This window comes from Jaculus jaculus, chromosome 4, assembly GCF_020740685.1.
Source record: "Jaculus jaculus isolate mJacJac1 chromosome 4, mJacJac1.mat.Y.cur, whole genome shotgun sequence".
Lineage (NCBI taxonomy): Eukaryota > Metazoa > Chordata > Mammalia > Rodentia > Dipodidae > Jaculus > Jaculus jaculus.
The window spans coordinates 11,997,716-12,069,804 of NC_059105.1; the positions used below are offsets into that span (position 1 = coordinate 11,997,716).

Consider the following 72,089-nt stretch of genomic DNA (forward strand, 5'->3'; position numbering starts at 1 on the left):
TAAACATCAACATGAATATTTAATATATTTGCAATAACAGAAGCAAAAAGCCAATATTATTATTGTAAGAATGTGTTGCTTAGAACTGCTAATCTCTAATGATAGTGTTGTTTCTACTTCATGTGTCACCTTTCCTGCTGAAACACACTAAAATGTCAGCAGACACTTGCCAAAATGAATCTAAGAAGCACCTGTGTCTCTGTTCTAGAATACTGCTTTAAAGGTCAACACACTCATCCCCAAAACAGTGTCACCACATCTTGTCACTTGCTTGGTTGTTGGGCATATTGTTTGTTCCATGGAATGAACACATTCATATATGATCATATGAACAGCTACAGCCTTTGAAAGAAGAACCCAAGCTAAAAGATATTTACACACTGCAAGCTTTACCTTAGTTCATTATTAGGCATCCACTCATAACTTAGTAATTAAAATTTATTTCTTGAGGAGGTTTTAAAGTGAGGTGCCAATACATTACAAAGAGCTCTGATGATGTGGATGTGTGTTTAAAAAGAGACATGCCCTCATGCTGCAAGATTCGCTTACCTGTGTATTTATTGGCATTTTAAAGGAAACCATGGGGCAGGAGAGATAGTTTAATGGCTAAGGTACTTGCCTGCAATGCTTAAAAAACCTGGTTTGATTCCGCAGTACCCATGTGAGAACAATGAACAAGATGACACATAGGTTTAGAGATAGTTTGCAATGGCCAAAGGCCCTGGCAACCCTATACTCACTCACTCTCTCTCTCCATATATATATATATATGTGTGTGTGTGTGTGTGTGTGTGTGTGTGTGTGTGTGTGTGTGTGTATGTATGTATGTATGTATATATACACATCTGCCTCTTTCTCTCCCATAAATAAATGAATAGCAGTTGCCTTGAAGAGACAGGTAGCTCTTGCAGAAAAAGGAATGATTCGAACGTTAATCCAGCCATGGGAGGAAGACAAAGATTCTGCAAATAGGGCAGGGGAAGTAAATGAAACTTTAGTCAGGCACAAACTTCCTGGTTTGTTTCATTGACTTTAATTGTAGGATTTAAGGGGCTTGTTTTTTTTAATGTGCTTCTTCTTAAGAAAATGTAAGTATCCATTAATTTGTTCAATGTACATTCATTGAGTGCTTGAGCCACTGCCTGCCAGTGATAATGGGGTAAAGTTATGGCATGCTGGCCACGTTGGATTTCATACCAATGCCATCTTGCAGACATGTGCCACTAATGGGTTTTCTGACACTTCCACTCATCAGAAACATGAACATCATATTGTGCCCTGAAGCATCCGAGGACAATGGGCATCCCCTCATTGCTCAATGTGAGCTATCTATAAGCTTTTATAAAGATAAGCCAATCTCAGGCTGAAGAGAGAGCTTAGAGGCTAAGGTGCTTGCCTAGGAAGCCTAAGAACTCATATTCAAATCTACAGGTCCCACATAGCCAGGTGCACAATGATGCAAGCATGCCATGTCGCACAGCTCCACAAGGGGGCGCACACATCTAGGGTTGATTTGCAACAGGCTGAATGTCCTGGCCTGCCCGTTCTCTCCCTCCCTCTCTCTCTCTCTCTCTCTCTCTCTCTCTCTCTCTCTCTCTCTCTCTCTCTATCTCTGTATCTCTATCTCTCTCACTTTCTCAAAATAAAAGGTAAAAGCTAACTAAGTAAATAAAACATATGATAATCTATTAAAAAAAACAGGGTAAGCACAACAACCTTATAAATTTAGCATAAATTTATTTGCATTGTTGAAACATGTAAATATGGACTGGTGAAATGATTCAGTGGTTTTAAGGTAATTGCCTGCAAAGCCAAACAGACCTGAGTTTGATTCCCCCATGCCCATGTAAAACCAGATACACAAAGTGGTGCATGCATCTGGAATTTGTTTGCAGTGGCTAGGAGCCCTGGTATGCCCATTGTCTCTTTGTCTCTGTCTGTCTCTGCTTGAAAATAAATTAATAAAAATATATTTAAACAACAACAAACCAAAAAAACAACACTTATAGAGCCAGGCATAGTGGCACATGCCTTTAATCCCAGCACTCGGGAGGTGTAGGTAGGAGGATCACCATGAGTTCAAAGCTATCCTGAGACTACATAGTGAATTCCAAGTCAGCCTGGGCTAGAGCGAGACCCTACCTCTAAAAAACAAACAAACAAAAAAATGTAGATACAAACAAAGATAATTAACACACATGCATCAACACTAAATGAAATATTAGGGCACTCCAACTAGCAATGCTGCAGAAGCTGTGTGTATTTTCCAGAGCCCCACCATCAAAGTTCATCAGAATTTGCAGTGTGGCTGGGCTGATGTTGAGATTTGAGTGATTACAGCAGCTCGCCACTTCTGATGCCGAGAGGATCAAGCTCTGTTTAGACTGAATCCTAGGTCCATTCTTCAGCTGGTTTCACCCACAGAAGGAAAGCTGCTTTTCACTTAGTGCCTGGAGTATGTAGTAGATTCCTTCAGACACCCAGGAAGTGAGGGACTTATTTATACCTATCATTCAATAATGCAGCATGTCTCTCAGGGTTTATGAAGAAATGCAGATCAAGGCAGGGCATATTAGTTACAACCACCCCAGTAACCAAGGAGCTGAGGAACCAATTGTTTCTAGTGAATAGTTAAGAACAGGCTAATTCTATAACAGGTTAGTTTGTGACATTCTTTTCTTCCATGAAGTTTATTTTTAGGTTGAGCCAGTTTCTTCCATCACTGAGCACACCTGATACTTAATTTTATCCTAATTCAGACATTTATTGGGCATGCACATGATTCCAAGTTACCTTGCTTAATCTCTTACAATGATTGCTTTTCAAATTCAAGATCTATTTCCACTCATTTCCCTTTGAACATAGCCCTCTTCAGTTGTTAGATGTCCCCTAACCTACATACACATAACACATCTTGTATTTTAGATGTATCTTATGATTTTGTAGGTAAGCTAAGCAATTTGTCTGTCTCAAAGCTGAGCAACATTTGTATCTCTTCATTAGCTGTATTTACTGAGTTCTCCCATTGTTCTCCTTAGTTAATACAGAATACAAAACTACCATGTGTATGAGGCTTGCCCCAACTGAAATGGCGTCAAATGGACTTCAGGCAACTCTAAAGGGCTGATATTAGTTGGATTTTGAAATGAATTATATTGTTGTAAATGGAATCATCTTGAGGCCAGAGCTTTGCCACAAACAAATTGCTCAAGAAAATAATAAAAGTATACTCAACAGACAGGATTGCAACCCTCAGTAGGATCAAAGTGGCTGAGAGAGTAGTCCCTTCAGGAAGGAAACAAGTGAGAGGCATGTGTGAGTTATTCATCACTGCTCCTGAGGACTTCCATCATGAATATGACCATTTACTCTTTTATCAATCATCATTCCTTATTACTTCTATCATCCAGACAAACTCAATGAGGTGTGCTGAATTTCTCAAATAAGTACTGTTTTATAACCAAATAACTTCTGAGTGCTTTCAAATGATCTTGGGATGATATTGGTAAGCAATATGAGCTATGTGAAAATGAAGTGGTAACTGAACAGGGCAGCTGGCTGCACACTTATTCTTTAGTCTGGTAAGAAATTAAATATTTATTTACATGAGAATGATCAGAGTGTTGTTATTTTCTTTGAGGCATGAAGTAAGACTTCAGATAGCATGGCTAAAACAGTTCTTTTTTTTTTATTTTTTGGTAAACTCATTCTGAGGTTAATCAATCCATTGCCATCAGGGATTATTGAAACTAGGAAAGACAAAACACAAGCTATTTTAGTTGTTTATCATTATTATTTGGAGTTCATTGTTAAATCTGAAGAAGCTAAAATACTCTTAATCAATACGAGCTTTGTACTAAATAGACAAATGACATATCAGGGGACGTTTGAATAAGGAATTAATCATGCTGTAAATGATTACTTTTAGAATAGAAAACTATCAGTGTCTTAAGAGAAAAAATCAACTCATTCTTTCTGAGAAAGTGTTCAGGAGAAAACATATATGTTATCTCCTGGGTGATACTGACTCATTGTATAATTAGATCTCGTGACATCATGAAAGAGAGCAGTTCCTGTGGGGCAATGGAGCACTTAAACAAAATAGGTCAGAGGTAAGAGTAACCGAAGAGGCAGTTAAAAAATTCAGACTCAGCATATAAACTATTTGAAAATAATGTCCATCTCAGGAGAGGGTTTTGTTCTCATTAATAGTCAAATACCCTGAAACAAATGAAGGAAGAATGAAACCAGATCCATGTAGGAGGACTTAGCAAGGGTACCAGAGTCCTGTCTCCAGGTCGTGAGTTCATCACTGGAACAGCACAGTGCAATCAGCAGAAGGCGCAGGGTAATGGCTCATTTGGATTCTCTTTTTACTTTAAGAAAAAATTCATCTTTCTTCTGCAAACCAACTTTGCACTTAGCAGTATCAGAGCAACTGTAACTGTCCTGATTACCACAGCTTTGACATAAGGAACGTCTCTTCTTTTTCCTCCCTGCTCCTCACGCTCTCCGCGTCAGCCTTGGTCCACAAGTATGAGGCATGGATGCACAAGTGTGTGGTGTAGCGGCTCCCAAGAGGAACTGACCCCAGATTTTTCTTTCATTTATATCTTCCTGCTGTCATGTCCCTTTTATTTTCTCTTGCATATAACTTATTAGATATGGACAATCCTTAGGTTGTCTTACATATCCTGTTCTTTGTTTGGAGGTATCAGGTTCTCTACAGGGTCATGTGTGGGGTCTGAATTCATCCAGATGTTCCACAGCACCAAGGATTATGCATGCTCACTCCCAGTTCTCTCCCCTTATTTGCATTACCCCCTCACTGCTTCTCCCTCTTCTCACTCTCTCTTTTAGACTGACACATCCAATCTCTTCTAAATTTTTACCTTGAATGGATTCTTATGTAAATAAGAATGTTACAATTAAGGTGTGGATAATAAGAATCTTATTGTCATGATTAAAGGCACTTGCTTGCAAAGCCTGCCAGCCTGGATTCAATTCCCCAGTACCTACAGAATGCCACATATACAAAGTGGCACATGCATCTGGAGTTTCTTTGCACTGGTAAGAGATTCTGGAATGCACATTTCTCTCTATCATTCTCAGTTTTTTCTTGCTAATAAATAAAAATATTAAAAAGTAACTGGAGTATTAAGTTTTGGCATCAGTTTGGGAAAGTTAGAGGCCAAAGCTATGGAAACATTCACTAGGAGCATGGAGCTAATGAAGTGTCCTTCGCAGGATGAAGTCATGGTTACGCATTATCCTCTCCCCAAACATGCTTCATGGTATTGAGATAGTGCAGACATGTCCTTAGGGCTACTTATGTGAATATGGTCTCCAACAAACACAGTGTTGATGCAATGATTAGAGAAATCACTCTAAGTTACATGATGCCCAGCCCTCACATAACCACTGGTTTAACTTAAATGTCAATGGGGAAAACTTGTACATCTATGGCTTTACCAATGTGAACACTTTTAAGCCATGTTCTCTTTTAATTATACTTAATTCTTACCATTGTGTTGCAGTTTATGGTATTTGATTCAAAGAGCAAGTGAGTTTCAAAGAAAACAGGTAAGATGAGAGTAAAGAGGTGGTCTAGATTCGAACCTCAGACAAGTTTCTAAATATTATTGAGTCCCTAATAAAATCCCTTCTTTAGGATCATAAGTTTTAGGATACCAATAGATATGAATCTCTACTGATTTGTGTACAAACAAACAAACGGACATCAGAGTTAGCTAAATGCGAGTTTACTGCAAGTAAGCAGCAATATCATGGTACGACTGACGTGACTAATTAGAAAGAGCTTTGAATGGGAATATGAGGCATCTGAGTTTGCATCCAGCCTCTGCCTCTGTTTATATCTGCATGATTAGCAAGACAATTCAGCATTCCTAAATTATGTGGAACTCAACATGTAAGAATGACAGCAGGAATGCATAAAGTACAGCTGAAGAAATAAAGAATATAACCCTGCCCAACTTTGCGGAATGAGCGGAGTGCTGAGCATCAGTGAAACATTTGGAGTGTGACACTGAACTAAGACCTAATCCCATGTAGGTATTGGAGAGTCTAAGACATAAGGTTATAACATTGGGCAAGTGTTGTTGCAGAAAAACTGGAAGGATGAATTCAAATTAAATAAAGTAGGAACACTAACATATTTCTCAGTAGCCCAAATGAAATATTCTATATGATCAACATAGAAATATTATCAGCAAACAGCCTCTGGTTCCTTACCCTGTTGTAGGAAATTGTTCAGGATTTTACTCTCTTATTCAAGAAGCCAATGCAACAAATAATTCAATGAAAAATGACAGCAGGATTATTTTATAATACAAAATCTAATAAGAATAGAACATCATAATCATGTAACATTTTGACTCTTAGTACACCAGAATGAGACTATCTAGTCTGGAAAAACAGTTGACTGGGGAGAAATTTTTTTTTAATTTTTTTTATTCAATTTATATTTATTCATTTGAGAGAGACAGAGAGAGAAAGAGGCAGAGAGAGAGAGAAAGAGAGAGAGAGAGAGAGAGAGAGAGATTGAGAATGGGCACGCCAGGGCCTCCAGCCACTGCAAACAAACTCCAGATGCATGCGCCCCCTTGTGCATCTGGTTAATGTGGGTCCTGGGGAATCAAGCCTCGAACTGGGGTCCTCAGGCTTCACAGGCAAGCACTTAACTGCTAAACCATCTCTCCAGCCCCGGGGAGAAATTTTTGTCTATAATTTTTTGGCCATGTTGATTGACAGAGGCTATCTTTAAGTAAATTAAACATATGTGGATAGTGACTTCTGTACTATGCTTTAGAAAGATGGAGAATCATTCCCTGAAAGCACATGAAATGTCCAAAAGTGAAAAAAGTAGACATAGCAAAGGGATAGACTTGGTAAGAGAATGATCAAAGGTTAGTGAATGGAAAAAAGAAATTGTGGGATGGAGGAGAATGTATAAAATTGAAAATAGAGTTCTGGTTTCATAGACTTTTTTTCAGGAGTGTCCATACTAATTTCCAAACTGGTTGTACCAGTTTGAACTCCATCACCAGTGGGTAAAGGTTCCTCATTTCTCACAGCAACAGCAGTATTTGCTTTCAACATTTTGATGTATGCCACCCTGACTGGCATGAGATGAAATCTCAGAGTCCTTTAATTTCCATTTCTCTAATGACTAAAGATGTTGAATATCTCCCTAAGTGTGTAATGGCCATTTGTATGTCTTCCTTTGAGAATTCTCTGTTCAATACTCTACCATATATTTGATTGGGTTGTTGCCAGAAGACTGGAGGACATGGATGGAGGAAGAAATCAACAGTACAAACTACTAGATGTTCACAAGATTTGTCTGAGATCTGAACCCAAACAGCAGGATCAAGTTGGAAGGAATAGATTAAAACTTCTTCCTCAACATTCACCCACATATCAGAAATGGACAATGGACTTCATGAGTGGGTGAATTTTCACCACTTTATAGCATTCTGTGCAAATAGATACAATACCACCAGCAGCTAGGAATTTTATGGTTTAAACTCTATCCAAAGGAAAATGAGAGCTATTCATGTTAAATAAATTTAGAAATATAGTACAGATACTAATGACCAGCATTTCAATTGTTTTCATCATCCCAACCTTTCTTTTTTGTTATCAGAGTTCTAAACTCACTTATCTTTATGTTCTGCTCAACTTTCAAGTGTGGACATAGTGAGGACAACAAAGGAACCTTGTTGGGATCGTTTAGGAAAGGATTCTCTAATAAATAAATAAAAATGTAAAGAACAATATGACTTTAATTTTCTTATGCATTGATTGGATGCAAGGAACTTCTGTAGCTCTCATGTAACCATGAAGAAAGGTGCCCATCGACAAGTGAATGGATAATGAAAACGTGGTACATATATACAATGGAATTCTATTCAGCAGTATGGAGAAATGAAATGATAGAATTTTCAGGATAATGGGTGGAGAGAATCATATTAAATGAAATGACCCAAGCTCAAGAAGTCAAAAACCATAGCTTCCTGATATGTATGGTATGGTATGTATGCATGTATGTATGTATGGGTGGGTGAATGTATGTATGTATATAAGTGACAAATGTGGGTAAAACCTATAAAGGTAGAATGATAGCCAAAAATCAGTAGATATGAGTTGGAAAAGATAATGGAGGGGAGAGAGGGGAGCTGGAGGGAGGGGAATTACATAAAGGAAGAGAGGAGAGGGACAAGGAACAATAAAAAAAAAATTGTATTTTAAAATTCCACAATGAATGGTACCTAAATCTCTGTATGCCAACGAAAAAGTAAAAAAAGGGAAAAATGCTAGATGAAAAAATATAGATTGACAGATAGATAGATAGATAGATAGATAGATAGATAGATAGACAGACAGACAGACAGACAGTAGTTTTATGTGGCTATATGGTAGAGCAGAGCAAGGCAGAAGGTACTTGGGTGCATGATTGCATTATGAAGTCATTTCTCATTTCTGTTCCATCTTGGGCTTTTCTTTTTAATAAGGTATTGGAGCTTTCTATTGTTTGTAACTAAATACAATATAAAAATATGAAGATTATTTCCTGGCACTTCTCCTTCATTCTTAATTTTCTATTATTATCCTTTATTCAGTTTTTTTTTTTTGCATTTTATTCCAGAGAGTTCTTTTTTTAGAACCTATAACTACTTTATACAAATCCAAATTCTAGTTTCTACTTTTGTAATTATTGTTACAATTGAATTCTCAGCTGATTATGTTGGGTGGTGGGGCAGGAGAGAGAAGAAGAGGAAAATGTGTGAATAAAGGACTAGTCTATTATTTCCCAATTTTCGTTCCTGCAGTCATGGAAGAGATTTAAAAGGCACTTTGTATAACATTATTTCAGGGGAATTACACAAAACCCAAAATCTTCATATAAATTTCTCAAACCTTTTGTTTTCATTCCCATTTTACAGTCTTTTTTTTTTTTTCTTTCAGGCATAGCACTTTCATTAACGTGCATAAGCAAAGACCCATTGTTCAATATGGCTCTCTAATGAGAAAGAATAAGACTATATATTGGGAATGAAAATTGTACATTTTTATGTGGAGGTTTATAGACTATTACTTTTAATTGAAATTTGAAGTTTGCCTTTACAGTGAAGGTGAAAGCTGAAAATCGCTCACCATGCCCCTCTCTGACATAACAGACTCATGCAGCGACCTAGACTTTGAAAAGGGGAGCACTTATGTGTCACGAGGTGATCAGGGCTGGCTGGCAGTTGTCCCCAAAGGTTAAACCTGAATGAAGTCCTGTGTCTATAAAGAGGTCATCTGTGGCAGGTAAGGATTCATAATTATTGGAAATTTTTTTTGAAAAGTTAAAAACGGAAGGAAACTTATTAAGGAGCTTATCTGAGTGATAGAGAGTATTTCTATTTTAGGGAGCAAGTTTGCTAATCATTTGTTCCCCAGACCAGGAACCATGCTGTGCAACCCATGAATGAGGTTGTTGCCAAATGAACACAAAGTACTTATTCCAGTCATTTTGACAATTACTGGGGATAACATTTATGGTAATTGAGATTTATAAAATAATACTGTACTTAAGAGTATACTGAAATCTGTGGATTTTGAACTATTCCTTCACCACATGCATTCTCAGTGGGGTGATATTATTTCCCAAGGGGGTAAAGATAAGTTTTGGGATAGGGTAAGAAGTATCGGAATATTATATAAAGAATGACATGGTATATCTGTGGTAATAAAGTTTCATGGGAGAGGAAGTGACTAGGGAACAAAATTGAAAGGCTGAGGGAATCATAATAAATTTTCAGAGTCTATCAAAGGGACTTGTTTGCTATGTTACAAACAACAGAATCTACCCTGAAATGGCTCATGGCCAGTGACAAAATACATGATATACACGGCTGGCTTTGGCAGAAACTTGTGATACTGTGTTAAAGCTGTAAATCTTCTGCGTATTTGCATATGCATTTTCATATGTATGTGGTTGCTTGCATACATGTGTGCGCATGGGTATGGAAGTTGGAGGTTGATATCGTGTGTCTTCCTCAGTTACTATCTGCCTTATTTCTTGAGCCATACCCTCTCATTCAATGTATACCACTTCGATTCCGCTAGACAAGCTAGCCACCAAGCCCCAGTGAATCAGTTGTCCACACCTCCCCAGCGCTGGGATTATAGGCACATGCTTCCAACACTGATATCTTTTACATGGGTGCTGGAGATCTGAACCAAGACTCTCTAGCTCACACAGCAAGCCTTTTACCAACTAAGTCATCTCCCTCGCCCCCAGATTTTAACTCTTATTAAAGCGTTTCTAAGTGAATATGGATGGGACATTCCCCAATGTTTCCATCACTGCAACAACTAAAGGGTACGGGATTCAGAGGCCGCCCCAGGCCTGTTGTTGGCCATCCAGTGCCATCACACCTGCCTCCTTTTTAACTTCTGATAATCAAAGATGCTGGAAGAAAGGGTATCCCAAGGCACTTTTATGAGGGTGAATTCTGAGGGTTTCTCCCAAATGGAACAGGGGCAAAGCTTCCTGGAGAACTATTTGCCGGGATAGGAGACACTGCTTCTCATTTCTTACATAATGTCAATTTGGACCATAGACTTGATATTTCCCTTGAACTGAAGGCACCTTGCTGACTACTTGAGCAGAAGGAAAAAGAGAGAAAGAGAGATGAAAAAGGAAGTCAAGGAGAGTAGAAAGGCAAAAGGAAAGGGAAGGAGAACAGAGGAATGGTCAAGGGGCCATGGGTGGGGGGGAAGATAGTCAGCTGTGAAGCATCCTGAACTCACTGTTTTCCATTACTCATAAACATACTGTGCATAAGGACAGAGGTTTAGTAGACCTTTACATGGGAGGAAGCTAAGGAGATTTCAAAAGGGATTCATAGAATACCTCTCCAGTAGAAAACTTAAATAGAGATCTGTCCTAATGTTCCCTTTATAGAATTCACATACATCCCCACAAGTCACAGTTTGTTCTCTTATCCCACAGAGGGGCATTGGTAGCCACAGGAGGACCACGATACCCACTTAATAAAAAATGGGTCTGTCCCTTTAATTCACTCTCCCTTTCCCTTCCCTAACCCTGGGGGAAATAGAACATAACAAGAGAGACCATTTTGGAAGGGCACCCTGCAGCCTCTTGCTCAGAGTCTGGAGGCTGAGTAGTGGCTCTGCGATTAAAGCTGTCAGCTGGCCAGGACATGACCAGACTCTTGAATACTCAGACTAGATTGCCAGCTATGAGCTCTGCCACAAAGGTCAATGAGAGGACATTCACAGGTGACAGCTGTAGCACCAAGGGAAGAAAGTTCTAGGATAATTCCTTTTTCACTTGCCCTCACCCTAGAAGCCCTGCTTTAACAATTCAATAAACATATGATTTAGCTAAATCTTAGAAGACTGAAGAACCATTTTGACTTTCTATAGAAACTTTAAAAAATACTCGGCTATAATTTGGCATTTCTCCTTTATATATTTATGAATCCTTTTTTAACAAACTAAAACAAAAATTCCATATTGTCAATGTCCTTTTATCAAGGAGGTATTTCACCCCAAATTCGCAGACTGACTCAACCACAAGTAACAACAGGGTCCTTTTATCCATGTAGCCCAAAGGAGATATGTCTATTATCAGGTAATGCTTCCCACACTTTCTTGGCTTCAGGCTTCCCTGGGAACTGTGCATATTGTTATAAACTTAGTTTCTTGGATAGTATAGATTAAATGTATCTTCCTAATTTTTTTAAATTTAATTTATTAGTTTTCTTTTCAGTAAATACAGGCAGTTTGGTACCATTATTTAGGCTCATCTGTGATCTACCCCCTCCCATTAGACCCTCCTTGTTAATGAAAATGGGTCGTGCATTGTGGAGTTAGCCCCCAGTTATTGGTATAACCCAACATGTGACTCTGACATTCTTTCCGCCCCCTCTTCCGCAAGATTTCCCTGAGCCATGTTGGGTTCATTTTTGGTCTGCTTCAGTGCTGAGGTGTTGGGGGCCTCTGAGGCTCTGGCTCTCTGATTTGGTAGGAGTTGATTTTTCTCTGCGTTGATCTCCTTCCCCTTTGTGCTGGTATCCGGTTCACAGGAAAACATCACCCTTGCTTATTTCGCCAGTTGTCCTTAGTTTCAGTTGGGCCCCTTTTGAGGTATGTTGGGGCAGCTCTCTTCTTAGGATCTGCATCTATCTGGAAAAGAGAAGCAGATTCTCCAACGGAGAGTAAATTAGCACCCGGAAAACTGAGATAACACTTACTTTTTTGATAGACAGTATGGTAGGTTTAGGCCCTCTTATACCCCGTGATTGATGGTAGCTTGATATTGTAGAGTGGGCTTGTGTTTGGGTATGGTTCTGACTTGTTTCCCAGTTCCAGCTATGAGTCTAGTACCACTGAGTGGATCAGTTAGCCAAATCAAGATAGAATACCCACAGAATGGGAGAAAATATTTGCAGGTTAGCCAACTGATAGAGGCCTTATCTCTAGAATTTACAAAGAACTCAAAAATCTAAACAATAAGAAGACTAATACCCCACTCACAAAATGGGGCACAGAGTTAAACAGGCAATTCACAGAGGAAGAGATGCAAATGGCAAACACACACCTAAGAAAATGTTCATCATCCCTAATCATCAGAGAAATGCAAATTAAAACAACTATGAGATTCCACCTTACCCCAATAAGGATAGCCAACATCAAAAGGTCAAATGAAAATAAATGCTGGCGAGGATGTGGAGAAGCAGGGACACTCATTCACTGTTGGTGGGAATGCAGGATGGTACAACCACTTTGGAAAGCAATATGGAGACTCCTGAAAAAGCTGACTATAGAAATACTAACAGGCCCAGTTATACCATTACTGGGCATGTACCCTAAAACCTTCAAACCAAAAGCCAGAGAGATTTGCTCAACCATGTTTGTAGCAGCTCAATTCGTAATAGCTAAAAGCTGGAATCAACCCAGATGTCCATCATTAGAAGAATGGATAACAAAGATGTGGTATATTTACACAATGGAATTCTATACAGCAGTAAGAAAAAACGACATAAAGAAATTTGAGGAAAAATGGTTGAACCTGGAACAGATCATTCTCAGTGAACTTACCCAATCACAGAAAAAAAAATCGACACATAGTCTCACTCATCTGCAACACCTAACCTGAATCTTCCCAAGATGCCTTACATACCCAGAAAGCACCTCATGGACTAGACAATAAGATGGATGGGAGGGCGGGGAGGGAATCAAAGGGTGGAAAACAGTAATCCGGACCCAAACGGCAATGGTACCATAAAATTCTACTTCCTAGAAGACAGACCAAATGGCTGAACCTTCACTAGACCCTTACAGGAAACACCTGAACCACAAGAAAATGTATCTTCCTAAATTTTATATGCTAAAATTCCTCTGACCATATGACTCTTTTGAGCTACATCCTTCAAGGAGGTAACTAAGATAAAATGATGGCATAATGATGCCATCTTAATCCTACAATCTAGGTGTCCTTTCAGGAAAAGGAAGAGGCACCATGCTCTGTCTACATTGTCACAGTGAAGAGGGCATCTGAAAAAGGAAGATACTTGAGCTCAAATGAGGTAGAGAGTGCTTACCAGAAACTAAGTCTACGACTCCATAGCCATCTTGGGGCTTCAACTCTGCCATGCTATAAATGAACAGATTTCTGAGACCTGAGAATGGAACTCTCTGTTAAAGCATAAGGTCCTGGACTCCAGAAAGCAAATAAGTCAATTTCTGTTGTTTAAGCCTTTTAGTCTATGATATTGTATTGTGGCAACCAGAATGGACTAAGACAAGGAGGGGAGGCTCCTCTGGAACCCTACAGTACTTTGTCAGACAGAGAGAGGTCCCAAAAAACTGTAATCTGGTTTAAGCTTAGAAAACAAAATGATTTTTTTTTTTTTTGATCAGGCATACTTGGGAGCACTAGTTTCAATATTATTCTTACAGATGTTTCTGTTTGCATTCATTTTGTTCAGACTTATTTTCTTCATATTCATGAGTGTTTTTCCATCTCAACAAATGTTCATTGATTCTATTTTCAGTGGTGAGAATAAAGCAGTAAATAAAAATAAAAGAAGATGCCTTGCTTCCCAAATGTGAAGTCAGAATGGCGATAAAGATACTATTGAATGGCCATATACATCTCTGCATTATTATTTAATGAACTGTAGTAATAGAGGCTAAGGAAAAAAAAAAAAAAAGACATGAGAGGTAGGTGAGATGATAAGGTGTTTCAAGGGTTCCAAGCAAGGCTTCCCTGAGGAAACAGCAACTCTGTCAAGATTTGAATGAAATAAAGAAGCCGTGTGAAAATCACTGAGAAAGTGCATTTCAGGCAGAGAGAAGGGAGACCCAGGGTGTGACTGCAAGTGAGGCTAAGGAAGCCAGCTGGGTAGCAGAGAGAAAGCTCTAATGAACTGGCTCCAATGTGGAAGAACCATAGTGCAGTAAGAGGGGCACGTTAGGAAGGAAGGTAAGTGGCAGTGCAGCCACTAGCCAGGGGCAGATCTCTGTATACTGCTTTAACGAATGTGACTATGATGGACACCTTGAGCAAGAGTCCACAGCACTTTCTCCACTGAGAGGACCTGGGACTTATTCTATTAACAATGTTTAAGTCCGTTGTTGCCTTCGTTTATCGCTCTGCACTAAAGGACCCCAGAGTCCTGGGTCTATATGGATTTTTAAAGGAAAGTTTCTTTTCTGGGCTTGGATCTTTCAGCCCCCCCTTCTGATTCTGCCATCAAGGCAACATGTGAACAACCAATGTCATGTTCATGGTTTGTATGTTAGTCAATTTCTGTTGCCAACTTGATCAGATTAGAACTCAAGTAAGAAACACACCCCTTGGGCAGGTCTATGAGGGTACTTCTAGGAAAATTAACTGAGGCAGGAAGTCCTGTCTCCAGAGTGGGTGTCCCTCTTGGGACTGCACTACATATAAAGAGGTTCCTAGAGAACACGGGGCTTCTGACTTTGCTATTCAGGATAAAGGCTGGTAATTGTGCGCACATCGGAGCCCAGTGTCGTCAGCCTTCCAGCATGGGCTGCAGACCTGCAACTGTTTAGGACTCTCCCAGGCCTTCAGTGCTAGATTAGAACTGCAGAGGCATCCCGTCCCAAATATAGTGTGCTTTAGTAACAGAAGGAGGAAGCACATGGAACACTTCTCCCACACATTCTAGCCATCCATTTAGGTAGAAGTAGAAATAATTGCGGTCGCACACAACTTCATTGTGCCTTTAAATAATTCTCCAAGTATCTATAGTGCAGAACATCAGCATACCAAGACTTGAAGTGCCTTTATCCTTTTCACAGGGCACAATGATTTTAAGTGAATGTTGCTGCCTTCTTGATTTGGGTTTTAAAGTGATTTAATTAAAGTTATAGTGTGTTGAGTTTTATGAATCTTATTGACAACCCTAAACCATACTCCTGAATTTAATGTCTTCTAAGGATACATTGAGGGGACACTGGTTGTTCTTTTTTTTTTTAATTAATTAATTTATTTATTTATTCGAGAGCAACAGACACAGAGAAAGACAGATAGAGGGAGAGAGAGAGAGAATGGGCACGCCAGGGCTTCCAGCCTCTGCAAACGAACTCCAGATGCGTGCGCCCCCTTGTGCATCTGGCTAATGTGGGACCTGGGGAACTGAGCCTCGAACCGGGTCCTTAGGCTTCACAGGCAAGCACTTAACCGCTAAGCCATCTCTCCAGCCCTGGTTGTTCTTTTTTTTTGACAAAATCTTGATATAGGTGAAATTGCCTCCAGTGATATTTTTGGACAATTCTATTTTTGACCCTAATTCTTTCCTTTACTATGGTTCTGGCCCCAAGTCTCTAAATTACAGGCTATTCTGCAGTTTTAGAACACTAATTCTTACCACTATGTGCATTAGGAAGGTGGTGTGTATAACCCTCCACTAAGGGATACTACACTAAGAACATTAAGCTCCTGCTAGTCAGTGGTCATGAGTCAGGGCTGGAACTGACGCCTGCCATTTTTCTTCACTGACAAGTTTTCATTATGTGGCTTTCCCAGAACAATTTAGAAATTGATCCACAGCTGATGGAAGCTGCGATGAATTGGGTACATGAGTGAACTCAAAGCATTGGGGCAAAGTCAAAGCCAGAGTTGAACTCTAGCTTTGAGTAGAAGCGAGTAGCTCCCTTTCTCGCATCACTACACGCAAGGCAGGAGACACAGACTTTAGTTTCCTCAAAGGGGAATTTTCACTCTGGGGAAGTCTAGCTTTGGAGAGGTCTTGTAAGCATTTCTTTCGACATCTGTTTACTTATCTCTTGCCTAAGAAGATCAGAGGTTCACACCCTGAGAAAATAATTCCACAGAATGTGTCTGCTGATGGAAAAGAAAGGGCCTTTTGTTTGCTACAAACTGTGTAAATAGTTTTTTTTTTTTTTTAAATTAAGGGTGTGGACATAGCCTTGCTTTGTATAAGTCGGGCACACTTGAGAGTTTGTGGAATTATCTGAGAGACTGAGTGTGCAAACGTGGTATTGCACAGTCCTAAGGGGCCCATAAGGAGTGTAAAACCTCAAAGATGATCCATGGGAGGTAACAGGACTTACGTAAAGGCCTATTAGCCCAAGGCACTACTGGGATGTACTAGAGCCTTTAGGAGATGGGGTCTAGTGAGAGGGTTACCTGATTTGGAGGCTCAAGGAGGGCCTGTGAATCCCAACTTGCTGGTCCTTATCTGAATTTAGCTAAGGATTTATAAAATGGACTCTGGGGAGAGTAAATTTTGAATTATGAGGTTAACTGTAGTAGAGGAAATTAAAATCCATGGAGGAGGCTAGCTGAATATTAAAGCCAGAGGAGAATTATCCTTGCCTGGTGGGGAAAGGAGCGGGGAGACAGAGAATCTCCATCTTAGAGAACTCTCCAGGGTTCTTCTCTCTCTCTCTCTCTCTTTCTCTCTCTCTCTCTCTCTCTCTCTTTTTTTTTTAAGGCTCAGGAGAAAGCACACAGGCCCACAAGTGGAAGACAAAGCATGAGATCCAGAAGATTCCCTCCACACAAAACCAGAGAGAATGAAGAAAAAGCGAAGGCCTCAGAGAGCAAAAAAATTCATACATGTAACGAAGTGAGAAAGCACCCCAATGCAAGACATGTGTAGGAGGCAGGAGAAAACTCAGGCAGAGAAGATACTCCCCTGCCCTCTGCTCAGGCAGGCTGGCACGGGAAGAGGCAGATTTATACACTGGTACTCAGGTGAAACCACAGGAAAAAGAGAGGGCTTGCACTCATCCTTAAGCTCCTTAATACAGATCAGATGTCCTGTTAGGGAGAGCTTGGTTATCAGACTCAGGTGAGTAAGGAGAGACCCGATTTGTTTGTGGATTCAAGGGGCTGAGTCAGGAGGGGGCCGGCCCATGGTGGTAAGCTGAGCTGAAGAAGAAACAGGAGGTTCTTGCTGAGGAGTGTTGCTTGAGGCCATCTGAGATGAGACTGGATCAAACACGGTCTTCCCAGTGCTGCCAGGACAGGCTGGTGGCATCGTCGGCCCTTCGTCCACGGCTGACTGACAAGAAGAAACTCTCTCTCTGCAGTTTCTCCTTCAAGGTGAAGTCAGGTCACTGAACACATGTCCCTGAAAGTAATAGTGGGGCCCCGATGTTCTACTTTCTCTTTCCTTCCTGCAGTATTAAATAAGCAGCTTCCTCTGGCATGCATTCCTCCCCCATTCCCTTTGCCACAGGCCCAAAGACATCAGGGCAAGGCAACCACGGACTCACGTCTCCAAAACTGATCTAAAAGAAACATTTTTCCTTATGGCATTATCTCGGGTATTTTGTCACCATAGTGGAAAGCTGATGAGCACAGCTAATTGGGTTACTTTGTTACTTGTGATGGTGGTATGAGTGTGTGTGTGTGTGTGTGTGTGTGTGTGTGTGTGTGTGTGTGTGTGTGATGTGGAAGAAGTAGGAAGTAGGAGTAAGGAACAAAAGTATGTGATTGTTCTGGAAGAGAAGTAGGAGTAAGGGACAAAAGAATTGTCAGGATTGAAGAAATATTGAGACATCAAAGATAACCCTGGAGCTACCATACAAATAGAATTTATTAAAACCTTAAGTAGGTTTCCTTTTTATCTGCCTTCCACCCACTTTTTGTGAGTTGTATCCACCCAGTTCCCTGGAATTAGTTAAGACATCTCCCTTACTAACATGACTGATGATTACAATCATGAGTGGAATAGCAGTTGCTGGCATCAGAAAGTGCTAGAGGCTTCTCTGATGTAGAGCTAGACAGCAACTAAGTGAATGTGCACTTGGCAGAAGGAAACCCAATACTATGCGAGCAACCGATGTAACGCGTGGGGAAGTGTTGCTCCAGCATTGAAAAGAGCCGTCGTCACACACACTAGAAGTCTCTTACATGTGCTTGTGGGTAACCCTACCACCATGGCAAATGTACAGAGTCCAACATTCAGAACCATATTCCCATCAACTGGGGCTGTCCTGCCTGTCTTCCGGGCTTTGTGGTAATGGATCAATCACCTACATGTCTCCAAAAGGCTATGCCACTGTGGGCTATGTGGAAAATATGTGTGAATTATCAGAGAAGTGTCCTTCACCAACTTTATAAACACCACTTTTGAGTCTTTCTATGTGTCCTATCCCCATATCTTTTAAATAAATATTTTTGTAGCCCAACAATAAATCAGCTTCAAGATTTTCATCACAGACTCTACAGAAAACATTTCACCACCCAATTCAAGCAGACTGCTGTGTACACACTAGCAGTTAGTTACTTTCTCATTGGTGCGACAAAAGGCGACATATGGAAGGAGGAGTTTATCTGGCCTCACAGCTCGCAGGTACAGTTCGTTGTGGCAGGAGAGGCGTGGTCGCATTGCACACACCATCAGGAAACAGAGGTGATAATGCTCAGCTCACATTCTCCTTTTTATTCTGTCCTGGACCCCAGCCAGTGGGAAAGTTCCACACAGATGGGGGGTGGGTTTTCCCTTCTCAGTTTAAAGTATTTGTGATACCTTCATGAGCACACCCAGAGATGTGTTTCCATGGTGATTCTAAATTCATCAAATTGATATTTAATATTAACCATGGCATACCTAATATAGCAATTATATTTAGAAATTAAGGGTTATTGGGGAACTTTGTTTTCTTGGCCAGTATGAAGGATAACAGGCCAAGAAAATTAATTTTAAAAAGAAATAGATTGCTTGAAATTATATTTTAATTGAGTTTTTAGCATTTTAAATACTCAGCTAGTGTTTATTTACTTACTTTTAGAGAGTAAAGCACTTGAAGCCCAAGGCTTTAGAAAAATTACCCTTCTACTTATAAATCATGTTAATGAGTAGGAAATTAATTAGAGGAAGACAAAATGGATGTCAGTGGTATTCTGTGTGCCAGATCTAGAAATACAACCAGAATTCTCTTTGGAGCATGATCAAAGTGAGCTTGCAGGTAAGTGGGGAAGAGCATGGGTGAGGGTTGGGTGGTGTGGTAGTTTGAAGGGATGTCCCCCATTCATTCATTCAGCAGTTCTGTTCAAGCTTGTAATTTGGTGTCACTGTGAGTGGATCCTTGGGTCCAGCCCTAAGGTGTGAGGGCAGATCTGAATTCCAGTCTAAAGAAACACAATGTTCTTTAGCGCTGCCTGGGGTTCTGGAATGTGCTTGCTTATGGTGCTAGCGATGGTATTATTTCTCTCTGCATTTACCTGTGAAGGGGGTCCAGCTTCTTCTGCAGTTATGGAACTTCTCCTGAATCTATAAATTTCAATAGATGCCATTCCTTCCATAAACTGTGCCAGGTTTAGAGGTTCATTCCAGCAACGTGAAGCTGCCTATGGCAGGTGCACTTAAAACCCACCACACGAGTTTTATATCTACTACCATATTGTACAAATGGCTTTAGCACAAGTTCTTGCCTTCCACTAAGGTTTAGTTTTGGATGTGGGCAGGAAAGACACCTATAGAACAAAACAGGAGTATTTATTTCAAAGAGTATTTAGAGACTCCAGACATGACAAAGCAGATCAATACTCTTCGAAAGGTGTAAGAATTCTGAAAGGGTGACTGGATGGAGACTGGCGGTATAGAACGTCATAAAGGGCCTGGCTCAACATGGCTAATATTAGTCCCCATGTTTATCTAAACAGAGTTCATGTTCTACGGTTTCCAAGTTTTCACCCAAAGCACAACTACTCCTGATTATTACAGGAGAAAATATTCTGCAATCGAACTGGGGTATTTGAAATGCTCCTCTATAGATTAAAATTAACTTCTGTACTTTTATTAGATTTCTCATTTGAAGGACAAGCCTCATTAGATTCATTCAGTAATTGACTTATTCTCCCAAGCAATATTTATGGAGCAACCTCTCCTTCAGTTAAGAATAATATTCCTCCAGTCAGCCTAACAGGAAAATGAGGTGCTGCTCGGTTCTGTAGGTGTATCTCTTGCCCACACCCAACACTAAGTTTTAGTTGAAGGCAAGGATTTGTGTCAGTGGGTATTCTCTGTGCCAGATCTAGAAATACAACCAGAATTCTCTTTGGAGCATGATCAAAGTGAGCTTGAAGGTAAGTTGGGAAGAGCATGGGTGAAGTTTGGGTGGTGTGGTAGTTTGAAGGGATGTCCCCCATTCATTCATTCAGCAGTTCTGTTCAAGCTTGTAATTTGGTGTCACTGTGAGTGGATCCTTGGGTCCAGCCCTAAGGTGTGAGGGCAGATCTGAATTCCAATATAACGATATGCAATGTTCTTTAGTGTGCCTGGAGTGCGCTTGCTTATGGTGCTGGTGATGGTATTTATTTGTAATTTGATGTACATAATTAGTTCTACATAATGGAAATGATTCTTCTTCCCACTAGAAAGGAAATCAAGTGAGTTAACCTGATGACATTGTTCAAAGTAGACATCACAGGAAACCATGTCTGGCAGAGCATTTTTAAAAGGATATAAAACTTTTATAAATGTAGTATTGACTTATTATTAATAGGAAGTTTCTACCTGACTTGGAGACTTTGGAATTGTTCTAATTGCATGCTATTTAAGATCAGATATCCTGCTGGGTAGAATTTCTAAATGATGATTATGCGTTTTGTACTTTGAGTTAATCTGATTACATGTGCAGTCACAAAAGCCTCTAGTTATCTGTTCTGTGTCTACACTGGAGCAAGCAATACCACAGGAGGTGAACTGTGGAGGGCATTGACTTGCAGAAATAAAATCTAAACTTGTGTTCTTAATCTTTATCTTCACTTTCACACAGCAGCAAAACTTTTTAGGCTGAAAATAAATTTCTGCAAGTGCCCACAGTTTAATGTCTATACCAATGGATTTCAGCCAAATTTAAATTTTTCCAAAATCATGTTTCAAAAACATTCGCATTGCCTTAGTCTATGAGACTTATAGATATCTGAAAACATTGATTCAATTACTAGTTCTCTCACTATAGTATTAAAGCTAAAGTTTAATAGGTATGAATTAAGAGGAATTGGATTAAATCAAACTACTTAGTGTAAGTAAAACTGAATACCCAGACTTTAAACAACCCTTCCTCCCCTATTTAATAGGATCAGCATGGTGCCAAAATATTATGAGTACATGTAGCCTCTCTCCCAGTGTCTGTAGAATCTGGACTAGGGATATTATCAGGGACGAATATTAGTATATATATACTATTGCTTATTATATATGTTACTATTATATTATATACATATAAACCCAAGATAGAAAGAGATAACATAAAATATTTCCTAGCTCCCCATCTATGACTAACATAAAATGTTCAAGAAATTTAGTCAGGCTGCACATTACTGTTTTTAAATTACTAGAAAATGAAAAACCAATTGCTCCAATATCTTCTCATGTTTCAACTAATTATCTATTTCTCCAAAATGTTGAAGGAAAAATAAAGCCATAATAAAAATATAATATCTAATAATAGTTGCATAATGATGTAATAAAATTATAATTTAGATAGACTTTTAGTATGGTTTCCAGACTATTGTTTAAACAAACTATTTTTAAATATTCAAAACAAGGTTAAATTTAAAGAATAATAAATGATTTATAATTCACATTAATAAGTTTATTCTTATTGACATTTATTTACTTGAGTCAGAGAGAGAGGGAGAGAAAGTGTGAGCATGCCAGGCACCCCTGCCACTGCCAAGGAGGTAGAAATGCATACACCACTTAATGCATCTGCTTTGTCGGCACTGGGCAATTGAACCTTGGCTGTCAGGCTTTACAAGCAAGCACCTTTACCTACAGAACCATCTATCCAGCCCTTGTTAATAGTTTTAAATGAGAATGCTTAATTGATGTAAACTTTAATTTACTGAAACAGTTAAATATTAATAAATAATCTCATAATAATGAAATCATTATTGTTTCAATCAATTGTAAGTTTCGATCCTGTTGTCAACTGAAAGAATATGTGTCATGGATTATCTGTGTTTTATCTGAACCTAAATATGAACAAATCTCAAAATAAAGCACTGCTCAACCACTGTATCCAACCATTGAAAGTGCTCTGTTAATCCAGGTGTTCCTTCAGAACTATGGATCAGAAAACAAGAGAAGCAGGAAAACACGCACGCAGCACCACTGAAGAACACCTCCTGTAAAAGAAGCTTCTGCTTTCATGATGTCTGAGAAGAGTGACAAGTGAGTGAATTTTGTGTTCTCCTATTTAGAGCCTGGGCTGGCCAAAGAAATCCCAGCCCTCAATATCGGTAAGCACTTCCCATGTTAGTGGCCTGACAAGGCCCATCCCCTACTGGAAGCCACAGCGAATTGCTTTGGGCGTGCTAGAAGCATTGCACTAAGTTGTATAGTGCCAGACCTATGGTCAGAATTGCCAGTGACCCTCACTCCTGGGTCCTCAGTCTTACCGACACAGGATCCCAGTATTACTGAGGACTCATGAAACCACAGGTGCCATGTGACAGGTGATTGAGTTTGCCTAGGTATAAGGCTTGTGTTGGTTGTTGAGTCTATAGAGCTGTTGAGTCACTCTGTGGAGCTTGAAGATTAGGTCAATGTAGAAACAAGTTAGGACGCGTAGTCATGATTATGACATGATGACAATGCATGGATCCAGTTTTACCTGAGGGTAGCTATACTCATGAGCTCCTCTTTTTATGGAGCCAGCTATTACTTTTCTTAAGCCTCTTTCAGTGGGATTTGGTAATTTACAACAGGAAAGCAGACACTACTGATAGAGCAGGAAACCAACCATTCTCTTTCCTTAGCTCTAATCACCAGGAAGTGTCACACCAGCTCTGGCCTCATTTGGAGAGGAACTGAAGAGAAACTCTTGGTCTTATAGCATTTAGCTTCATTTGTTCTCTTTTTTTGTTTGTTTGTTTGTTTCTGAGGTAGCGTCTCACTCTAGCTCAGGCTGACCTGGAATGCTATACTCTGTAATCTCAGGATGGCCTCAAACTCATAGCGATCCACCTACCTCTACCTCCTTCCCAAGTGCTGGGATTAAAGGCGTGCACCTCCACACTCGGCTATTCTCATATTCTTATATGTGGATTGATCTCACTTCCTGCCAAAGAAGTTCAATGACTACTTCCTTGTCTAGATATCAAAGTCACTGTGGACCACTAAAAGTAACTCCAATAAGAGGATCATGAAAACACTGAACCATGATCAAGAAGCAAGCTTTTCCAAAGGGCACCATTATTGCACCCTGATATGTTCAGCCATTGCATGTGGAATTTATTACAAAGGATAGATACCTTATTTCATAGGCCACTGTAGAAGACAGTATTGCATTTCTCAAATCTAAACAACTACCCATTAATGCTTAATTCTCATGATTGGAAAATCTATGCTAATCTCATTTTTCTTTCTGCCTCCAGCAGAGTGATTTTTCCCCTATGTTTTTAATCATTAACATACAAACAGCCTGCCTGTACACTAATAGCTAAGTTGGAGGCTGCACATTGCTAATCATTATGTGTTCGTTTCAAGCTTTCATTGCACAGTAGCAAAGTTGACCTAAAGTAAATCATAAACTTCACTTTAGTCAGCGTCTCGCATATCAAGATTTTTATAAGGACATGTTGACTTTTTGGTAAAGGCCCAACTTCTCAATCAGTCTTCCAAGAAAGGAAAGAAAGAAACTAATACTCACAAAAATATAGAGAGTGGAATCATGTCCTATACTAATAATCTATTTCAAAGAATATCTTCTTTCAGACTACACAAGAATATAGTGCTTACATTTTTACAAACCCATAGTTTATGTAGAAATTATTTTGTGTTTAGATATCACTCACTGGTAACTGGTATTGAGCCAGCTCCAGAGCTACATAAACAGCAGATTTTACACATTATATAGCTCACACAATATTGTGCTCTAAGCTGGTTAGTTACTTATAAATCTATAGGTAGTTTAAGGTCTAACCCAATTCTGATAGGTTCCTTGCTCCTACCATTAATTTTTTATTTTATTTTTATTTTTTTTTGCCAAGAAAAGCAGCAGGGGAATTTTTTAAATATACCAAACTAAATCAAATCATACATGCACACTTTTGTAAACTAGGAATTTCTGATCCTGTAAATCACTGCCAGATGCCAAATAGCAAAATGTTCATTACTCCCTGGAATGATAGAGTTGATTAATGAGGCACATTTACATTGTGCAATCGTAGCCTCTGTCATACTAGAAAAGGTTTAAGAAAGATTTTTTTTTTGTATTTTATTTTAATCATGCAGATGGGGAAATAACTTTAACTATCATGCATCAAAGGCAAAGTCAATATTAAGCATCTTGGGGCTGGATTTGGTCATCCAAAGGGTAATAACTTCCAAATGAAACTAGTCTTTCTTCTCAAAGAAATGGTATGGTAGCTGTGTCACAGACAGAAAGATAGATATGTTTCTGGACAGTGAATAGCTCATAAGTACTCTTTTTAGGGAGTGAGTTCTAGGGGAATTGGGGAGTGCTGCTTACGTATTTAATGGCCATCTGATTACTCTGTTGTAGTTACACCAGTGATCAACTTCTGTGATGATCTCATCTCTGTAGAAGCATTATTCTAAAGATTATTCACATTTTATACTGAACAGGAAGTGTTCATCAGAGAAAACAAATGATCTCTAGTTTAGAGCACACCTACAAACAATGGTGGCCATGGCAAGCAACACTTTCAATGTTGTAAGCATGTTTTCACTTTCACATTCCCTCTGCCCTGAACAGTGACCCTCAGGTTCCTCTAAAAATGGTGGACAGTTTCAAGACACACGCCACATTTTTCTTGCCCATGCATTTTTGTCCTATTTCATAGAGGTAGAAGGTCTTTAAAAAGAAACGCTGAGCGGAAATTTAACACTGTGAGATGATAATAATAAAAACTTGTTAGAGAAGTATGACTCCTTGGCAGCTAGACATGAAGCATATGTGCCTAAAAATCAGTTCAGTGACCTGAGAACCAGCATGGAACATACCCATCCACAGAAATGTTATCACCCACATACATGTATTCCACACACATGTAATCCACACATATGCGTTCCATTCTTCCATCCTGTGTTCACTACTTTTAGCTAGACATATTTTGCGGAATGCATGCACTCATAGAAACACATCATGTGCCTGTACCAGTGTGCTAGTGTATGCTACCCAATTTTAAAATAAGCAGTACAATTAGGTAAGCATTAAAAATACTGACTTAGCTAGTCATGGTGGTGCAGACCTTCAATTCCAGCAGCTGGCAGGCGGAGGCAGGAGCTTGAGGCCAGTCTGGACTCCATAGGGAGACCCTGTCTCTCACAAAGCAAAGCACCAAGAACAAAAAGAGAACTCACTGGACTTATGAATCAACACAAACTTGAACCCTAGAGCAGTACTCATGAGTTTAATATTCACCAAGTAATGCAAATTCTCTGAGTTTCAGTTTCCTTATATATAAAATGGGAATATTCACAAACATGTCATTTACCTGAAGAATTAAAGAAATATTGAGAATTAAATCTTTAACATTGTGTCTCCACAGAATTAAGTACCAACAGTCTATCTGTAACAGAAATGATTAAGGTATTTATAACCAAAACATCTCTTGGGTACACTGACTCAGATTCTCTGGGTTTTCCTTTCTCATCCCAGTTGGAGCTATATGGACCAAACCAACAGGAAAAGGGACTCAGACACAAGGCACATCATTCATATTAACATTAATTCTAAGAATGAAATATCATCAGTGAACTGACTGGTAAAACTAGTCCCCAGAACATCAGTGATAACCTGCTCTCCATTCCAAAGACTCCAGAACTTGAAGGGAGTCTGGGATTACATAGGTAGACAAGCACCTCCATTTTGGACCCAGAAAACTAAAGTTTGGATGGAAGAATATATATATATCCCTCCAAATCCCTAAAGAAGTGGCAATAGGAGTAGAATCCAAGGTCACTCAAAGTCTCCAGGACCAGTCACACTCTAGCCCTAAGCTTAGGCTCTATTGTAGTTCTCTGGGCCAGTATAACTCAATACTAGTATTTTTTATTTGTTTGTTTTGTTTTGCGAATACCAATCTAATAGAAACAGGTTGGTGGGACTAGGGGATAACCCTGGTGCCTAAAATAAAGCTTGAAAATTCTCAGTGGGCAAAAACTACCTTAATTACAAGATGTTATGGTGTTGCCTAGAATAAAAGCAAGATATTGTATATGAAAGCAAGTTGTAAAAATGTTTTACATTGCACCATGGTAGATGGAATTAAGTAGGGATTTATGTGATATTATGCTATGGTTAACACCCCTATGGCATAAACGGAATGCCACTATAAAGAGGAGAGAGGGCATGTGTTGCAGTCCGGTTCGCATTGCTGGTAGAAATCACCCAACCAAGAGTAGCTTCTGGGAAAAAGAGATTTATTTTGGCTTACAGGCTCGAGGGGAAGCTCCACGATGGCAGGGGAAATTGATGGCATGAGCAGAGGGTGGACATCACCCCCTGGCCAACAGAAGATGGTACACAGCAACAGGAGGGTGTGCCAAACACTGGCATGGGGAAACTGGCTATAAGGCCCATAAGCCCGCCCCCAACAATACACTCCCTCCAGGAGGCATTAATTCCTAAATATCCATCAGCTGGGAACCTAGCATTCAGAGCACCTAAGTTTATGGGGGACACCTGACTCAAACCACCACATTCCGCCCCTGGCCCCCATAAACTGATATCCATACATGATATAAAATACAATGCTTTCAGTCTGACTTTAAAAATCCCCATAGTTTTTATCAATTCCAATGATGTTCATACATCCCCATAGTCCAAGATCTTTTAACTGAGCCATAATACCAAAACATAACCTCAAAAAACCCATAATGGCACAGAATAAATATTCACACTGCAAAAGATGGCATTGGGCATAGCAAAGAAACATTCAACCAATACAAGATTTAAACAACCAGGGCAAACATCAAATTCTGTAGCTTCAAGTCCAACAACTCTAGCCAGTGACAAATCTTCAAGTAAGATAATTCTAACCAGCAACAAGTCTCTGGCATTCCAATGTAGTCAACCTGCCACCAGGTTGCTGGCTGGTCACCCCGAGGAATACTACCATATCGGGGGCTCAGAGTCGGCCTCTGCTGTTGGCAAATTTGGCACTCAGCAGTAGCCGTAGCCAGGTCAGCCTTAGTTAGTGGAAGTCCATGTTGTTGGGCCCATGCATAGCCTGCATCTCTGCCACCATGGCCACTTTGTTCATGGGCCCATTGGGCAATGACAGGGGTGGCTGAGGAAGGAGGTTGACCACTATCCACAGAACGGGTCAGCTTGTCTACTTGATTATTAAAGTCATCCTCCAGTGAGGTCACCTTCTGATGAGCACTGACATGGGACACAAGTATCCTTATATCCTTTGCCCATTCAGAGAGGTCTATCCACATACACCTTCCCCAAATGTCCTTTTCACCAATTTTCCAATTGTGCTCCTTCCAAGTCCCAGACCATCCAGCCAAACCATTGGCCACAGCCCATGAGTCAGTGTATAACCGCACATCTGGCTATTTTTTCTTCCAAGCAAAATGCACAACCATATGCACTGCCCGAAGTTCTGCCCATTGTGAAGACTTCCCTTCACCACAGTCCTTCAGAGTTGTCCCAGAAAGGGGCTGTAATGCTGCAGCTGTCCACTTCTGGGCAGTGCCGACATAACGTGCTGAACCATCTGTAAACCATGCCCTAGATCTCTCCTCCTCAGTCAGTTGATCATAGGGCACACCCCATGATGCCATAGGTGTACGCTTGGGGACAGAAGGCATTGCAACAGGAGTAGCAACCATAGGCATTTGGGCAACTTCCTCATGTAACTTACTCGTACCTTCAGGGCCTGCTCGAGCCCAATCACGGATATACCACTTCCACTTGATGATGGACTGCTGCTGTGCACGTCCAACTTTATGGCCTGGTGGGTCAGACAACACCCAGCTCATAATGGGCAGTTCGGGTCGCATAGTAACTTGATGGCCCATTGTCAAACGTTCAGTTTCCACTAAGGCCCAATAGCAGGCCAAGAGCTGTCTCTCAAAGGGAGAATATGCAGTTCCGGGTCGGGACTGCTGAGGCATCTGGCCACGTGGACTGAGCAGCTACCACGTTCGGTGATTCTCAGGCCTGCAACTGCTATTGGACTACTGTAAGCTAATCCAATAAATTCCCTTTATAAAATAATTCATTCTAGTAATTCTGTTCCTCTAGAGAACCCTGACTAATACAGCATGGTAAAGCCATGTCTCAAAAAGTCTGGACAAACAATTGCAATCTTATACCTAATATGTAGTTTTCCATCAAAGAGCTCCCACTATCCAGAGAAGGTTAGGTCTAACTTTTGTTAGTAACAAAATAACTGAAGTGTACTATACTTACATCATAGTTTAGAACAGACAACACAATTATAAGATTTAAATGAAAATGGTATTTTATTTTAAATATTTTACATTACTTTTAAACAGAGATATACCCTGCATCATCTCCATGCCTCATATAGCATATTCATTCTTTATCTAATATTTTTTTAAAATACTTTTATTTATTTATTTACTTGAGAGAGGGAAAGTGGCACATAGAGAAGGAGAGAGAATGGGATCATCAGGGCCTCTAGCCACTGCAAATGAACTCCAGATGCAAATGCCACCTTGTGAATCTGGCCTTACATGAGTCCTGGGGAATCAAATCTGGGTCCATAGGCTTCACAGGCAAGTGCCTTAACTGCCAAGCCATCTCTCCAGCCCATTACCTATTTTTTTAAGTCTTCAGCTAAAAAATTAATCTTGGGGCTAGAGAGATTTCTCTGTGGTTAAGGTGCTTGCCTACAAAGCCCAATGACTCAGGTTTGGTTCCCCAGTACCCATGTTAAGCCAGATGTACAAAGTGACACATGCATCTGGAGTTCATTTGCATTGCATGGAGTCCTGGTGCACCCATTCCTTCCTTCCTATCTTACATCTCTCTATCTCTGGCTGCTTGCAAATAAATAAATGTTAGGATATTTTTAAAAAATTTAATCTTGTATTCAATAGACCTTAGACATTGCACATGAGATAGGGAGTTTGGTTAAGATGAGTCCACTGGTCCTCTCAAAGGGGGGGGTGAGCTTGTGCTCAGGTCTCCAAGCCAAGTGCCAGTGCCAAAGAAGAACCCTTCTGTGGTTATGATTAAAAAGAACAAAACCATCTATAATCTCTACATGACCTGGCAATGGCCTCAACAGGCTTATGCATATCATTGCACAGGCTGGCCTTTCACCATCACACTTTAGAAAGCACCTCATAATCACTTCTTCAACATGGACAAAGAGAACCGACAAAAAGACATAGTCAACTGTTAAAAGCTCAGTCGGCTGGAGTCCAAGACAAGGAAAGTGGCATCTCACCACCTTGTAGTGTGGGGACTCCTTGAGCATCTGACTGAAACATGCTCTCAGAGTTGAAATCTAAATGCCGACTTTCCTTTTACTGGAAAGGTCAAGGACCAACTGATTCTGCCAGGATGAAACTCAGTGCATGTGCTGGACCACTGGCATTCCGCCATCTTCATTCCCCACGCGTAGATTCACCCAACCATCCTCCCTGAACTATCCGTCGCCCTGTGAAGGCTAGAGGGGCTTGTTTAGCTGGCTCTCATAGTCACTGCTGCTGTGGTTCTGCAGGGGGAGAAAGAGAAGCCAGGTGCTAGCTGCTGAATGAATCATGCCATGTAGGGAAGGCCAGGTCCACGTGTGTGAAATGAAAAGACAAAGGGGCATCCGTGGCCAATTTTGGCATCTTTACCATGAATACTGATGACTGCGTATCAGGACAGCTGGAGCAATTACTGGAAATTATAGAAAAGGCCACAGGAATGGAGTGTTCTAGAATCCAGTGTCCCAGCTGTATAACCAGCTGCATAGCCAAGGCCCAAGATAAATCCTGTCTGTGGGGCACTCAAGCTTTAATTGCAAGGGTAAATGAGGGTAGCACAGCACTTGGAGCACCTTCGAGGATGTCTGACTCCCCGAGGAAGTAACCATTCATCTGCCAGGATTCCATGACAACAACATCACCACTGCAGGTCTTAGGAAAAGCTGAGGCACATTGAAATTGACTAAAGTCAAACACTGTGAACACTAATATCAATGGGCACCCCCATTCTGTTGTCTGGAGGGATATAAAAATAAATGCATACAAATAACAATGGAATGTTTAACTCATTCACTTATACTATATTTATCAGTTTCAAGATGCATTCAAGATGCTCATATTCTCATGCTCACACACATGCACACACCCACTCATGTATTCAGAAAATCAGATGCAGAAGGTTTGGGAGGTAGCTTATTGTATAAAGTGCTTGACTTATAAACATTGAGGCATCGGTTTAATTTACAGAGCCTGTAGAAAAATTCCACTTGCCTATAATCCCACATCATGGTGGTAGACACAGGAGGATCCCTGAGGTATACTCTCAGTCAGTGTACCCTTCCTGGAGAGCTGCAGGCCAATGAGAGACCCTGTCAAAATAAAAGGTAGACTGTGTACCTGATGCATGCATCCTGGGCTTGACTTCTGGCAGCCACATGTGTGTACTTGCACATGCATGCATGCATACACACACACACACACACACACACACACACACACACTACCCCCACACAAACATGCATGCATGAAAATGATGCTGGAATATCTTTATCTCTTTTTATTACCTATGACATGTGGGTGACTGAACTGGATTTAGTCTTCTGAAGAGCTTCATGAGTCTCTTATCACTAATAAGTACTGTTATTTCCTAAGGGAGCTCTGTGAGTCTAACACGGGTTCTGCATAAACCGTGCTTTTACATTTTCTAAATATCTTTTACACTTGCAAAGAAATAGGACAACCTTAGCCCCAAGGCAACGGACTCTGACCTCTCTTATGCTTTCCATCTGTACCACATTCATCAAACCATAGGGTTTGGAATCTATAGCCTTTTTATGCAATTTAAGCAAAAGAACAGAGGAGGGAAAGCACTATTAAACCTCCCCTTGAGGGACCCCCAACAGTTTCTCGCACCATCTCAGGGATGGGTCAATGAAAGACCAAGACCTAACAACTTAGCTTGGGACAAGGGCAAACATTGGACTGAAAGTGTGGCTGTGCCTACTTGTCTTACCCAGTGGAATTTTGAACCTGAAGTCCTTGTATTTTGAAAGTGATACCTAGTATTTCCCCTACAATGGGTTGGAATGTTTTGGTTGTACCCCTCCCTGTCTCTGGGGATGTTTCAGATCTTGGGATAAACTGGCTTGAGTGGAGTTCCAAGATGGGAAAATAGGAAGAAATTAACCGGGATCCTAGTGTTTTTTCTTAACCAAAATTTTTGAAAATTTATGGAACACATGGTCTAATAATATGACAGGATATTGGCAATCAGGACAACCCTGGAAATCAGAGTTCCCTTGAAAACCTGAAACACATGGCCCCAATAATAATAATTTAAATTGACTTCCAAATGGAGCCACAGTGATTGCAAATATTTTGCAATTATGACACCTGAGGAGGTTAGGTAAAAACAATTGTTTGAGGCCAAAATAATTTTCATCATCACATCACTGCTAATTTTGTAACTGAATTTCTTTTTGGCACATTAATATTTGACTTCTTTTTAAAAGCATTTGAACTTGAATGAACAAAACCTGAGTTCCCACATTCCTTATATAATGAAATGTGATTGTGGTTGTCTATAATTCCTACTTTTCAATGAGTGAACATTCAAGTATGGTCTTTGTTACAAAAGATGGAAAGAATTTATTGGGAGATGTAAGGTTCTCCCTTCAGCTAATGCTACCACTAGTCCTTGATCATTTTTGTTAATAAGAAGAAACAACATGAGAGTCATCCAAAAATAATAGGTAATCCAAAAGGCATGTATATTGAAGTATGAAATGTTTTGTATTTGTTTTTGGATAAGGGTAAGTCTAACAGTATTGGCATTCTAATTACTTCAGATAGTATAATTAAGACATATTGCAAAGAAATAGCTCAGAATGTGAAATGTTGTATCTTTTAAAAAATATTTTATTATTATTATTTATTTATTTGACAGAGAAAGAGGGAGAGAGAGAATGCGCACTCCAGGGCCTCTAGCCACTGCAAATGAACTCCAGACGCATGCACCCCCTTGTGCATCTGGCTAACGTGGGTTCTAAGGAGTTGACTTGGGATCCTTTGGCTTTGTAGGCAAATGCCTTAACTGCTAAGCCATCCCTCCAGCCCGAGAAATACTGTATCTTAAAGCCTGTTTTACCTGGAATGCAAAATATCATAAGGGCAGAGCATATTTACAATCAGCCCCAGTTTAGGCTTCATCTCTCCATTCCATCACTCTCGACTTTTGTTGTTTACTTACGTCCTAACTCTCCACATTAATGGTTCAGGCAACTCTGTACCGGCTTGCTAAATAAATCCAACTAATTAATAAATATTTATCCTATGTCAAACTTCCAACTTAATTTGAATGAAGGAAAGGTCTGAAAATAAATATAACATAATGGCTCTATTGCCAGCACTTTGTACTTGAAAGATCCAATATTGACTATGAAGATATTGAAGTCAATGTCATAATGTTGCTGGTCACTGTGTGCAATGTTGTGTAAATCTACTTACTTCTTTAGATCTTAGATTCCTTGTTAGAAAAGGAGTTGAAATGGATGAGATAGGGTCTCATGATTCCAGAGTTTCCTTGGAATTTAAGACACTTCCTGAGAAAAGAGGGTGAGGATAGAATCAATATCTAGACAGTATTCTAGCTCTTTCTTATGTGGTACAGAAAATACAATTATGTTTATCTGTTGAAATACTGGTTACCCTGATAGTCTATGGGACACTGTGTCTGGCAAAAGACTGAGAAAAAGGACACTATATAATCTACTTCAGTTCTAGCATAACTAAAAGCATAGCCTTCTTTATTGTGATACCCGTGAAACCCTTGAGAAGGTAATGTAAGGCAGATTACACTCCTACAGCACATTAGACAGCTCATGCTGATGACAATTAGAGGCCTAAGGTTGAGTAACATCAAACTTTCAGAGAATATTAGAAAATGATGAAAACTTGTTTGAAAACGGCCTCAACTGAACAAATACATGGATAAATACATGTCAGAGAGAATCTTTAAAATATTCTTTTAAGTGAAGAGTATCTCTAGTAAACTCAGTGTCATCTTCCACATTTTAAGTGTGAGGATCTTTGTCCGGAGTCAGTGAGGGTCCCCTAATGTTCTCAGTGGTGACATGAAATAGAAGAAAGTGGAGAGATTATTACAGAGGACAAAAGGCCCCGTGCCCCTCCCCCTTACAGTCCTTGGGATTGCATACATTTTAAGACATTCAGAGTTAATGATATGATTGTCTGCCTATTGACCACATTTGAATGTTCTACTCCCCTTTGAAGGTGACTTTTCCATCATTTTTTACAAGAGCCTGAAATATAAACTGTCTACTCTCACCTCCTGTGTTTGCCAAAAGCCATTTCAGCCAGTTGAAAGGAGTCCATTTGCATATCTTTACCGTCATATTTCAAACTAGTGTAAGAACTGGCTTAGGGGTTTAGAGACTGCCTCATTTTTCAGACCTAATATCCTTCTGTTCTCTTCATCGTTGCAGAATGATCACAAGGTCTTCTGATAGAGTATGAGAGTGCAAATCAGGTTGCTTGGCAGTCACTTGACTCAATGTGTTTGCATCTCCTGGTGACCAAATGCTTTGCAGATGCTGTATCTAAAATATGTACATGTGTGTGCTGGGAAGAGATGGCAAAAGAAGACAAGGTGGGAAGCGCCTTCCTTGGGGAATTCCAGTGGGATACTTTCTGTTTCCCCACCAAGATATTCTTTAACTGAGGACTTTTCTCTCAGTTTCCTTTGACAGGTTCAAATAATTAAAGGATGCTCACCTTTCTGTGCAAAATAGTGTGTGAGCATGAAGGAGAATTTAAATAAAAGCACAGTATCATTGTGTTCTTTTCATTAGAAACAGAAAACACAGGGCTGGGGATATGGCTCAGTGGATAGTGCTTGTCCTGTACTAGTAACGACTAGAATTTGAATCCACAGAGCACATCCATAGTGTGTGGGTACCGCAGACCACCTCTAATCCTGGAACTCAGGAGGGAGAGACAGGGAATCTAGGGGCAGTCTGGTTAGATAGACTAGCTGGAACAGATGAGCTGTGGGTTCAGTGAGAGATCCTGTCTCACTAAGAATAAAATGGAAAGTGATACAGGAATATATCTGACATCAGCCTCTGGCCTCCATATGCGTCTGCATATCTAGCCATGTGCACTCACACAATGCAAGCATACAAGTACTCACTGCATGCACATTAACATGAAGAAACCCTCAGAAATATGTCTTAACTGATTATGAATGATCTTGCTTTCTCCCCTATTATATCCCCACTATACAATCACCTAGCAAATATATATCTGTATGTATGTTGTTTATGGTGTGTGTTATGTGTGTTTGCATGTGTGTGTATGGAGAAGAGAAAAGAAAAGGAGACAAGTAAGCGCTTTTAAAGTCAATAACTTTATGCCTCTTGTTTAAATCTCCCACAGAGTCAAACTTAATCCCAGCTTCTGAGTATGTCTGTACAGGTCCCTGTGTCTCCTGGTTTCTTCCTACCCAGCTAGTGGAGCCTCTCACCAGCTTTCCTTCCAGGTACTTCCTCCAGCTTTGTCGATCATGGCCCTTTTGGGATTGTCAGTCTCTTCCTCTTTTCTTGGTCTGATCCTATGCCCCGTGTCTCTTCCAGCTGGGTTTGTTTGGTCTCAGTGAATGTACACAGTTCCCCTAAAGAAGCATTTTGTCCTGCATATAAGCTGCACACTACATCCCCTAGGAACACCGTGCTGTACTCGGTCAAAATCAGATGCGCAGTAGCCACAGTGCTTCCACAGTTCACACATTCAGATAACAACGCTAGTTCAGAACTAGAGGTCTATGACTCACTTTAACTTCTACCTAGAGTTCCTATTTCCATTGAAGGAGAAAAATGCTCTTTCTTCATGTATAGAGAATGTGAAAAATGGTTGTTTCATTAATCAGTCTGACAATCCTAGTCAGTGATCTTACTCAGTTCAAGTCTATTTCCCTCCCTAATCCAATGGGTTGTCTGTATTTATAGGAGTATTTTCAGTAATAGGTCAATTAGGATAGAGTTACTCTGTTTCTTTTCTTTCTTTTCATTAGAAACAGAAAACACAGGGCTGGGGATATGGCTCAGTGGATAGTGCTTGTCCTGTACTAGTAACGACTAGAATTTGAATCCACAGAGCACATCCATAGTGTGTGGGTACAGTTTCAAAGTTAAATAAAAAGAGTTATTCTTTTTTTTTTTTTTTGGTTTTTCGAGGTAGGGTCTCACTCTGGTCCAGGCTGACCTGGAATTAACTGTCATCTCAGGGTGGCCTTGAACTCATGGCAATCCTCCTACCTCTGCCTCCCGAGTGCTGGGATTAAAGGCGTGCGCCACCATGCCTGGCTAAAAAGAGTTATTCTTCTTATTTAACTTTGTTGTTGTTGTTTTGAGGTAGGGTCTCGTTCTAGTCTAGACTGACCTGAAATTCACTATGTAGTCTCAAGGTGGCTTCAAACTCACAGCCATCCTCCTACCTCTGCCTTCCGAGTGCTGGGATGAAAGGTGTGTGCCACCACACTGGCTAGAAAAGATGACTCCTAACAGGCCTTGTTAGTAGTCTATGCATATTTGTTCAGTCTTTACCACAGCCAAGAAGGAAGGATTATTGTTTGCACAGCTGATAGGCATTCCAGCCCTGATGAGAACCTGGGTATCCTACAGCCACAGCGCATGGTGTCCTGACTCTCCCTTGGATCTAGATTCTGAATGGGACTCTCTCCTTTGTAGGCATAGCACAAGTTAGTCTGTGTCAAATAAATAGAAAGAACAATAGAATCAAAAGAGTGCTGGGAAGATGGCGCAGCAGATAAAGGGTTTGCCATTCAGGCATGAAGACTTTAGCTGAGATCACTGGCACTCACCCAAAAAAAAAAAAAAAAAAAAAAAAGCAGGCAGGGCAGCCTGTGCTTATAACCCTTGTGAGAGGAAATGGAAACATGAGAGCCCAGGAGAAATCTAGCTTTGTCTGTGAGCTCCAAGTTCAATGGGAAACCCTGTCTCAAATCTAAGGTGGAGAGTAATTGAGGAATACACCTTACTTAGACCTCTGGCCTTCCTACCCATATCCACCCACCCCCTACAAACATGCATACAGCCAAGTATACACCACACAGCCACATGCACAAGGAAATATGGTAAAGAAGAGCAAGATGATCAAACCCAACACACATGGCAAAAAGAGATTCAGTTGCCTTCCCCCATCTTAAACGAAACAGCTAGCTTCCACAGTTAACTATTGGTCCCATTTCCACGTTCACAGAACTTCCAGACAGTGCCTACAGAGCTGTGCTTGCCATAGAGATGCAGAGCTAGGAAGTCATGCATGTCAGCTTATGAATTTCTCACATTTTTTTAAATTATTTATTTATTTATTTGAGAGCGACAGACACAGAGAGAAAGACAGATAGAGGGAGAGAGAGAGAATGGGCGCGCCAGGGCTTCCAGCCTCTGCAAACAAACTCCAGACGCGTGCGCCCCCTTGTGCATCTGGCTAACGTGGGACCTGGGGAACCGAGCCTCGAACCGGGGTCCTTAGGCTTCACAGGCAAGCGCTTAACCGCTAAGCCATCTCTCCAGCCCAATTTCTCACATTTTTGTTACCAAGTGTAGAATGTCTTAGGCCAAGTGGAGTGGGACAGATGTAGGAGTCTGTCACTTGGATAACTGCCCCACATTTGGGGCTGTGGAAAGATGCTGGATAAGCACCCATCTGATAGGTGGAGAAAAACTCAACGTGGCGGAGGACTGAAGAGCTATACAAAACCAGACAGCGGAGGGGTTTCTTTCTGCCCAACTACTTCAACATGGGATAGCCGGCCACTTCAGCAGCTTTCAGGATGTCTTTGTCTTTTCTTTAAGCAGAATCCATGGTCTGAATAATGACTTAATTATCTCTTTCTTCCCCATATTTGGTAACACTTTAATATGGCTAATTCAGTACAACATAGCCAGTGCTAGAACCTACTATTTGCACTGGATGAAACTGTCGAAAGAGTGCAAGAACATGCTGGCATAGAAAGCCAGGCTACATGTGCATGGAGAAGCACAGCCCTCCATGTCAGCATTGGTAATTACAGTCTAGAAGACTAACTAAGACAGATGCATAAATCACAATGAAATAAAATGTACCAGAGGAGGTTACAGGAGAGAAATTGCTCATCCAGAGAATATAAAGGCCTTGAAAAATTCATAAAATTTTGAATAATAAATACGAGGTACAAAGAAGTTTTCCAAAATCAGAAATACTCAAGTATATGGCTACAGCTTTATATATATATATATATATATATATATATATATATATATATATATATATATATATATATATATTTTTTTTTTTTTTTTCTATTTCAATTTTTAGTGTTGGTGGTATTGGGTTGCATGTTACCCCAGGACCAGGCAGGAAGTCATCGTGATCAGTGATCTTTGGTAGCACATATGTGAGATCAGCTGCATATGGAGGTGACTTTCCTTCTCCTGTCACCTTAATTAGTTTTTCTGGCAATGGTAGCTGCACTTGCAGTTGAATTTTTATTAAGATTTAAAATTTAATCTTTTTTAGAAAATAATGATATAATGTCAATAAAAAGAAAAGTATATTGTATATATAGCAAGTTACCTGTAATTAAAAACTAGGAATTGCCAAAATTCTTAGAAAATATGATAGAAGGTTGAAAGCTGGAAGAAGTTAGTAGAATCTGTTCTTGAATTTTAAAAGCTTAAAAGGATTTAATATCTGTCAGTGTCTTCTGACTGACTTTAAAGAGGGCTTGTGTAACTTCTAAAAATGGGCACTCAATTTAGAACAAAAACTAAGAATATCAGTGTTTATCAAATGTAATTGCATAATGTTTTTCATATATTCTGAAATTATCCTTAGTCTTAAGAATGCTACATAATGATGGAGAGCATGGGAAAGGGGAAATTTATTAGTTTTACATGAACAAATATCCATATATTATATATATGGGCTGAAATATTTCAAAAGATATGTATATAATGAATATGAAATATGATTAGACTCAAAGGTGTTTGTTGTTCTATTGAGGTAGGGTCTTATTCTAGTCCAGCCTGACCTGGAACTCACTCTGTATCCTAGGCTGGCTTCAGACTCACAGGGATCCTCCTACCTCAGCTTCCCAAGTGAGTTCTGGGGTTAAAGGTGTGTATCATCACACTGGACCTAGACTCAAACTTTGTAAAGCAAAAGAAAAAAGATTATATAATCATAAGAATATGCATTTATTTATTATATGATTAATATGTGATAAAATAGATATTGAGGGCTGGAGAGATGGCTTGGCAGTTAAGGCATTTGCCTACAAAGCCTAAGGATCCATGTTTGCTCCTCAGATCCCATGTAAGCCAGACACACATGGTGACACACACAAAGTGGTGGAGGCTTCTGGAGTTCAATGACAGCAGCTGGAGGCCCTGGAGTTCCAGTTCACTCTCTCTTTCTCCCCCCACCCCATGTGTGTGTCTTTCATGTGGTCTCACCATCTCTTATAGAAAATGGCCAGTCTGTTGAGCTTGCCTCAAAAAATATTTTTAAAAATGTAGATATTGAGAGGCTGGAAAGATAGCAGAGCCATTAAGACACATGCCTGAAAAACCTAAGAACCTGGGTTTAATTCCCCAGTAATTACATAAAGCCAGATGCACAAGGGGTCACACGATTCTGGAGTTCATTTGCAGTGACTAGAGACCTTGTTGGGCCCATTCTCTCTTTCTTTCTCTCTCAAATTTATAAAAAATAAGTAAATAAAATATTTTAAATAAGTAAATAGTGAATATAATGTCTCTCCCCCACCCCAGAACACTATCATTAAACTGATGGTTCTGGTACTAGTGAGGAAATACTAAAAGAGTAAGCATAGAAAATATTCTAACCAAAATATAGATGGCAAGAAATGTTCTAAAGACATTTATTGCTTATTTCTTATTTGCTTTGATATTCCAGAGTTGATTCACATTAGAGTATTGATTTTTAAGTAAATTATGTTACATTTTATGCCGTATATTAGAGATGCCTATCAGTAATCAAATCTTAGTATTTTTGATTTATTTTTATGGAAGGCTATTGTAAAGGCAAATTATTTAAATGAACATAATTACCCATGCTTGATTTATCTCATGCAGGGCACAATTTTATTAAGCTTTACTTTCTAAGGGTATTTGGCAAATTCTTAATGTCAAATTGAAACAGCCCAGGATTCTGTGGAGTCTAAGAACACCATCATGAAAGGAGAGAGCCTTCAAATGCCAACAAGGTACAGCTGGCTAATGACCTCACACCTGAAATGCACTGAATTGAACCCAATTACAGGCAGCTCTCCATTATTCCATTACTCCATTACTCAAAGAAGGGGAACCAAACTGTAGGTAACGTAAAATTCATTCAGAGAAAGTTCAGGGAATTTGGAGCATTTCACCTTAGTTTTTCTGAGTCTCTTCTTGGAACATGGTTTATGAGGGGTAGTGTTTCTATTAATTTGTATCTACCAAACACTGAGACTTGGAACACGAATTTTTAAAACTTTTACAGGTATTGATTACTTCCACTTGGGAGGAAAATAAAACAAAACAGAAGAATTTGACCTATCATGTAATATTTGAAACCTAGTTTGCATAGCATGCTATTTTCTTCACAAAATTGTGCTTAGATGTATTAATGCCCATGTAAGCAACTGTTTAATGAAACAACCCCTTTATTTGGACTTAAATAGTTACTAGATCTTCATGAATTTTCTTTTTTTAACATTAATGATGTATAGAAATAAATTGTGAACTTTGAAATATATTCTTTCATATTTAAAAAAAAAATCTTAGGAAAATGCACAGTATGAGATTCTAAGTGGTTGTTCCAAAATTTTAGAAGAGACTTGCAGAAAATTCCATGTATATTTCTGAAGCAATGATTCCCCTTTAGGGAGATTCACTCTACCTTTTTACAGGATAATTAAGAGGATTTTTTTAAGTCTCTGTCAGTATTTCTTCTTATTCTACCTATGCACACCTATAAGAAGGGCCATTATAATATATTTATAAATATTTCTTAATACAGTGGATTGGACTAGTTTGCTGTATTTGTTATGTCCAAAGAATCCCTGGTCAGAGAGCTGAGGTTGAAATGACCATATAGAAGCTCCTTCAAAGTCACTATTTATACATAAAAGCACTGACAGTAGCAGGCATCTATAATGTCATATTATTCTCAGCACATGGCAAGGCTTTGAAAGAATTACATTCCCTTCATTTCTTCAGCCTCTCTTTCATCTTCTTTTAAGATTTTCTCTGTGTGACCTTCTCTACAAACGAGAAGCCAGTCCAATGTCACTGGGAAATTAGGGTAGGGTCATACAGGACCATCTAAAGATTTGCTTTAGACAAAGCTCTTTTTATAACTGTCTAAAAGCTATGGGCTATTGAAAATAGGCTGAGACCAGACTCACTAAAACCCATAAGGCTTAAAGGGGTATTTGAGGTGACCTTTCACCCTTCCCTTATCAGTGAGCCCTCCGAGGGTTTGAAGATCACTATTCAGGTGTGCCTTCTATGAGTCCCCCTTCCAAAACTCCAGTTTTGTCTATTCTCTTTTCAGTCTGCAAGATTCGTGTTAAATAACTAGTGAACAACCTATTGGGCACTGCAGATTCTGTAGCGCTGTGTTTGCAATTAACAAACAACTCCTAATAATATATTCCTTAAAAAAAGATCTTAGGATTTCAGACTGTTAATAAAAGAACATGTCAGTAGTAAGAGCAATGGAAGCCTGGATCATCTAGATGTATCCACTCATCCAGACCTCTAAGTGGGAGATAATGCAGTGTGCTGCTTCGAAGCTTATTTCTATGAAGAAGCAAGTTCTCCTTCAAGTCTCACCAGGGAACTCATTTCATCATGTATCTCTTCAAATTGTTTTCTGGGGACTGTGGGATTCTAGAGGAGTGAGTTGGAAAAGCAATGCATGAGAATATTTGTCAGCACAGGGTGAACGTGCATTCTTGGTCATGTCCCTGTCAATGTACACCAAGGTGAGAGCCAAATGTGGAGGGCTACCTACATTAGGCAGTGTGACTTGGGACATGTTATTATGTCTCTGAGTGCCTTGGTTATATCAATTCACAATGGTGACAAGAATATTATCCATGTTGTGGAATTTGGTGAATTAAGTCAGTTCTTATCTGTACAAACCTACATCTGGCTTCTCTCTCATGCTTCCTCCTTTGAAGTTCATTTTTGAACTGAAAGCATACATCACTCTTTCATTTAATTGATATTTAAATTATTTATAGCTGGAATAAGTTATTTCTCCTTCCAAATACATTTATATTTAAAGACACATTTAAAGCTTAGGTTTACATATATTAAATATCTAGGTTGTAAAACTTGCCAATTGTGTAGTCTTAGGCAAGAGAGCTAACTTACTTTATGCCAATGAGAATATTAATCTGACAATTGAAGATCATATCTGTCTTAGAGATTATTGTGAGAAAATTAACTGGCATCTACCAAAGATATTTTAATCTTTGTGCTTCAAGTGAAAAAAGTGAAAGTTTAACCACACATACTGGCTAAGGCCAAGAAAGGAACTCATGAACTCACCTACGAAGTCCAAGGAGAGACAAGTTCAGGGATGCAGCTGTTGAAATAATGTCCCGATGGTTTACCTTTGCTCCACTTTTCTTTTTTTAAATTTTTCTCAAAACATATATTTACCTCTCAGTACATCTCTGAGCACCTTTGTCAGAAGCTCTTGGGCATGTGTAGATATGCCGCTCAGCACCGCTTGCCCTTCCCAGCCCTTGGTGATGAGGCCCCTGACGGCTTGCACAATGGCATCCTTGTTGATACCAAACACCTTCAGCAGCTCAGCTGGCTTCCCACATCTTGGTACTTGGCCAACAGCCAGGTGGGTGACAGTCACTCCAGGCTCACCCCCTGCTACAGTGGACGCTGCCTCACCTATGCCACCTTCCTAGTAATGGTACTCCACAGTAAGGACCCTGTCCGTGGTGGCACGGGCACTCTCGAGGATGAGCATTCTGTCCAGGGGCTTGATGGTGAAAGGGTCCAGCACACGGAAACTCATCTTGTCTTTCTTCAGCATCTCAGCAGCAGCCAAGGCCTCATGCAAGGTTACACCAGCTCCAATCACTGTCACCTGGCCATCCTTGCTCTTCAGAACCACCTTGCCTTGTCCGACTTTGAAATTCTCATTATTATTGTAGATGATGATGTTTTCTGGGAGGCTGGTCTGGAGAAAGCAGATGCCCTTTGTATTGGCTGGAATTCCACTGCCTTCTCTATAGCAACTCTGTCACTTGGGTAAAAGGGAGTTGACATGGGGATTGACCGAAACATGGCCAGATCTTCCAGGGCCATCTGAGAGGGTCCATCTTCTCCAAATGACACACCACAGTGAGAGCCACGCAGGTTAATGGTGCTCTTAGAGATGGTCGCCACAAGTATCTGGTCGAAGGCCTGTGTGAAAAAGGCAGCGAAGGCGCAGCAGAAGGGCACTGTCCTGTTGCATGTGGCACAGCCTATGGCGAGGCTCACCGTGTTCTGTTCGGGAGTGTAGCACTCAGTACAGCGGTCTGGGCGCTCCTATTTGAAGAGCTCCGAGAAGGTGGAGTTCTTGGTGCACCCATCCAAGACGATGATGCGGTTGCCGGCATGGCCTAGTTTGGCTAGGGCTAGCCCATAGGCCTTGCGAGCGGCAATCTTGTCCCAACTTTGCAGCTGGGTGGGGTGGGCATACAGATATTGGCAATGTCCACTGAGGGGATATCCTCCTGTGGTGGAGAGGCAAGTACCCTCTTTTTGCTCTGAACCTGGCTGTAGATTTCTTGGATGATCTGATCAGCCTTGTTTTGGGGATGGGGCTTCCCATGCCATGACTCCTTGTCTTTCACACCTATGATCCCACGGCCTTTGATGGTCTTGGCAATGATAGCTGTTGGCCGGTGTATGGCTTGGTCAAAGGCCTTACACAGGTCCTCCACACCGTGTCCATCCACAATGATGGTGTGCCAGCCAAAAGCCTCACAGCATCTGGTAGATGTCCACTTGGTGCTGCAGTGGGGCCAGGTCACTCCGGCCCAGGAGGTTGACATCAAGAATGGCAATGAGGTTGTCCAGCTTTTAAATTGCAGCAAAGGCCATGGACTCCCACACAGAGCCTTCTGACAGCTCCCCATCACCCAGCACGCAATAGACCAGGTAGCTGGCCTTGTCCAAGTATTTGTCTGTGTTGGCCATCCCACAAGCAGCTCCAAGGCCTTGGCTCTGGGAGCCAGTGGCCACATCAGTGAAGGCTTGTTTAGGGACAGGGTGCCCGTCCAAGTCTGAGCTATCTTCCTCAGATTCAGGAGCTCCGCCTCAGGAAGGAAGCCGGCCTCAGCCCAGACTGCATACAGGATGGGAGCTGCGTGGCCCTTGGAGAGCACAAAGCCATCGTGTGAGGGTTCCGGGGGTCCAGGGCCTTGAGGGTGAAGGAACCCCAAGATGGGGACCCCACACTCTGCCCGGATATGGCAACACCCCAAATCACTCACGAGAAGCGGTCTTGATGCAAACTGCAAGAGGATTTTATTCCAAGCGCGCTGGGGCCCACAGTCGTACACCGCACAGGGGTAGAGGACTGCAGAGCCCCAAATGCAGGAACGGGACAGTTTTTATAGGGTTTCTAACAAAGCCTGTGCATTAGACCAATCATTTTTTTTTAATATCAGGAGCCTGCGGGGTGCGAGCCAGTCAGTTTGTGCCACTCCATAGTTTCTAAGCCAATTAGTTTAATTTGTTCAAGCCCCTCATGGACAAATCATTCTCTTATGACCTTGGTGGTCAGCATTTGCGCAGGTCCTTGGGTGGGGGTAGCAGAGTGTGGTATCAGTCTCCTATGACCTTGGTGGTCTGAGGCAGGCTGCTACAGCTTATGCTGCGAGCTACTAAGGCTTACAGTGTGGGCTATTAAGGCTTATGGTGCAGGCTATTTACAGAAACCAAATAAGTGGTTCACTTCATTACTCATTTCCCATCCTTGAGGGCTATCTCATGCCCTGTTACCTAGTTTTATATTAGGAGCGGGCTCTGATATAATGAGAAGAGGGAGTCTTTACTTGCTTCCAACAGAGAGTAAAGCCTGGAGTTTGAGGTATGCAGGGGCCCGCTTAAGCTCCCTTTGGAGCGTGATAGTATTTCTGGGCTTCTGAATTCTTGGGCCTTTCAAGGGCATGGTGTGGAAAAAGATGACGGCCATGATCTCAGCGGACTGCAGCAGCATGGGGAGGCCTGGATGGGGTTAAAACGCCACCGATTGGCTATGTCCTTGAGGGTCTGCAGCCTCCGCTGGGCGGGCCTGTGGCAGCTCGGTAAGGGCGGGCGAGGACCAGAGAGAGCACTGCTCCTGCTCCACGTTGTCACTGGTTCCCTCAGAGTCAGTTCCACGGTTTGGTGGCCCTGTTCTGAAGACGTCCTCATTGACAACAGGGAAGTGTACTTATAGCTTCAGGTTTAAAGAGAAAAACATCTAATTTTCCCCCAAATTCCCTTCCTCTTTCACTTATTTTTGTTGTTGTTGTTATTCCTTCTTTCTAGTGAAACCTAGGCTGGCAACTCCAGATCTTTCCACCTGTGCCTCCCAAGTTCTGGGATGATGGGTATGTTCTACCTGGCTCAGCTTCCCAAAGGTTCTAATGAGGTTCTGCACCACTGCTAAATGGACCTGGTTTGGTTCACATACCACCTGGGACAAAATGACCATCTGTAGACACTGGCTACCAATTGATCTACTTACCTAGGCTTGGATTCTGTGGTCTTGCTTACCTGAGGTCAACTGACTTGATCTGCAAGTATAGATGCCTGGGATAATCCAGAGGGTTCTGTCCAAGAATGGGTAAAGTGTACTGGCAGGGTGTATACCATAGAACTTATGGTAAAACATTACCTCTCCTTCAATGGGCAGCAAGGTACAGAAAAACAGTGGAACACATTTCAAGGGCATAGAGCCTTAAAAATTCCTTCAATATATGACATAAGTCAAACTAAGAAAAGGAGTCTCCTTCAACTTCCTCAGTAATTGAAATTATTGTACCATATACATCCACATAGATATTCATGTTCATGCACATACAAACTCATACATCATATGAATGAAATATTCTGTGTGGTGTACTTTAACGTGTTTTATGTAATATAGTAAAACATATGCATACTAGACATGGTATACATTCCATAATGTTTTAACTCATTTTTAAAGAAAGATGCCACCTTTGTTCATTGGTATTTGAGAATAGTCATTGTGAATGGTAAAATGAAGGAAAGTTTTATAGGCTAATTTTACATCTGGCACTACTGGTTTATTGGAGCAAATACAAAACTCATATGAATGTGGTTAGTACCGGGTATTGCATTTGGTAATGCATTTCGTTCATTTTATGCCCCCTTTAAAGTGCATATCTGTGCCTGTCACTTTCAAATTTGCACCATGGGCTTTATAAACATTATGGGACCACTGTACAAAGCTGCCAAATGAGTATTTTGAAATTTAACTACAATGCAGCTGGTCACAGATCTGAGAGTGGTTAACAAAGGATGGAAAAACAGAAAAGAAGAGAAAGAATAAAGGGAGAATGGGAGGGAGAGAAGAAGGAAAGACAGAAGGGAGGAAGGGATGGAGAGAAGAAGTGAGAGAGGGAGGGAGGAAAAAGAAAACAAGAGAAACAACAGGTTCCAGGTAGAAACATTTGTTCCAAGGGTCTGCCGTTGGCTCTGTGTTTCCCATTTTGACTGTAGCACGGCACACAGTAAGACCCGCGAGCTCCCTCTGGGGCTGTGAAAACTTGAGATCACAGTTTTGGGTCTAAAGAAGGCCAGAAGGTTCTTGTTAGAAATTCAGTCCTCAGCTACCTATGAAGAAAACAAAGACCCTTGATCTTCCCACGGAGGGCTTCTCATGGGGCCCTAGTGGTCAGTAACCCAGTGAGGATTGTTAAGAATTTAACTGGGCATCTGAGAAAGAAGCGAGCTTTCTGTTATGAAGCATGACGTAGAAATGAACATTTGTGAGGGGTTTGCAGGAAAGGGGCACATAAGGCTAAAGCTACTCTGCAGATTTTTAATATTTCTTTTCTGAAACTTCCTTAAAAACATCCTTTCACCCTCGCTGGAAATTGGTTTTTATTGTTATTAGATTACAGGTGTGTTGTTCCAGGGCGATCTCTCTTTGCATGCATAGTTCTTAGAAAGAGGAAAACTGCTTGCTGTTCTCCATAGTCTGACATGTAGAATTTGCCCTTGACGTCTGTGGGAAGGCTGCCAGAGCCTCATAGTGATCTGGCTAAGGGTTATGTACTGAGCATTCTCTTGCAGTAGTAGGTGCCTTTTAGGTACCTGGAGAAATCCCACTATACTCTCTGGGAATTCTTTCCAGTTCTTTCCACTATACCTCTTGCCTACAGACCTCTTTGATCTTCTGGTTCCCTGATTGAAAGGAAAGGAGGAAGTAGGGAAAGGCATAAAGTTCACGCGGAGCTCCAGGTTTTGTAGGAGGAGGGAAATAGCAGGTCTAGACTTCCGTGAAAGCAGCCTCCAGGCGTGGCCAGAGATGACCCGGATAGTGGGCAGGAACTTCTTTACAATCTAAATCTTCTCAAGATCGAAGTTGGAGGGAAAGTTGAGGCATTAACTTACTCCCCAAACAGATAAGCCTTTCATTATGAGACTTTCTTGGAAAGCAAGTTTGACAAGTTTGATATTTATACCCAGACTGTGAAGTTTACTGGCAAGTTCAAAGGCATACTCCATTACCTCAGGCAGCTGCAAGTGGAAAGACGTTTAGCTGTCTTTTCACATGCATGATGGAAACACTTAAGAAGGCACAATTTTTCCAAGGAAAAGACTGAGGTTAGGTGGTCAACACTCATGTTTTAATGAGAACTATTATATTGTACAAAAAAAGGAAAAAGAGAAATGTAATTAAGTGGTTTGATCCTTCCCTATTTTGCAATATAATCTTCATTATCTGGTCCATTTCTTCTGCAAAGCTCAGAAAACTAGACTCAAGGCATTTATATATAAATACATGTAACACACACATTTTTCATAAAGCTATCATATTTATTTCTATGAAAAGGAAAAGACATTATCAATTGCACATATAGTTTTAAAATATGTTAGTGTCTCCTGTGTTTACCAGAATCACTGTATCTTTAGCCCTTAAAAACAATATGACAGTTTTTGACTTTCAGAAGGCTTATGACATAACAGGAAGGCTGAATAAGGACTTTCAAAAGCGGGAGCCATGCATAGATACTATAGTCAGTAGTCTGACAACAGCTCATTGCTGACCCTGATCTAAGCATGTCCTCAGTTTCATTTTCCTGTAAAATGAGAAAATAGCTATTTTACCAATTCAAATAGACAGGTTCTGGTCTCTTTTTCTTAGTGGGGAATACCAAACTTATTGTGAAGTAGTTTCAAGACATGATTTTTATTCAACTCTGTAAGATAGCTCACAAAGGAGGTAGAATGTAGAAGTGTGAGGTCCTTGGGATCCCCATTATCTGAGGCTTTTCGAGGTGTCATAACTGTGCAAGAAGGGACATGGGGAGGGTTGGGGGAGTGCTTAATATGACACTTATTCACATGGGGTGAATGTGAGAAACATGTCTATGTATGTTTTGTGCCCCACATTTTCACATTAACTGATGTATATTTATCATAACTCCGGCTCTCAAAATGGATTTCCTACCAAGCATATTTCTGAAAAACTTTGGAATTGAGATCTTCCAAACAATTCCCTGGACAATTTATTTTGAGTAGGTATGTCCAGTGTGTGTGTGTGTGTGTGTGTGTGTGTGTGTACATATCTGTGTGCACAGGCATATGTTCCATGCACATGCACATGAGGCCAGAGGAGACTATAAAGTGTCCTCTTCGGTTGGTCTTCTGCCTTATTTCCTTGAGCTTAAGTCTTTCAGTGAACCTCGGGCTCTTTTTTGCAGTCAGACTGGCTGATCAGTGAGCTCCAGTGACTCCTCTGCCTTCAGCACCTGGCCCACATGCATGAGCCACGCTTGTCTTTGAGTGGGGTGCTGAGACTTGAATTCAGGTCCTCACACCTCTACAGCAGGTGCTCTTACCTGCTGAACCATCTCCCCAGCACACACGTGATTTTTTAACCCTATAGTTTGAGATTAATTTCTTTAGGAAATTTTTTAAAAAGCCTGAAAACATTGAGAACAATTTTACTTGGACCCTTTCAGAATGATACTTGTTAGAATTTTTCCCAGGAATTAACCAAATAATAAGTCTGGTAGGATAACACCAGGATGGAGTTAGAAAGCATTCAATGGCTTTTTGAATCTTACTGAAGTTTGGGGTTTCCAAAACCAACCAGGACAAAAACTTTAGTTTACAAATGAATGCCTGTGAAAATCAGTTAATAGTAACAGCTTGGAAGTCAAAGAAATGGGATTGTGCTTTAGGAAGCCTGCACTCTGGTTACACGTCAAATTAACCAGGAAATTGCTGTATCCTGGTTTCCAAATAGAAGACTGCACTCTGTGCTTCAGAAGGTTTAGTGCTGTGTTTAATTGGCCTGCTTTGATTAGGTTGGCTTGGTGATTCTTTCAATAAAAATCCCAATATAGTGATTTTTTTTTTTTTTTGAAACAGGGCAAATACTCTAAATCTAAGTACAACAGAATTCGCTGAGAGTCAGAAAGCAGGAGCTGCAGAGGTGGCTCAGTGATTAAGAGCTCTGGTGTCACAAGTGTGAGCAGCTGTTTGGATCCCTAGAACCCAAATAAAACACAGGATGTGGCTTCATGTGGCTGTGGGAGCATATGACCTGAGAGCAAGGTGGGCAGAGACAAGAGAATCCCTGGGGCTCACTGGACAAGCAGCCTCACTGAAGCACTGGAGAGGCTCGGGTTCAGTGAGAGAGTCTGCCGCCAAAGAGCACGTCTAGAGACAGAGAATGCCTGACTTTCTCTTCTGGTTTCCACCTACACTCCCCCCTCCCCTACACACACACTCACAAACACAACTTTCCCTCTCTTCCTCTCTCTCTCTCTTTCTCTCTCATAGGCTTATACACACACACACACTAGAATTCAGAGTAAGGACAAGAAATGCAAGAAACTAGTCATATAGAGGGCTAAATAGTTCATCAGATGTAGTAAGTGAATGAGCATTTTAAAAAAATATATATATTTTTATTTATTTCTTTGAGGCAGGGTCTCGCTCTAGCCTAGGCTGACATGGAATTCACTGTGTAACCTCAGGGTGGCCTCAAACTCATGGTGATCCTCATGCCTCTGCCTCACAAGTTTTGGGATTAAAGACATACAGCACCACACCTGACTTGTGAATGAGTATTTCTTAAAATTGTCCTTTCTTCCTAACTTCCTTTCCTTCTTTCAGAGAGAATGGGCACAACAGGGCCTCTAGCCACTGCAAGCAAATGCCAGATACACGAGCCACCATGAGCAGCTGGCTTACATGAATTTTGGAGAATCAAACCTGGGTCCTTAGGTTCCACATACAAATGCCTTAACTGCTAAACCATCTCTCTAGCCCAACAGCAGACTTTCAATGTATCAAAGCATTTGGGTTACCTATATTGCATACCTACATTCTCCATCTAGGACAGTCCTTGAATCCATCACCCTGTAATTTAAGATGGTTTTAGGGGTCATTTCCTAGGATTTTATGGCATTGAGCTGCAGCTTCGCCTACTCCCCTTCATACTTGGAGTTGAGTCTGCATGCACACTTGTACTTTTACACCATTATGATTATCAAGTAACCTAGAATGGATGCTAGCTAATGCTAAGGTTTTGTTAGTATGCACCTCCTGTGATACATATACGGTTTTATAAACTAGATCTCAGACCCAAGCACCTGTTTATGTCCACATTTGGCAGCACTTGCAAAGAATTATCTCTACTACCAAAGACTCTTTATGTTGGGTTCCAGGCTGCATGGCCAGATCAGCCTGATCAAGTCCCATGCCATGTATGGGATGATTGGGGTCATTATGTGCCTAATGACCATCTCCACTCATAGGTTCATTTTCAGCCTTAGCTTGACCAGCTTTCCTTGATGTCCCAGCTGGTCTCATGAGTAAGATTAGAATCCATACTACAAAGAACCTGGGATTGGGGAACAGATAATGTTCCTATCAAGGATGTAAGATATTAAATAACACTCTGCCCCCCACATCTATGGCCTTTCATATGGGTACAATGCATTTGCCTTTACCCCTCAAAAGACCATGCGCTGAGTCCTAAAATATAAATTTATTCCAGCAGGAGCAAAAGAGAATTAAAGAAATTGTGAGTAGAAATTAAACTCTTATTCATTATTCTTTGCGTGTGTGTGTGTGTGTGTGTGTGTGCGTGTGTGTGTGTGTGTGTATGTGGAGGTCAGAAATTGACCTTGAATATCTCCCTCTATAATTAGCCACTATGTTTATTGAGTCAGGTTCCCTCACTGAACCCAGATCTTACCAATGCAGCAAAACTAGTTAGAGAGCTTGTCCCGGGGAGCTGTTAGCCCCACCTCCAGAGTTCTGGAATTATAGCTATGTACCACCACAAATGACATTTATGTGAGTGCTGCAGACAACTTACTTGATGCTCTCCAACACAAGATACTCCAAAGGACTTCACTCACTTCACTGGGAATGCTAAAAGAACTAACATGCACTTTTCATAGGTAACTTAGATTCAAACACTGATAAATTTTATTGCGGGTACTAATGTATAAATGATGCATTTTTACATATTTCCTTTATAGATATGTTCATAACATCTTCTAAAAAAGCATTAATCTAGCATTATTGCTGCATACTTCAGACCCAGTCTAAATAATGTTTGCAAGTTGTTGTGAGAATATTAAGAAGCATCCCTGTTTATAAATTTTTATGTGGCATTTCACTTAAGAGATGATTACTCAATAAAGTTTATATTTTTCCAAATCAAGGTATTTGACGCACAAGTCTTCTGCATTGAGTCATTAGTGATGGTATCCTACATGAATCTTTAAAATAGTTGTAGTGCCGAGTGGATAATTGTTGGTTTTCCATTTAGTTATTTAATCCTTATTTTATGGGCATTTCTAGTAGTTTTGTCCTATAGCAAGTGTCATAAAAAAAAGACAACAAAATACTTAAGAAATTTATATTCCAATGCAGAGTATGGGCATAAAATTATGTTAGTATAGTAAGAAGTATAATGAACACCATAAGAAGTACATGAGATAATTGGTAGGGGGATTTCAAAAGTGGGAATAATTATGGGGTATTCTTGAAGAACTTTTGACCTCAGTGAAACCATGTTTCCTCAATGATTAGGGCAATAGCAATGTCAGATATCAGCATTTCTGCCTGGCAGCATTGAAGGCCGCCCATAGTCTCACATGATTAATGTAACTGGGACAGCAAATGGTCACTGGGGAAAGAATGATTCTGTACTCCTTCATTTCCTCATTCCAGTGCAAACTTTTGAGGATATTATTATAGGAATGAGTGAAAGGCCACAGACTAAAAAATAATGAGGGCTGAATGGATAGCTTAGCAGTTAAGGCATTTTCCTGCAAAGCCAAAGGACCCAGGTTCGATTACCCAGGACCCACGTTAGCCAGATACACAAGGGGGAATACACATCTGGAGTTCGTCTGCAGTGGCTGGAGGCCCTGGTGTGCCCATTCTATCTCTCTCTCTCCTCTTTCTCTGTCAAATGAATAAAAAGAAAATAATAATAACAATAATAATAATAAGGTTCTTGACCAAATGAAACATTAGTTTTCTTTGTTTCTTCTCACAGGGAAGTTTGAACTCTTGAAAGGATTTGCAATAATCGATGGGAAATAAAGGGTTTAGCATCCCCAAATAATCCACTGTCACATTTATAGGTGTCTCTTACAGTCTTGCAGTGAAGCACCTAAAATAATTGCTGCCTAGGCCACTAAGCAGTAGGTTTTAAATATCCCTTCCCAGGAACTGATAATAAATTTCACTAAGGTTAAATATGCAAAAGAGCAAGACCCACTGGTCCTTTCTCAGCCAGACAGAAGATGTATAGTTATGTCCTTCAGAGCTGCACAAAGAAATCAGGCAGAGCACAGCTCTGATAAACCAGTTCTGCAAGACTTGTCTAAGTGCTGTTTTCTAAGGAGTTTTTGGAGAACAGGAAATATCTCTGCCTTTGAGGGAGGAAATGAGCTGAGATAGGCTATCAGGATCCTGGCCTTGGTCCCTCTTTAAAATAAGCTGGTTCACCTTGGTAAAGAATAACTGATCCAGTCAAGCAAGGTAGCTCCTCATACAAGAACATTTTCCTTTTCAGGGTGGAAAGGGGTCTATAGACTGGATGCACCTTTGAGGTCCTCCAACTTCTACATTTCCAGGCTGGACTACAGCTGGTGCACCACCAAGTCTGGATGTCTATTGAAATCTCTTGCTAAAGCATGGTTGTAGCATGACTTGCTAGCTGCAGGAATTGGCCTCTTAATCTTAGTTGGATGATATTTTTTTGACATCTTTTCCAAGATCACTTTCAGTACAGTAAATTTAGAATAAACATAAGATGTGGCTAGGTTTCTTTTCAAAGGTGGTAAAGCAGCAATTATTAACTAGCTTATAAGATTTTAGTGGATGGAGAGAATAAAGGTGAGTAAACCAAACATATAGAGGTTTTCTGTTAAATGGATTATAAGCTGGAAGTTTATTGTTAAAAAAGAGTTGTATTTGTCAAAGAGTAGTGTAATGTTTTTAGCTTAGTATGTTGGAAGCTTATGTTAAAATGAGAATGAATAAATTTGTAGAGTGTATCTGAAGTATGTAGTAATAATGCTAGATGAATGCATTTTTGAAGAAATTATGAAACATCTACAAGTATGTAAAAATGCATCATTTCTCCATAAGTACCCCCACAAAATTTGTCAATTTGAATCTAAGTTACCTATGGAACGTATAGGGTAGTTGTTTAGAAATCTCACCAAAGTGAGTGAAATCCTTGGTAGTATTTTATGCTGTAGAGCAACAACTAGGTTCATTTCTGTGAGGAATAGCTCAAAGCGAGCTATTTTTGCATGTGTACAGAGTGGGCAATGTCTTACTTCTCCGACTGGCCTTTTCCACCTGGTGAGAATCAATTTGTACCATCAAATTCACCTTCAAACCTGAAGGACAGCCACATGTACCCTTGTCACGGCATGCTTGCGTTGTGCATGCTGTAGACACTGGCGACAATGAATCCCTCAGGGAAGGGCAGACCCACAGCCCGAGCTCTGTGGGAGCCTTTACACTGAAGGGTGGTTGGGAAAGATAGAAGATCTGGAGACACAGCACTCCTGCTGCACACGGTGTGTGTTGGGCTACAGCCTCAGGGCCTTTGTACTGTTTTGGCTTATCCAGTTCCTCCACAGGGATAGCACTGGCAACTCTTGCTGGATAGTGCTTCAGCTCCTTGTTGCCTATGGCAGGACACGGAGTTTCCTTGACTCTACTCACTAGTTGCATGTTTCTTCCTCTCATTGTCTCCATTGTCTCCACCCAGTCATTCTGATACACAAATACATACCCATAGAATTTTAAGTGTGCCCTAGGCAGAGGAATTGCACCCTAGGTTGGGAAGCCCATGGATTATAGCATTCTTAGCTCAGTCTATTTATACTTATCCCTCATATTCTTTAGAGCTTCCCCCCCCCCCAAAGGATACTCACAGTCTGGGTCCTCTTTGGCCAGTGTACTGGGGAGTCTGATTCTGCACTAGGTTTCCTTTGTACCCTGCATTTATGATTTTTTTCTTGCCTTTATAACCATCTGGTATCTAATTTTTGCTTGCTTATTTTCTGTCCCAATGTTCTACCCACAATAATAGGTATTTAATAATAAAGCTAAACACATCAAGATAAATTGGTCTCTTTTGATCTTCATTTACCTTCTGAGTTTAGGCATAAATCACACTAAGAAAGTACCAAAAGGAGACAGATATGTTTTGTGAAATATCCCACAGGCTTATTAACTTGAGTAATGCCAGGTGTTGATCATATTGAACAAGTCTTGCCCTATGGCAGACCCTGAGAAATGTTCCCTCCCCATCTCCCCTATCTCATCTCAGGGGCCTCAGACACTTAGCAGGTCACCAGGATGAGAATAATTAACTTGCAAGCATAGAAAACAAATAGCATACTCAAGTGTAGATGATTTATTGATGGTTTAATAGAGTAACTTCTACTGTGCTTCAGTCTGAAGGGACAGGGAAGGGGATAGTTATTTTAATGCCATGCTACCTAAAAGGGCTTATAAGGGGGAAAAAAAAAGATGTCAGTGCATTAAATGGCACGTATCATGGTTCAGTTTACTCATGTATGTGGTATATGAAGGTAGCTGCAAGTTTGTATATCAGAAGACTATTTCCATAACCTACAGGTGGGTATACAAGCAACCATAGCAAGGCTTTGTGTGAGGGTATTTGTGAAAGGAATTTATGATGATTAATATTGATAACCAACTTAACAGATATAGAATCACCTAGGGGACAAATCTTTGACCATGTCTGTGAAGGAGTTTCTAGACTGAGTCCATTGGAGTGCGAGGATTCACCCTGAAACTCGGCCAGTTATCGGTATCCAGCTGGCCTCTTTTATATTAGGAACCAGTTGGCAAGAGGAGAGAGAATGCTCCAAGCCAAAGCCCACATAGGGTGCAGGCTGATATCTGTTGCTTCAGAGGGTCTAAGGGATATAATATTTTAAGCAGTATAATGAAAGCACATAGATAACAAAGATAACACAAGGAGAGTCCCAGAGAAATTGAAGTATACATATTGGTCACAAAATATGCTCTCTCCTGCAGATCTCAGATGTGGATCACTGTGCATGCCTGAGGATGCACACATGTATGTGGACAAATGTGTGAAAAGCATCTTCATTTTCTCATTCCTTCTCATCCATACTCTGCCGATGTGAACTTTTAATCTCATATAGCCTTTTTCTTCTCCTTTTCATCCTTCTCTTTCCTTCTCCTTCTTTTCCTTCTCTGTGTGGTTTTTGGGCACATGTGCATGGGTGTGAGTGCATGTGTGTATATGGGTGGAATCCAGAGATCAACCTGGGGTGCCTTCCTTAATCACTCTCCCCACTTCATATTTTGAGACAGGGTCTTTCACTGAACCCGGAGTTCGGTGGCACTGGAATTACAAGCCCGCACTGCCGTGCCCAGCTTTTACGCTAGTGCTGGCGAGCTGAACTCGGGCTCTCACGTGTGTGTGACAAGCACACTTCCTCAGGAGCCACGTCCTCATCACCTCACAGAGTTTTATTTAAGCATTTTTAAGGGGGAATGAAGTGAACACCTCTGTAATTAAAACAGGTCATTTTCTTGATTGTAATATCTGTTTCTGGAAAAGTACTGGCTGTGTCATTAGCATCTGGAAGCAAGCACGAAACAGAACCCATTTCATTAATTGCATAGATTAAAAGGAATTTCATTTATTCTGTCAAAGGCCAAATCTACTCTTTCATTTATCAAGAGAATTAAATGTACTCTGGGAGGAATTGTCCAAACATTATTTTTAATGCTGACAGCAAGAATTGATAAAATGTCTATCATCCATGATAGCAACATCCTTTTTTTAATTCATGTATTTTATGGGGTGAAAATCAAAATGGCATGTAATACCATGTGTTGCTGCAACAATCCATAGGAGAATATAGTAATGTTAAGAACACTTCTCCAAAGGTGCATGGAATATCATCAGTCAATCATAATCCCCAAGAGATGGTTCACAGGGCTTATCACACCATTCATTTCTAAATGAATGTGCTCTTTTTAAAATGGTCCTTGGTAAGTGCTCTTTCAGACAATGCAAAGAGGTTAGATGGTTACTTGTCCTTTCATATATCTTATTGTCACAGGTTAGAAGAGTACTCCATAAATGACTACTGAGACTATCAAAATATATACAGTTCAGTCAATCCACCAGTTCAGCCTGCTGAGGGCCAGGCTCAGTGCTGGCCCTGGAGTTACAACCGGAGAGTAAATTCAACCACTTTTATCCCAAGCTTCTGGCTTGGGGAAGGAGACCACAGTGGTTATGTGAGGTGTTTTCTTGTGATTAGTGGTGTAAAGAAAATAATGAGTAGACATTGACTTGGAATGGACACAGCATATAGAGTAGACAGCACAGGTCTTTCCTAAAGAAAACCTTGGGAGTAAGAAGCAATTGGTAAGAAGCAGCCAGCCTTGCAAGAATTTTGGAGAACATTCTAGCAAAACAAATTATACAATGTGCCTAAAGAAAATAGGACAACAAGGTATGGAGACAAAGAAGGAGGGTTGTTTGGATGAGGCCACTAAAGTAGATAGGATCTAGAAGGTCACAGGATTTCTTCTACTGTAAAATATCACTGGTAGCATGATCAGCAGAATGAATGATCTGATTTGTATCTCCCAAATCTTCATCCCACTGCTACTTGAAGGACAGACCTTAGTAAGGCAAAAGAAAAATCAAGATTCCTAAGTGGGGCATAGCTGCATGAATCAGGGTAGGGACAATGGTGGTTTGGGTAAGGTTTTGTGAAGACACAGGGAAGAGATTGAAAACGGGATACCAACTGGAAGTTGAACTGGCAGGATAGAGTGACAGGCTGGTTGTGGAAAGGAAGATACAAAACAAGGGATGAGTTGAATCTTTAGTCTTGGGCTTAAATCCCCATGTAAACTGGGCTTTGGGTTACTTCAGGCTACTTTCATGACCATCTAAACAAAGACATTTAGAGCAGAAACAAATGCATTTCCTCAATACTTAGGTGCAGTGAAATATGTTGACATAAACAGTGATACTGGTTTTTGTTTGATCTGACTTTGTAGCCATTAATAAATTATAGCTGTTCACTCTAATTATCTTCTTAACGTTATGATAAACTATTTAAACTTATAGCTGCACCTATGTTCAACCTGATGATTAATTGCCTGATTAAGCGTGCTTCTTCTGAATGAAGAAAAATCCCGAAAGAATAGAATAAAATGCTTGAAGATTTGCCAAGTTGAGTTATAATATTTCCAAAATCCTTTCTTGTTTTAAAAGACCAAGGAAAAAGCCACTGGATGGCAAGGAACGTATGCCAAGTACTGATTCTTATCTAAGGTTAACATATCATGGATTCCATTCAGCAAATTGATTTCTCCTTAAGATTTCACTTAAGAAGAATAATTTTATTGCATAACAAAGTAAATTAATGCCTTGAAAATATAATATGCCTCTGTGATATACAGAGTATCTTAGCTTTCATATGCTTAGCAAGTCATTCATCCTATTATCACATAATCACGTCTCGCCTAAATACAGAATCCTGGGCTTAATGCACAATGAATCCTATCTTTTAGCAGTTTTATTGTTATATCAGTTATTAATTTAAATTTGTGTCATTTTTATTTAACAAGAAAGATGGTTTAAAGATTTGTTTGCTTAGATTATATTGAAGATCCTGAATGTTGGAATATTTAACATTTCAAAGATAAGCTATGATATTACTACTGCAATCCAGACATCCAAGAATCCAAAAGTGATTTAAAGCTCATAAATAAGAGGCCCATTTGACTCTCCAGTAGTAAAGCAATCTAGGATATAGGTGTCTGAGTCACAGGAAAGGTGTGGATCAAGGTTCTGCATGAGCCCATAGCTTACTCTATACCTTAGCATGATATCCTAGAAAAGACAGGCAAGCTTAAGGAGAGTTAAGCACTTACATCTATCTCCATGATAAAGACCCAAAGGCTTACCAAATATATCCCACCCCTTTTTCTTTCAAAAACATATTTCTTGAAATGGACAGCACATCCTTTACCCCTAATTTGATTTTCTCCTTTGCTGCATAGTATTTATCACAGCCGCCATTCGCCATTACCCGCAACAGGCTAGAAACCCTAGAGGTTTCCTTTCAGAATTCTTATGCAGTTATGAAAATTAGAAGATACTGTGTTTAATCTAATTTTCCAGATGAGTTGAACGAGGATTATGGGGTTCCAGTAAATTTCTCAATCAATGATTTCAAAATAATTTCAAGTGTGCTAGTGTGTGTTTGTGTGTGTGTGCGTGTGTGTGTGTGTGTGTGTGTGTGTGTGTGTTGAGGAAGAAACAATACAATGCTAAGAGAACTGAATAATTCTATGTGGCAGAAATTTTGATATGTTATTTTCCTCTTGTTAGTTTATGTAATTCCATTTCCACTTTATTCTCAACAGGAAAAGATACTTATAGGTAAATAAAAGGGCAATATTGATATCAATCAACTTAATGACACTGGATGGGGCCCATTTATATGATCAGTTTTCAATGAGTACATTAGAGATAATATTTAGATAGATTTTGACAGAGCAAGTTTACATCTGCTGTCCAATTATGGCCTTGTCTTTTTCATATATCACATTTTGCTTGTGATTTATTAAAATGTTGATCTAAGCTATGGTGAAAGAGAGGCTGGTTCTTCATCATAGATAATCTGAGAAGTCCTGGACTAGATGGTGGACACATACAGAATGTATGGATATAAGTGAACCCCATCTAATGGGGTCCCTTTTGCTTCCTTCTTTCGGACAGATCATAGATGCAAACAAAACCCTGAAGATGGATGACTGCATTACGAATGAAGGGGACAAAAAACTCAGTTCAGCTGGGAGATTTATCAGTGCCCTAGCAAGTCACAAAAAGACTCAAACACAACCCTCCAAGGAGGTTTCAGTATCAGCTAGATAAGACGCCAGGGATTCAGTGGATGAAAGATTGGCCATTCAGTGGACGAGGCACCAGCCATTCAGTGGTTGAGACATAAGCCATTCAGTGGACGAAACACTAGTCATTCGGTGGATGAGACACCAGCCATTCAGTGGATGAGATGCTAATCATTCTGTGGACAAGGCACCAGCCATTCTGTGAATGAGACACCAGCCATTCAGTGGCTAGTTGAAGCTTTAAGAGAATGAAGTTCTTTTCAACACCCACCTATATGAAATCTCAGAACACCACTGAATATCAAACGCAATACAGCAATGTGCCTTAAAGTCCTGATTGTGGGCTCTCTCTCCCATATGTATTTATATGTATGAATACCTTAAGCCTTGGAATTTAGTTGAAATCCTAGTGGTAAAACCATAGCTCAAAAACTTAGTCATAAATTGTTGCTACCTGGGCTCAAGCCAGCTACAAGTAGAAATTGAGAAAGAGTTATAGATTCCTTAATTTTGGGGCAGGTAATATATACCCAAATGTGTCCTTGCATACTGAATTATCCAAGATACATTCATTGACTGCAAGAAAGAATTTATCCTAAGAACCAAAGGAATCAGTTTCCCCAGAAGAGAGGGAGCTCCCAGACGCCAGCATCTTCATAGAGATCTAGGATTCAGAAGACAGGTTTTATTCCTGATTTCACTTTCTTTCCCCACAGCTATTCCTAATCACTTATGGAACTCCATCAGTTTATATATGTATAATTTTTCAGTTCTACTATAATAAAATTAATTTATCTAATTTCCTCAAAGTGTGTTTAGTAAAATACCTGTTTTCCCAGGTATGAGTCTGCCCTATGACCTATGCAAAATTTTTATAACTTAACCTTATTTTTTTTTTTTATGTTGGGGCAGGAATCTATGAAAACTACTGATTTTTTTTTTTTTTTTTTTTTTTTTTGCTGACAGGATAAAATCGAGACTCCTGAGTCTGCCGTCAGCCAGCCTTTCCACTCTTCCCACTATCTTCTGCTCCTATTGTGTTTCATTCAGCCTCATGCCGTCCTCCTACTGAGCCTGCATCTTACCATGATGTATCTCCTTCTTCCTGTCATTGCTCAGAAAGGTTAACTCCTCAGTTCTGCATCATCTGTGTGCGTCTTCTTAATTCTCCATAACTTTTGGTTTTAGTCCCTACTTGGCACTCACGTCTAACTCAACACTGTCAACCTATGGCAATTTTAATTTTAACCCTGTATTTCCTTTGGAATCTCCTCAATTCTTCCGTAATATTTGTGAGCTCTCTTTTGTCTCTTCTGAACTAAACTAGCACCTCATGATGATAGAGATTGGGCAAATTCTCACCCCCTACTATCATATTTTTTTTTTTTACCCATACAAGATGCATTAGTATCCAGCTAGTGTACACGTTGAAGTGTATGGTTTATATTTACCCAACACACACTCACCTAATGTGTCACTTACAGTGAAATATTCAGCAAGAACCCAGAAATGAGTGAACTCTTTCATAATTGTTCCGTTTATGGTACTTCAGTTATTCCCATCACATGTTGACTGTGATAGAAAAGGGTCTTAGAAGTTAGGTAATTTCACAGGTGCAGGCAATTCTCTTAGTGTTCCTGGGGAAAAAAAAGTCTAACTAATCTTGAAACCAGTCTTGGTTGAAGGAGTATAGAACATTTTAGGGGCTTTAAAATAAACCTGGATGACCTCTTTAGGAAATGGTATTCTTTGCTTTCAGGTCAAAAAGCTCCTCTTTTCTGTTTATTCTTCTCATTCTAGGAGCCTGATACTGGATTATCACAAGGTGGTGGCAGGCATGATAGGAAAGGTCATAGATATGTCCCTGGAACCTTAACTATACTCAGGGACCCAGTGGATAGTGCATCTTCAGTTCTCCCCGTAGCATAGATAGTCCATAAAAGGCTCATAGGATATCTAGTACATATAGCACACTACTTCCTTATCCCCACAGAGAACGTTTGTAAGCCAATTTTTGCAATATTACCTCTGATACATAAAGTTTTGAGTAAGCACATCTCTAATATGCAGTTTGGGGTAAACAAAATCCCATCCTGTTTAGAAGGTACCTGAAACATTGTGCAGTCAAGAATCCCTTGTGGGGTTCAAGACATGGCTTAGTGGTTAAGGAATTTGCCTACAAAGCCAAAGGATCCCTGTTCAATTCTCCAGGACCCACATAAGCCAGATGCACAAGGGGACGCATGTATCTGGAGCTTGTTAAAAGTGGCTAGATACCCTGGTGTGCCTATTCTCCCCCCCCTCTCTCTCTGTATCTTTCTCTCTCTCTCTCTCCCTCTTTTTTATCTCTCAAATTAATAAGTAGACAAATAAATAAAATAAAAGAATCCCTTTGTGATAAGTGCCTACCTGGGTTATAGAGAACAACTTCCTGCCTACAAGATGGATTACCTCCTATTCACTCAAATGAGTCCAAGGGTAGCAGAGCCTAAATTAACATCGTAATAAACATACATATACCTAGTAGTTCAGAATAGCAAAAAACGTATGCTGGTGCTGAGATTAATGACAACATCTGATAAGAAAATTTTTTCATTAGTCTTAGGGAGACATTTAGAAATGATTGAGCATGGGAGAGGGAGTATTAACAGAGAAACAGAATCCTCACTATACACATGTGTCTGTGTATACACAGACACGTGGTCAGAGAGAAAGGGAGAGAATTCAAGAAACTGATTCATGCAGGTGTAGGGACTCACACATCAAGAATCTGCAAGGTGGGCTGGAGAGATGGCTTGGTGTTTAAGCGCTTGCCTGTGAAGCCTAAGGACCCCGGTTCGAGGCTCGGTTCCCCAGGTCCCACGTTAGCCAGATGCACAAAGGGGCGCACGCGTCTGGAGTTCGTTTGCAGAGGCTGGAAGCCCTGGCGCGCCCATTCTCTCTCCCTCTATCTGTCTTTCTCTCTGTGTCTGTCGCTCTCAAATAAATAAATTAAAAAAAAAAAAAAAAGAATCTTCAAGGTAAAACCAGGCATGGTGGCACATGCCTTTAATCCCAGCATTTGGGAGGCAGAGGTAGGAGGATCTCCAAGAGCTCGGGGCCACCCTGAGATTACATAGTAAATTATAGGTCAGCCTGAGCTAGAGTGAAACTCTACCTTGAAAAACCAAACCACAAAGAAGAAGAGGAAGGAGAGGGAGAAAAAGAAGAAGAAGAAGATGAAAGAATCTGCAAGGTAGGTGGGAAATCCCAGCAAGAGCTGATGCTGCCTTCTGAAAACAAAAGACTTGAAAACTCAGGGAGAATTTCTGTGCTAGAATTTAGAGTCATGGCGCCCTTTCTTTGTGCCATCAGTCATTCCAGGTCTTCAGCCATGGCAGGACTTCATCTTATTAAAAGAAGGCCACTCACATTACATGGTATAATATGCATGATTCTGGTCCCACTGTTGTAAATATTAATTACATGTAAACATAACCACTCACAAAAGCAATATTTACACTGGTGTTTGCCCAAACCTCTGGGCACCATAACCTAGCAAGAATGACATAAGATTATCCATCACAGGGAGCTGATGCTATTTGAGGTCAGAGAATAAATTTTTATTAAGTATAAGCAAGATATAAATTCAAGGTGAGAGTTATAGTTTTAAGCTTGAGGCATTCCAGCAATGCCAAAATCTGTAAAATTTCCTTGGTGAATAACCTCAAAGGTAGGTCATGTCTGAACAAAGTAAAATTAATTGAATTTTATTCTTTTTCCTAGGCTTGCCCTTGCCAATCAGATATGAATGCAAAATCCCCCTCTTTTCCTGATTTACCACAATGGGGCCAAGAGAAACCAAGATGTGCTGAGTTTCTAAAGCTAACAGCAAAACACTGCGGGGGAAGGTCTCTCAGAATCACAGAGTAAGGTAAATACTAGGTTGTAATCGAATTAGCAAATGATAATAGAAACCAATGGAAAACAGGCCACAGGCCCATGAGCTACAATTCCCTGGGGAAATGAATGACTGATCACTTGAAGACAGGAAACAGATAGGGAAAGCGTGCTCTTGCCTTTGACCTGAAACATAGATCACAGCTCCCAACCCAAGCCAACAGCATTTGTGGAAAACCGCACGCTCTGCATTCCAAGTTTGTCACTTACGAGACAGTGAAGTCCTCCAGTGAGACAGTGACTCTGGCTGTTCTGTTCCCGACTCACTAAAGACAGGGATTTCTTTCCAGAACTGCATTAGCAAGGTGACTTTGCTCATATTGAAAACACAAGGTCAAGTGCTTTATACTCCTGCCCACTTCAGTGTGCTCATGTACAAACAAAACCCCAAAGTCACTGAGCAGCCTGGGCTGCTGTTTACAATGCTGTCCGTTAGGCTATGCTGACCTGGGGATGTGACGATGCGCAGGGAGTGAGGCTTCATTGGAAGGACTCACCCTGTTTGAGAATTATGACAGATTGTGAACCACGGACAACCTTTTAACATGGTTTAAAGGACTTTCACCATAACCAGGGGAGCTCCTTCCAGGTTCTCCAGTCATGGAAAGCCCTTGTGAGTAGGTCATCCTCAGACCCCAGTTAATCTAAGGTTACCACGACCTTCAATCAACAAGATTTATCCAGAAAGAGTAGGGAGTATTTAAGTAGTTGAAAACAGAACCTGGGGGATAATATAAATTTGAGAGTACAAAATGGCTTAGAAAGCAGAGGAAAAGCTAACTTTTTTGGTTTCTGTCCTTTTGAGTTTTTGTTTTGTTCTATTTTGGTGGTAGGGTCTCACTCTAGCCCAAGCTGACCTGGAATTCACTCTAAAGTCTCAGTCTGGCCTTGAGCTTACAGCAATCTTCTTACCTCTGCTTCTTCCAAGTGCTAGGAATAAGAGTGTGTACCACCACATCCAGAAATGGACCAAAGGAGGGGGAAGGAAAAAAGAAGTGCTCTCCTCTAGACACATGGATATTGGCCTTAGAACAGTACAAGCGAATGAGGAAAATTTCACTTAAGAAGTAGAAGACAAGCAGACAAAGGTCTCCTGCCTTCTTCCTACAGTGAGGCTAAGGATGGCTTCTGAGGCAGAGCTGAAGGGTTGCCATGTTCTCTAGTCAGAGTAGCCAAATTAAAATTCATATACAATTTAATCAAGTTCAAAAAATAAGTCCTCCAAGTCAAAGTTTCAGGAAAATTACTTCCCCTTTCAAATTTCCCTTCAATTACCTTCATTACCTTTAGTTAACAATTCTCATAAATAAATATTGACTCCGTGTACTCACAGCCATCTGGAGCCAGGCAAGAACACCATCAGGTTTAGAAATGGCAGGCATGCTATGGGTCAAGCTCCACATAAATACTCTCTAATTCATGGAGTCGACACAGCAGTTCTGCCCAGAGAAAACAAGCCCACTGAATGAAAACAAATATGCTCATGGTTCAAATATATCTTATTCAAATGTTTGGAAATAATATAAATGTTCCCAGTGAGAAAAATATTCCAATGAACTTTGGCATTGTCATTTAGTAGAATACCATGCAATCATCAAAATGATATTTATTGAGTACATGGATTAATGGAAGATGATTATAATTAAACCTTGATTTTTAAAAAAACACTGCATGCTTATAAGTATGATTTCAATCTCAGTAAGGCAGAAAAGGGAAAGCACAAGTGGGAGTATTGAAAATGCACCCAGGGGCTGCCTCTGGGTGATGATAGAATGAGTGGTATGATATTTGTAACCCGTTCCTTCCAGTAGGTTCTTCTTTGTCTCCAAAATGGATTTAAGCATAGAAATTTGTAGAAGAAGATGTAAAAGGAGGGATAAGAAGATGGTTCCATTGGCAGAGTGCTTACTGTGCCAGCGTGGGGACCTGTGTTCAGGAGCTCACATCCACATAAAAGCTTGGCATGATGGTAGCGCTTATAATCCCCATGCCAGAGAGGCAGAAAAAGGGGATCCCTGGCACTTGCTGGCTAGCTACTCTAGCTGAATTAGTGAGTTCCAGATTTAGTAATAGAATTTGTCTCCAAAATCAGGTGGATAGTGACAGAGAAAGACACCCAGCAGTAACTTCTTGATTACTAGATCCAGAGACCACTAGAGAGTTTAGAGCCGAAGAGTAGTCAAGACTGATCTGCAGATCAGAAATCTCAAGGTTCTAGCCTTGTCAGCCATTGAAAACCACTCTTATGGTCACACTTCTACTTTCTGATGTTTCTTGCCAGTTGTCAGTGAAGGACATCATGAAGAAAAGGGACTTAGAAAGGTGTGGGGGTAAAGTAAATCACATAACTAAAAGGGTCAAGACCATGATTTTTCTCTAAAACCTTGAGTGTTCCTCCACCTAATGTAAGGATCTTGTAAAAGACCACTGAGGACTTCACCAAGATACTGATCTGAACATGTTCCTCTACTCACATTAGTATTTCCTCCCTTAATGCACAGAGGAACTGCCACAAATAGACCCAAATGAGGACTATCACTGCTACAAACGAAAAAGACTTCAACTGGGAATTGGGTCAGGACTGGAACCAGGGAGTGAACAAATCCTTTTTTCCTCAGGACTATGGCAGAAAAAATGTGAGTAGGGATATCAGTGAAACAAATACAAATGAGCCCAGAATTGCTTGTTAATCAACTCACTTTTCCCTTTCTGCTACAGACATTCAGTTATATAGAAATGTCACTGATTTTGTGGGGACCTAAAATCAAGCCCCATTGTTATATGCATGTGCCTTAACTAACCCGAGTTTTATACCAAGGGTCTTCCATTGTTCTTTCCCTGGTTTTAGGATCACTTGTATGTTAGTAAATGCATAGTATTATAAACAAAATATTTCCATTTTAGAGCGCAATTATTAAAATTATCTTCTCTTTCAAGTATAAGCATTGACTAGCAAACATAAAATAACAATAAAGGTAAAAATAGAATCAGAAATTTTTAGAATTTTGAATAAAATAGAAACACTACAGTCACAGTTAATCATATAATTTGGTTGGGTACATATTTACTTTAAAAAAAAAAAAGTCTCTGGAAACTGTAAATTTTTTTTAGCCTTGAAGAAAACTACCTGCTAGAGTTATTTCAGGATGACCTACCAGAGCATAAGAATTGTACAAAATTACCAAACAGCTGTCATCCCACTGAAGATTGCTAAAGAGAGTTAGAGACTAATGTTGAAATGTAATGGAGAGTATGCTCCAGTCAGCATCATGGTCATAATGAATAAACAAGGTGCCATGGTCTTTGAATGAAAAAAAACTTTCTTCCTTCATTTCCCACTTGAATTGACCTACCTCTGTGTTATGAAGTTCAATGGGCTTCAAACCTAGCTGCACATCAAAATCACCTGATCATAAAGAGATATTTTTCTACTAATACATAAAACTGAATATATTTATGGATTCCATAGAATTTTTGGAAACTCTTCACACTATATAAAGTTATAATACGATAAAAATAACTATCTCTTCAGACATTTATCATTTCTTTATAGTGAAAACATTTAAATTCTTATCAAGATTTTCGGTTCCTAATATAGATTCTGGATGACACTGGAAATCTTCTATAATCAGACTAAGAAATTAAGATAACTCTGGACATCAACATGTTTTACACTATGACACAGTTGTATTAAGACTATATTTTTGAGACTCAGGTGGAGGTGGAAGGAGAGGGGGTGCATTGGGTTCACATACAAAGGTAGTCCCTAACTATGGATTCACATTTAAATTCCTCATTCTTTCTTACTTTCTCCTCCACTTTGGCTCTCCTCTAAAGTAGGAGAAACCACTAAGGAAGTAAGATAAAAGATAAGGCAAATCCAAGCACAAGACCCAGGGAAACTGGAACCAAGAAGAAAATAATTTGGAAAAAGTCATATACAGAGAGTGGACCAAGACCCACACACGTTGATATTAAACAAGACAGAGATTTGTGTCTTGTTATGAACATTATAAGAGATTCCTGTTCACCTTAAAGAAACAAGCTGCTGGAATGATTGCTTCACTTCTAGCAGAATCAGAGTGGTGTGTGTGTGTGTGTGTGTGTGTGTGTGTGTGTGTGTAATCTGCTGTTAATGAAAGCAAAACAGAAATTTTGAAGGAGTTGAGGCAATTAATATCTATATATATTATTTGTGTACTCATTTATTATTTTAATTGATTTGACAGATATGTATTAAGTAACTGAAATGACTGGACACTTGTGTAGAAGGTTATGGTACCAGTCATCAGACATTGCACTTACCCTCATGGGTCTCACAACATCACTTGCTAAATAAGCTCTATCCTGTCCATTTCTAATAGATTTAAAGGTCTCTACAGTTTATTTTGAATTCCATTCAGGTAGGAGATATTTGTGCATGATTGAAAGCCAGGAGAAAATACCTTGAAAGGACATTCGGATATTGAATGGATGGAAAGCAAAGTTCTGTTTGGAAGTAAGAATAAAATGGAATGGAAGGAAAAGGAAAAGACAGGCTGTGTCCATTAGAGATATATTTTACTCTTATCAGAGACTGAAAGAACAGAGGAAAGATCATGCTACAAAGTGGAGGAAAGGAAGAGATCACATGTCCTACTTATTTCAACTATAACCCCATTGATAAAGCAAAGCTTAGGGATATTCCTGAAAGCACAAACATTTTAACAATTATGCTCATATATATGTATTTTATAACCAATGGTAATGGTCTGTAAATGCAGTCATATTTAAAAATAAATATGGATTTACCAGATTATTTTACTTATATTCATCAGTAAATATTGGCTTAACTCATTTGACCATTTTTACTGGTGCTTTTAGTATCAAAATAGGGATTGAAGAAACTTCCATGTGGGTAACTTTTATTGCCTACGAGTATGTAAAAGACTCAAAGCATATTTATAGGACAACTTAGTTAATTTCCATGGTATAACAAAAAACATAGACTGGATAATTTATAAAGCTCAGAAATTTATTTCTCATAGTTTTGAAGATGGAAGACTCAAATTTCCAGCAGGCACAGTGTCTAGGGAGGGAAATATTCATTGCTTTTAAAGTGACTAAATGTGAAAGGTGCTAATGGCTTTTGGAACTCTTTTAAATATTCTAATCCTATTCAAGAGAAAGAAACCCTCCTAACCTTACCATCCTTTAAAGGGCCCACCTTTAATTACCAGTGCATTGACTATTAACTTGTAATGCATTCGTCTTGGAGGAGACACATTGACATCATAACAGAGGGGGAAAAAAAAAGCATGTCTGGCACATGAGCCACTTTGGTTGGAAACTTAGTATGGACCACCTTAATTATCCAAGATTGAGAACTGCTGAAATATTTAAGCTAATATTAATGGAGTTACTTTGGGGATCTTTGGGTTGGTGGAATATCACCCAGGGGCACATCTGTCTTTGATGGACCCTAGGTCCCATCCTAATACTAGAAGGCTGTGACTCAACAAATCTTATACCTATTTTTGGTTCATCCAACAAACTACACCTATCTGTCCAAGCTGGTTCTTGAAGTGTCTTGGGGGGGGAAAAAAAAAAGTCCAAGAATCAATCAGTGCATTCTATTCCAGACCATTTGGTTGCTTGACAAGAGTCATTGTAACCCTCTTAAGCCCCAGCCCACAATCTCAGAAAAATAGAATATATTTCAGCAGCTCCAGCTGGCCTGTGTCTGTGTAGCATTGTCTGGCATTCAGCAAGACAGCCATGCTGTAGCTGCAAGCTATTACAACAGCACACTGACTTCCAGATTTACAACTGTGTGCTTGTCATTTCCAGATGTAGTTTTACTAAGACAGTTGTGCAGGAAACATTGTGAGAAGCAGCAGATTTCTAGTAAAACATACCTATAAACACTATGGTTTCTGGCAAAGGGGGAGAAAAGGCTCATACCCAGATGCCTTACAAAAAACAGTGTCTCTTTTGTTCATATTTACCCCGAAGGTTCAGGTGTGATCTGCAGGGTTCATTTTTCTTTTGTTTTTCCCTGACACTGGAGCAACCTAGACTCCTTTGTCTTGTGAATAAATTGGTCATCAAGATACAGACATTCTTCCTATTGTTCTGCTAATATTTTAGAGACCTTGTAAAATCAGAATCTTAAGTACAAAAGCCATTCCACTGAAGTGATCTCCATAATCTAAAAATTTCTGAGCAGCACCTGGACTGGGTAATTTGAAAATAAAAGCCTGTGTTTCCTGTGGGAAGTAACAGACCCATAAGTTGATGAATATTTTTCTACATTCCACTGAATATGCAGCCTCATTTTCTTCCCCATAGCACAAGCCTACATGATTCAAAAGACATGTTTTGGCAGGAAACAAATTAACACATATGGGTGTGGGTGGCAGTGTCTTAATGCCCAAAATGGATACACCCTTATTTTCAGCAGTGGCAATAGCTATATGATACCAAGTCAGAAATTGGTTGCGACAGACTCATCCCTGTCTCAGCAAAGTGGAGAAGTAGATGAGAGGTGTTCCTGACACTATAGCATTGTCCCGCCTGTCTCTTAAACCAAGCTGCTTTCTTTGCGGACTTATTGTCATGGTGCTACCTGCCATGTCAGTATTTCTTCTGTCTATGGCGCTACGTAGGACTTCTCTGCTCAGTCTTCCTCAGACTGCCTGCTTTAGTTACTTTCTCTCTTTAGTTAATACAGCTGTCCACCCCACACTTACCTGTATACCTATCTATATTAACTAAAGTCAATACCCTGTAAAGTGTTGAGGACATGTGACACTATTGCAAGAAATGATTTAGCCTGATGAGATGATTCTGATACACAGAATAATTCAGTGTTTTAATATCTGAACCCTCTTTTTCTTCAGGTATTATGTTTCTATAGAATAATCTTGGGATACATTTAGAGTGTGAGAGATTGAGGAATGAGGACGCCTAGCAAATAAAAAGTGTGGGTGGGGGAAGTGAAGAAAAAAGAGAAAAACTGGTTCACTATAAAGGACTGGTTTGGCTTATTTATAAAGTATACTCTTGAATTCATGTGAGATTTGATGTTTTAGAGGGGTTATAAAAGAAAGAATGTCACTACTGTAATCCAAAGACATAAATCAGTTTAAGACTAAGCCACATCAGTGGTGAAGATAGATTGGAACGTCATATAAAACACTCTTGAAAAGCACATATGTGGGATACATATTGTTCCCAATTGTCTGTGAACACATCAGCTTCATGATTTAAACCTAACTTCCTGAAGTGCAATCCAGCTGCCTTGCGTCCTTGGCAACAGTAATGTGAAGTCATGCTTCATAGATCCACAAGTGTGGCAAGAGGATAACAGGATGGTGAGAGCCTCTCTTCCAGGGGAAATTTCACAACCTACTAGGAAAGTTTAATCTCTAGCTGTAATGGGGACAATGAGTTAGTGTGGTCAGCCAGGACTGTTCCACTTATCCTCCATATGTATGTACGGCCTTGATCTCAGCCAAAAGGCCAAGAAGCAATCAGAAGCAGAACTGCTAAAGAGTGCAGTAGTGGCCCACATATGTAATTCCAATGAGATAGGAAGATCATGAGTTCTAGGACAACCCAGGTCTCATAGCAGGACTCTTTCAAAATAGCAAAAGCACCAGGATAAAGAAACATAAAGGAATTAGGAGAGAGTGAGAAGCACAATGTTTCCCCAAAATAGGGCTCTAAAATAACAATTCTGAATAACAGATTTCTGTAGAGTGCACTGTCTTTCAAGAAAAGTTTTTATTTCTCATGTCATACATCCTATATTCTTGGTCAACAATTTTGAAGCAAAGGACCACCAAGATACACAAGAAATAGGTACATGGCCATGTCAGCCTGGGTACTGGAATTCTTATTTTGAAGTCTTTGCTGAAGAAAGAGCATAAGTAATTAAATAAGAAGCATTATTAGTAGATTTTTTTTTTTTTTTTTTTTTTTTTTTTTTTTTTTTTTTTAGGTAGCATCTCACTCTAGCTCAGACTGTATGTAGCCTTAGGGTGGCCTCAAGCTCTTGGTGATCCTCCTACCTCTGCCTCCCAAGTGCTGGGATTAAAGGTGTACAGCACCATGACCAGCTAATTAGTAGAATTTTTATTCATATTTCATAAACCTCTGAATTAAAATTATGCAAATATACTGACTAGAGTTGATGGTCATTATGGAGAAGTCCTGTCCTGTTGGTTGAAGAGTTATTGACAGTGATATATAATATTCAGTATAATATGCTTAGAGCTGTCCTTGTAAATGTCCATATTCCTTTCTCCAAACTAAGGGAAAGAGACATCTGTTTACCAGTCTAAGTCTACACAGTTTCTTTGTCTTTTTCTCTTTTTCTAGAACCAATTTTCATTTTTGTAGCATATTTTTTGTTTTGTTTTTTGAGGTAGGGTCTCACTGTGGCTCAGGCTTATCTGGAACTCACTTTCTAGTCCCAGTCTAGTCTTGAATTCACAGTGATACTTTTACCTCTGCCTCCAGAGTGCTGGGATTAAAGGCATGCATCATGCCTGGTATAGTTTTATTTTCACTAGTTAAAATGGTTCTTTCTTGTGTGGGGAGGTGGCTTAGTGAGTTAAGTGTTTGTCACACAAGCATGAGGGCCTCAGTTGGAATCCTCGGAACTCACCTAGTAATA

At 40.1% G+C, this 72,089-nt stretch overlaps 1 pseudogene; it reads right to left on the reverse strand.

Annotated features, from left to right (window-relative positions):
- Positions 1–30,503: 30,503 nt before the first annotated feature.
- On the reverse strand, positions 30,504–58,662 carry LOC101604961 (annotated as a pseudogene).
- Positions 58,663–72,089: the final 13,427 nt, after the last annotated feature.